The sequence below is a fragment of the Triturus cristatus genome, chromosome 4_2 (assembly GCF_964204655.1).
Source record: "Triturus cristatus chromosome 4_2, aTriCri1.1, whole genome shotgun sequence".
Taxonomy (NCBI): domain Eukaryota; kingdom Metazoa; phylum Chordata; class Amphibia; order Caudata; family Salamandridae; genus Triturus; species Triturus cristatus.
The window spans coordinates 464,384,118-464,456,206 of NC_140586.1; positions in this window are offsets into that span (position 1 = coordinate 464,384,118).

The following is a 72,089-nucleotide window of genomic DNA, read 5'->3' on the forward strand; positions in this document are numbered from 1 at the left end:
CCAAGCATTTTAGAAAATTACGCTCAAAAGTTGATCCTGGCGTTGTCAGGGGGTGAGTCTTTTGACCTGCTGGGCAAAGTTGCTGACTCGCTTCAGGAGCAAGAGGAGGACCCGAGTACATCACAAGTTAATGGTCTAGCTAAACATATCAGTAGAAGACAGAGGGTCCAGAAAACTAAAGGAGCTACTGCTGCGGTGGTCTCCACTAGGGCTGCAAAAATTACAAATAAAGAGCAACTAAAGAAGGGTTTAAATTTAAAAATTACTCCCTCATTGCGTTCTTTTTTCAAAATTCAAGCGAAGCCAGCGTTGAGAAGTGGTTCACCTATTGAAATGTCTTCATCTTCACCCACTCTGTCCATATTGGAGTCACCGAATAAATATCAAGTTCTCATGCTAAATGACCTGGGAGAAGACAATGAGCTGATCATAGATAACGTACCAGAAGGGACCCCACAACTTGAGGGTCACCCAATACACCCAACACAAAGTAATCTTTCTAAGGGTCAAGGTAGTGGTCGAGTCATGGATACCCCCTTGGGGGCGATATTGGTGACCTCGTGGCCTCATTATTAAAGGAGATGAAAATTGGATTTGCTAAATCTGAAAAAAAACAGGGAAAAAATTCAGGCCACCTGCGAGGCTCTAGAGACTAAAGTTAATGCACTTGTAGACGGATTGGTGATAGTCGAATCGGCCTTGGAACAAATCAAGGATGAAGTGAGGCTCTGCCAGAGTAATATTGATAAAGCATCATTAGCAGAGAAAGACCTCAAGGACAAAATTGAGACCTTAGAAAATAACTCTAGGAGGAATAACCTACGTTTATTAAATATTCCTGAAGGTCAAGAAGGTCATTCGTAGTAAATCTCCTAAAAGAATTTATATCTGAGTTGGACGAAAAAGATTTGGATGGAGACAAACAAAGGGTCCATAGAGACCCATTTAGGCTCAGTAAAGATAGGAAAAATCCTCGCAGAGTCCTAGTCAACTTTTAAATCCTACTCAATAAAAGAACGTATCCTGAATAAGGCGCTAAATTCCGACACCTTGTTAAAAGATGGGTACAACTACAAAATCCGCTCGGATATATCCAAGTCAACGGCCGATAGGCAATGGACTCTAGGAAAATATATGCAAGACCTCAGGGCGGAAGCAGCCAATGTTCAGATGAAATTTCCTGCCCTCCTACATACTGCTTTTAAATATTAAATACGTCGTCCAAAATTAATGGCCAGATGTACAACCCTATTTTGCATGCGCAAACGGGTTTGCTAACCGTTTACGCTTGCAAAATCTAATAGGGCCTTGTACAATCCCTTTTTAGCTAGTTGCTAAATAGGAATTGCGAGTCGCTATTAGGAAGGGGCATTCGAAAGGCGTCCCTTCGAAATAGCGAGCCAGAGGCCTATGTAAGAATATTTTGCAACCGCAATTGCGGTCACAAAATACACGCAATTTACCACCCTCTTCAAGAGGGTGGTAAAGCACTCACAAATGGGAAGGGACCCCTTCCCCTTTGCGAATGCAGGGGAAAATATATTTTAGGGGCAGACAGTGGTCCCAGGGACCACTACCTGCCCTTAAAAAATGAAACGAAAACGTTTCATTTTTCTTTTTTGAAATGCATCCTGTTTTCCTTTAAGGAAAACGGGCTGCATTAAAAAAAAAAGAGCTTTATTTAAAAGCAGTCCCAGACATGGAGGTTGCTGAGCCCAGCAGACCACCATACCTGGGAGGGCCAGCCATTTCTAAAGGGGTCACAAATTGCGAGTGCCTCATTAATATGCACGAGGCATGCAATATGCGACCCCATTAGGAATCGTTAACAGTGTCTCAGACACTGTTGTACATGGCATTTAGCGACTCACAAATTGCGACTCACAATTAAGTGCAATTTGCGAATCGCTAAATGACATGGTCATACATCCCTTAGTCTTGTAGTCCATAAGGTAGGTTGACTAGCATTTAAAAGTGACACATGCAAGAATTTAATGTTGGCATGTACCTACAGTGACTAGGCTCTAAAGCTATGATCATTGTGAAGGGCCTTCGCTGTCCTATGAGAAAAATAATGCTCAGAAAAAAATCATCACTCGGCAATCCCTAATTTGAGATGAGCTGTTGTTATAAGTTGAACACTATTTTAATGTATATTAAGAATTCAATTCAGCGATGAAGTTAGTTTTTCATAAATATTTATTAAAAATGATTTTAATAAATGAGACCTAATAAATGAGACCTTTTCTGCCTGCACCACCAGTTGGCTAATTAGTGCTAGCCTCCTGGCAGATGACATTGCCAGTGCTTCCCCTTGGTGAGCTGTGAAGACCTTTGCCATAGCAGAAACAATTGCTTAGGCTTTTTATCAGGAAGATCTGGGTGTGAGTTATCTGGCATGTATCAATTCTTTCAACAATGAAAAGCAGCTGTTGAAGGGTTTAGGAAGTGAACTTGAAAGCGACCAGGGTGAGATCTGTCCATTCATAGTTAAGTGTAAAGGGACACCCGGGGAAGGGTAGTCTTTTGTCCCCCAAGCTCTCTGTTGCCAGTTTGAGACCATCCCAGTGGGAGACACAGCAGGTCGCGTGCCACTTTGGTGTAGCTGAGGAGAAAGGGACTGCTTATTTCTCTGAACACACCACTGACAGACACACATGCTCACATTAGGGTCAGAAATATTCTGCCATGTTGAATTTGCCTCAGAATAGTGCGCTGTAGGATAGTTAGCAATAAGGCAAACAGCATCTGCTGCAAAAGTGGGAAGGGCTGCTCCTGGTACCTTTTGTACTGGCCACACACATATATAAAGCTGGCACCTCACCCACAGCTCATCAAGACAATCTATGGACCTGCAGAAGAACAGAAGTTGACTGGCCCTGATGGTTGAGACCTATGTGGAGACCTAAGGGATGCATCTGCTCTACTTTGTACACAGGGTTAAAAAGTGAACTCAGAGGGTCAATAAACACAGCTTCAGGCTTGCCCAGCCGCAGGATTTTGAACTCAATAAAAGAGACACAGGTGCCGATCACGATCCTGCAAAAACCGGGTACGAACCGTCGGACGGAGCACAATCTCCGTCCGACGCGTACCCGGTCGTCAATTTTCACAAACAAGGAATTACGATTCGCACGGGTACACCATTACCGTACGAATCGTAAAAAAGCCCGACCGAACAAAAAAACACCTACCAATGCGATCCGGGAAAGCGCCGACCTGACGTCGGGATGCTCGCAGCCAGCCATTCACGACCCAGGAATCACGATTCGTACCGACGTCACCCCGCACCGTGAATATTTTGCGGCAGCCAAAAACTGCCGGGAAATCAGGACGACGCGAACAAGGACCACCAGTACGCGACGGACAGACGACGACGCGAACAAGGAGGACCAGTACGTGACGGACACACAGGACGACGCCACCAAGGAGGACCCGTACGCGACAGGACGACGCGATCAAGGAGGACCCGTACGCGACAGGACGACGCGAGCAAGGAGTACCAGTACGCGACGGACAGACATGGACCCGAACCTACGAGTCATCCCTGCCCTCATAGCAGTCCACCTCCTCTACAGGTTACGATGCAGACGCCGCAGAAGGTCAGAATAACTAAGGGAGGGGGGAAAGTGGGGTGGGGTGGGGGTGGCAGGACCAGGGCAGGCCACAAAACAACCACATAAGTCACACACCACACATGGCCTGGACATACCTGACTCCCATGCCCTGGTCACCACGAGGGGGTGGGGGCGTGTCCTGATAAGCCAGCGACCGCCACAACGGAAGTCCGTCACCACGCAAACCGGCAACACAGCCAGACAGGTACGTCCCGTACCCACGCCTGAAGAGCATGGGTACGAGTCGGACCACGCCCACACACGTCACCCCAACAATGGCGGGACGGATCGCACCCACGTGGCAAAGGCCTGGGTACGGGCCGCACAAACATCACATAGCGTGGGGACGGATATGTACGGACCCTACCCCCACCCGTGTATGCATGGAGCGTACCCCCCATGCCAACAGTGTAAGTACGACTCGAACCCTCACCCGCGTATGCAAGGAGCGTACCCCCCAGCCCAACAGTGTAAGTACGACCCGTACCCCCACCCACGTATGCATGGAGCGTACCCCCCAGCCCAACAGTGTAAGTACGACTCGAACCCTCACCCGCATATGCAAGGAGTGTACCCCCCAGCCCAACAGTGTAAGTACGACCCGTACCCCCACCCGCGTATGCATGGAGTGTACCCCCCAGCCCAACAGTGTAAGTACGACCCGTACCCCCACCCGCGTATGCATGGAGCGTACCCCCCATGCCAACAGTGCAAGTACGACTCGAACCCTCACCCACGTATGCAAGGAGCGTACCCCCCAGCCCAACAGTGTAAGTACGACCCGTACCCCACCCGCGTATGCATGGAGCGTACCCCCCATGCCAACAGTGTAAGTACGACCCGCACCCCCACCCGCGTATGCATGGAGCGTACCCCCCAGCCCAACAGTGTAAGTACGACCCGTACCCCCACCCGCGTATGCATGGAGCGTACCCCCCAGCCCAACAGTGTAAGTACGACCCGTACCCAAACCCGCGTATGCATGGAGCGTACCCCCCATGCCAACAGTGCAAGTACGACTCGAACCCTCACCCGCGTATGCAAGGAGCGTACCCCCCAGCCCAACAGTGTAAGTACGACCCGTACCCCCACCCGCGTATGCATGGAGCGTACCCCCCAGCCCAACAGTGTAAGTACGACTCCTACCCCCACCCGCGGACGTACGGAGCGTACCCCCACCCCAACAGTGTAAGTTCGACCCGTACCCTCACCCGCGTATGCATGGAGCGTACCCCCACCACACCAGTGTAAGTAGACTCGTACCCTCACCTCGAATGCATTGAGCGTACCCCCACCGTGTATGTGCCAAGCGTACATATCCTGAAATCGGAGGTGTGTGTGCAGAGTCCACCCAGCAGTGCCCTGAGACAGGAGGGGTGGGTGTGGAGTCCTCCCAGCTGTGCCCTGAGACAGGAGGGGTGTGTGCAGAGTCCTCCCAGCAGTGCCCTGAGACAGGAGGGGTGGGTGTGGAGTCCTCCCAGCAGTGCCCTGAGACGGGAGGGGTGGGTGTGGAGTCCTCCCAGCAGTGCCCTGAGACAGGAGGGGTGGGTGTGGAGTCCTCCCAGCAGTGCCCTGAGACAGGAGGGGTGTGTGCAGAGTCCTCCCAGCAGTGCCCTGAGACAGGAGGGGTGGGTGTGGAGTCCTCCCAGCAGTGCCCTGAGACAGGAGGGGTGTGTGCAGAGTCCTCCCAGCAGTGCCCTGAGACAGGAGGGGTGGGTGCCTATCACTCCCAGCAGTGCCCTGAGACAGGAGGGGTGTGTGCAGAGTCCTCCCAGCAGTGCCCTGAGACAGGAGGGGTGTAACACATGTGTGTGAGGCCAGAATTATCCACATGCATACTGGCTACAAGGGAACATGTCCCCATGAACTCATGTCAACAGACTCCACACACAAGTACAGTGATCACCAAGGATGCCACGATTGTTGCAGGTGGAGACATGGCCCTGCATGCATGGCCAAAGTAGAAGGGCTCCGTCACACACACAGCTCATGTAGACACAGCTCTGCGCTAAACATTGGGAACACCCTGCAGGGAAGAAAGCTGGGTACACAGAGGAAGGAATACACCCTGGGACAAGTGCACCATGCAGTAACTGTTTACATGAACAAAGAAAGTTAGCCAACACCTTGTGATGGCACACAGATCACAGGGTCCCACCAATGAGCAGTACACTACTACATATCCCACACACCCAAACCCTTACAAACCACCAAAAACCATGTAGCAGCCCCACCAACACCAATACCAGCATAGCAGTAGTGTGATAATGAAAACAAAATTAAGCTTTAATCAGCATGAGCACAATGTCCGTGGATCGCAGGCAGTTCAATCTTCCCAAAGCCCATAGGGCAGTCAATGATTCTCAGCTGGATGGGGGACACAGTGGGATGCGTGTCCCCTACCTTGCCTGCACAGTCAAATGGCATCGTCTTCCACACTGGTGAGGGCATCAGGGGGGGGGGGAAGCAACAGGCACCGCAGGGACATCAGGGCAAAGACAATAGCTAAACACAGGAAACGGAGTCTGACATAGCACCCAGGCCCTGGGGACAATCCAGCACTGCATCTGCACCACACAGCGTTGGCGAAAATACCGATGACCAGGGACCATATCCATGAACTTGAGACACATGCTGCATAGGTAATGCTGAAAACATGCCCAACATGACTCGGTCACTGCACATTGCGTGTGTGTCCAGACACATCACACACTGCCCAGACCCAGTAAGTAGAAATCAGGATTTGACACATAGGCATTGCCCGCCCCAACAAGACCCTACACGAGGCAAATTGTTGAGACACAGGTGGCACCAACATCTCATAGTCTGGGTGATACACACAGGGGCAGGCAAAAAGCAAGAGTGTACGCCAAACAGCCAAGGTGCGCCTGTAAAAATAATGAGGTACCAGTGCCCATCCTCAGATGAGTATAACAAGACACACAGGCACTGGCAACTGTGAGTATGAAGAAGGACAATCAGGTCAGGCTGCACAGTGGACACCTGTACAAAATAGCACGTCTATATACATGGTGACAGGGGACAATGGCACAGAGCACAACCTACGCTGTAGACACTGAGATTGGCCACGTTAATGATGACACATACACCACTGAGGAAAAGGTGCCCCAGGGGACAGTAGTGGGCACGCAACTACATGCTACTGAATGGTAATGACTGCAACACACGTCACCATCCCTGCACTATGTGTATCGCACACTCATGCACATCATGTCACAGGCCACTACATAGGACATGCGCGCTGTAAGGCATGACACATGAGAGACCAACTCCCATGTCTGGAGTCAGCATCAGTGCCAACTGACATGGAACCCACATGCAGTGAACTTGACAGTGCACAGGCAAGGTCCCACAACCTGTTACACACCACCCCCACACATGATGCTACAGTCATTTCTCTCGTGGACAAAGCGCCAGCCTACATTACCTTGTGAAGGAGTGACTACACACAGACCAGGGAACACATTGCAAGGAGGGGAAGGGTGGCAGGGGCACAGCGCTATACTGGGGCAAACAGGATCTGCACAGCACCTTTAAACCCTGCCAGTGAATTCATGCTACTGTGCCCTTACAAATGCCGGTGACACACAACAAACACACATGTACCTACCCCCTTCCGGCTGCTGCATCGCCTGTAAGCGCCTCTCCAGGTCTGGAAAGACCACCGGCAGCACACGCCTGTGGAGGTGGCTCAGACGGCGGCGGCCGCGGTTCTTGTGGCTCTCAGGTGAGTCCCCCAGCAGGAGCCGTGCAATCCTCCGCGTCCAGCACCGGATATCCTGCCAGCGTTTCCTCACCTGGGGCAGGCTCCGCCTCCGACCATCCACACCCCTCACGGCACTGACGGCGGTCAGCCAGATCTGCTCCTTGGCAGTGGCGCCTACCTGTGAGGAGGAACAAGTGACACCACATCAATACACCAGCCACATGTCACAGAGAGACATATGGGTACAAATTAGCTGGTTACAACAAGGCATGTCATGCAGCCAACGCATTGCACCTTTGTCATAGGGACATCATCCCCTGGTGAGGGAAAAAGCATTACGTGCCACAGTGGGTACACAGGTGGAATGATGGCAATGTCACAATCAATGATCAAGGCTCACACTGTGCATCACACCCACCCCTCCTGTCTCAGGGCACTGCGGTGAGTGATAGGCCCCCACCCCTCCTGTCTCAGGGCACTGCTGTGAGTGATAGGCCCCCACCCCTCCTGTCTCAGGGCACTGCTGTGAGTGATAGGCCCCCACCCCTCCTGTCTCAGGGCACTGCTGTGAGTGATAGGCCCCCACCCCTCCTGTCTCAGGGCACTGCTGTGAGTGATAGGCCCCCACCCCTCCTGTCTCAGGGCACTGCTGGGAGACATCTGGCACCCCCCCCTGGGACCCCCCCGACAGTACATGGCATGTGTGTTACACCTGGACGCAATGGCAGAAGTCACAGTCACAACATAGGGACAGTCTGTGGCAGTGGCCTATGCACTCACCTGATACCCTGGTCGCCCATACAGCATGGAGTACTGTGGGAGGATCACATCCAGCAGAGCCATGTTCTCCTCCAGGGTGAATGGCTGTGTCCTCTCCACAGCCCTTGACATGGTTCCAGGGAATCAGTAGCAGCAGCTGGGTCGACGAATGCAAAGATGTGCAGGCAAGTGCTCCCTCATGGGACCTGGCTGCCTTATATGTGCCCTTCTCCCCAGTCTCATGCACAGGAGTACAGAGTGATTGGTCACTCACATTTGCATCCTATGTTTCCACCAATCCCTTCAAACCTAGCAGTCTGTGGGTTCTCTATCGGTTTCATTCTCCTGCATGATATCAGCCCCACAAACACATTGCAACAAAGTAGAATAATTCCAACTGACTTCTGCTGTGCACCTTCCAGAACAATTTCGAAATTTGAACTTGGTCTCCATGACAACCAGCATGCATGTAGGCCTTAATACTTGTCCCCTATGTAATTTTGAGCATCACACACAGGTATGGTGCGTTTCGGGGCCCTAGGGCACCCCAAATGCATGGCAACGGCCCGTACATGCATGCCTACGTTCACTATCACTATGGGTCTGCACGCGTATGCGTACCCGTAGTGTTACGGACCGTACACACGCATGTACGCTCTCTATCACTATGGGTCTGCACGCGTATGCGTACCCGTAGTGTTACGGACCGTACACACGCATGTACGTTCACTCACTATGGGTCTGCACGCGTATGCGTACCCGTAGTGTTACGGACCGTACACACGCATGTACGCTCTCTATCACTATGGGTCTGCACGCGTATGCGTACCCGTAGTGTTACGGACCGTACACACGCATGTACACTCTCTATCACTATGGGTCTGCACGCGTATGCGTACCCGTAGTGTTACGGACCGTACACACGCATGTACGCTCTCTATCACTATGGGTCTGCACACGTATGCGTACTCGTAGTGATAGTGAGCGTACATGCGAGTGTACGGTCCGTACCACTACGAGTACGCATACGCGTGCAGACCCATAGTGATAGTGAGCGTACATGCGAGTGTACGGTCCGTACCACTACGAGTACGCATACGCGTGCAGACCCATAGTGATAGTGAGCGTACATGCGAGTGTACGATCCGTACCACTACGGGTACGCATACGCGTGCAGACCCATAGTGATAGTGAGCGTACATGCGTGTGTACGGCCCTATCACTATGGGTCTGCACGCGTATGCGTACCCGTAGTGGTACGGACCGTACACTCGCATGTACGCTCACTATCACTATGGGTCTGCACGCGTATGCGTACTCGTAGTGCTACGGACCGTACAAATGCCTGTACGCTCGCCATGACGATGGGTACACATACGGCAGCACTCCCACAGTGATTTGGGAACATGCACAGGCCCTCTCAGCAGCAGTACGGCGGTTTTTACACATCACTGTGGTGATAGGCGACACACAGGTAGGAATAGGGCGGACATACTTGTCCATGGATGGACATACTTGTCCAGGAATGGACATCAAGGCATCGTCTGTGCATTACTACATGTGTGGGGCACAGGTGTCACAGGCTGTGATGTGGAACATGCCTCCTGAGTGGAGAAGGCACCAGATGTATGATGAGATGTGTACATGTGTACTGTGTGAGGGTGCAATGTGTGCCAGGCATGCCCTTGACTCCTTTGACATGTGTGCATGTGGGACTGCGCACTTGGGGTGAGCGTCACTGGCATGGCACGGACACCAACACACGGAAGTGTCCCATGATGCCCGGTACAGGGGTCATGACACATGACTTGTCACTACCCACAGTGCACAATGTGACTATGTCATATATGTGTCCGGGATTTACATCAGGTTGATGTTGTAGCACCCTCAAAAGCTGCAGCCGTTGCAGCAACCAACATGTGGCTGTGTGTAGATTGTCATTGCACACTGTTCCGCACACCATGCCACATGTGTTATCGGATGTGAGGTGCACATGTATGCATGGGACACGGAGTAGCGTGACAAGGCCATGTCAGCATCCTCACAAGGAATGTGTGGTGAGTCATGACATGTGCACCTTCATGGCAAGGTGTGTGGGCTGGACTAGTGTAATGTCATGTGACCTGTGGCTCCAGTGTTCCGCTACCAGTCTCTGCAATCGGCATCCTACTTCTGCTGATGTGTGGGCGTATGTCACTCCTGTCTTGCGTCGGGCTGTGCACTTGCACTGGGACACAGCTATTAACATGGCGTGGCATGGGGAGGTTCTCAATCACCGTGTGTAGCTGGGTCTTGGAAGGAGTGTCACCTTGCATCCATACGTGTCCTTGGCATGTAGCACATGCCTGACTCCCTATGTAGCATGTGTGTATTGCCAGATTTACATGTGCTCAGTAGACATGAGTTGTTCTCGTAGTGCACTCACTCTTCCTTGTCACTTCCAAATTACTGCAGAGCACCTCCTCTTGCCCGAAGAATTCCAGACTTGGCTACCATGCAGGAGAATGACAGGATCCGGCTCTACCGCTTCACCCAACCGTTGATTCTGGAGCTGACGGCGAGACTGGCACCACACCTGCAACCGCAGCACAGGTATCCTACGGCACTGACACCCCAGCTGAAGGTAATGGCTGCCCTACATTTTCTTGCCACGGGTACCTTCCAAAATACCATAGCTCATGTTGGTGGCATGTCCCAGAGCATGTTCAGCGGTGTGCTGCATGATTTCTTGGAGGCCATGTTGATTCACCTGGATGACTTCATCAAGTTCCCAACCCCTGAACAGATGACTGAGGTCAAGCGTGGATTCTATGCCCTGGGAGGGATGCTCCATGTCATTGGGTCCATAGATGGGACACATGTAGGTTTGGTACCACCACACGCACGGGAGGTGGCGTACCGCAATCGGAAGCACTACCACTCTATCAATGCCCTTGTGGTGTGTCTGTCCAATATGGTGATTTCACATGTCTGTGCTCGTTTCCCAGGATCAGCACACGATGCCTACATCATGAGGCGTATCGGGATGCCTGATATGATGATGCAGCTGCGCAACGAACGGGCATGTGTTGTTGGTGGGTACAGTCTGTCTGTCCTGTATTCTGTATAGCCGACCAGCACGACCGCTTCACCAGTTCTAACGATGTCCATGTGCTTCCCATGTAGGGGACGCTGGCTATCCCAACATGCCTTGGCTGCTGACACCTCTCCGCAACCCCATCAAGCTGGCCCAGCTCCGCTATAACACCGCCCATGGCCGGACAAGGCGAGTGATAGAGAGGACGTTTGGCATGCTGAAGAGCCGATTCCGGTGCCTCCACAAGACCGGCGGTGCACTCCCTTATGCCCCGGCGAAGGTCTGCAAGATCTTCATGGTCTGCTGCATGCTGCACAACATGGCAGTTGAAAGAGCTGTGCCACTCATCCTGAATCAACATGACGAGGACCATCCACCCGTGGAGGACGAAGGGCTTGGCAATGGGGCTAGTGATGTGGAGGATGTGGAGCCGCAAGAGGACATCCGGACTCGGCTCATACGCGACTTCTTTGCTTAGTGGTGAGTACCAGGGTCTGAGTGTGCACGCATTGGTCCCCGTGTGGCATGCGTTGTGATGTGTGTCTCCACCTGCATGTATGGCACGTGGGTCAGAGGTGTGTGTGGGTGTGTCACTGGAGTGATGGTGGCAGTGATGGTAGTATTTCCCCAGTCATAATTGTGACCTAGCATGTTGTCATCCATACATGTGTCGAGTAAATGCACATGCAAGTGGCTGTGCTTTTTGTGGCTGACTTCTTGTGTGTCTCTCTTCCCCAGGTACCTGCGCATGCCGTTTGCTGGTTGCATTGTTGTGGCACTGCTATTCCTCATGGACATGACATCGTGGGCTGACTCAGCGTTACAGGCACGGACACGTTTGGAAGTCTCCATGGGGTAAGGGATGCATCTGGGGTGTATTGGGTGTGGCAGTTGTTCACGATGTGTGCACACTGCCCCGGTCGGGGTTTGGTTCCTCTGCAGACATGTGGCATCCCCATGGGACACGACATGCAGCTGGGTACACCTGAATAGATGGGCTGCCTGGTTGTCAGTCATCAGTGATGGGATAGTGGATTGTGATGATGGCAACAATGTGTGTGACACTGCCCTTGGACACATACGGTTAACATTGTCTTTACATGGCGTGGGACTTCCACATCAGCGGATCTATGGTGTATGGCAGGCTCTCCGTGAGCAGCTGTGGGTGTTTAGCTGTTAGCCGACGCTTGTGTGCCAGTTCCATGGCTATCACGCATTTGTGCTGCAGAAGGGGGGTGCCAGTGTTGGACCCACATGTTACTCCACATGATGTGTTCATGTGTACTTCAAGTTGCCTCTGCAATCCCAAAAACATGACTAATAAAGGTGTCCCTATGCCTCCAAGGTGCCTCTTCTCAGTCAATGCTGGTGTGTTGGCACGGTGCATCCTGCATGTCTGGCATGGTATTCCCTGATTGTGGCTATGTGTCAATGTGTCGAGTGGCAAGATGCAAGCTGTGTGTGTGTGCTGAGACTGTGTATTGGGCATGATGTCCATGACTGTGTGGGTATTGTGACATGTGCCATCCCCATGCATCCAACGTTGTCCATGACCCCATTCTCTGCATCCACCGGACTCAAGCTTGCAGGACATGGTTCTGCCACCTGTCTACACATACCTGGGTGCCCCCCAGGACACTGGCCAGGATCCCTGACCTCTGCGCATGACTGTTGCTGTACTCAATGTGTCTGTCAGCACGGTTGTTCGGCCACCCCCTCAGCTGGTTCTGACCATCACGGGTGTGTATGGTGCTCCATGTCTGTCTTGCCTAATAAACTGTGACCCATGTGTCCTGTGCCAGACTCAGGCCCCAGGGTGTGGATGGTTGAAGTGAACAGATGACTCAGGCATGTTTAGACTGTACAAGACACATGTTAGGTAATAATGCTACCAGCAGGCATCTACTCTTAATAGTGTGATTTATTATTGGGGGGGGGGGACAAAGTGAGGGGCTTTCCGGGATTAGGGAATCCAAAGTTCAGTAGGGGAGTTGGTGTCCTTGCCATTGGAAATCCTCAGAGTCCATGCCACAGTCTTTTTCAACATTGGTCAGCCAGTGACCAGCAGGGCCATGTGGCAGAGAATGTCTCTTGATGCTGTGATGCTGTTGCTCCAGTGGGCCAGGTGCCAGGCCAGGTGTCCTGGGAGATGGTGATGTAGCAGCCACCCTCACGGTCCTTTCCGTGGACGACCCGGCTTCCTGCGGGGAACCTCAGCAGCAGGCCGTGACGACGTCTGGGATGCTCCGTCGGATGTTTCCTCCTCCTCCTCCTGATCCCTCCCTGTGGGTGGTGATGTTCTCCGCCTTCTGGCACAGGGAGGGTCGGCCATGGTGTCGGCCATCCGACGGAGTGTAGCGTGAATCCCCTGGGACGCCGTCACTTGCTCAGCCTGTCTGTCCTCCATCCTCCGTTGGTGTACCTGTAGACAGGCTATTAGCTCCGCATGTTGCTGGGCCTGCTGGACCTTGATCCCCTCGAGGACGGACACAACCTGGGCCATGCCCGTGGTGTCCTGCCGGTATGAGTCCAGGATGTTACGGATATGGGAAAATACCGGATCCCCAGCCAACTGGTCAGGCTCGCGCCTCCGCCGTCCTCCACTCCCACCACCCCTGCCCACTTGCGTCTGGCCTGCACTTGTGGGCACATCGGGTCTCCGGGACCCCTGAGGGGTGGCATTGGCGTTGTCGCCTGCCTCCTCCTGGGTGCCCGGGACACCGTGTCCCTCCTGGCGAGCCTGGCTGCATTGTGGTGTTGGGGCAGGGATCCTGGGTGTCTCCTGGGATGTGGCAGGAGTGGGGGTGGTGGTTGGCACGGTTGTACCTGACGCAGGTGCTGCAGGTGGTTGGACACCAGAGGGGCCAGGTCGGTCGGGGTCGTCCGCAGAGTGGTGAGAGTGGTCGCTGCCGGTGGGATCGGTCTCCTGCAGATCTGGGTCCTGTGAGTGTTCCCCCCCAGTGTTGGGGGGTGCAGCACGACGTTGACCTGTGTGTGAGAGAGAAAATGTTAATTTTGGTCCATGCAACATCCATGTTTCATCCGTTTCAAAGTTGGCACATTTCCTCTTGGAATTAGGATCTGTCTTGCATTCCACTCACAGTGCACTTGTGCATGGGTGTGTCCCTTGGGCACCAATTTGGCCCCTTTAACTATGTGTGGCACAGTCTTACTTGCTGCGTCAAGTGTGACTGCAGTCAGCAGTGGAGTGTGCAGGTGTGGCGAGCCATGCATTTGCGCCTTCCTTGTAGCACTGTACATGTGCACATGGAGTGGATCCACACACTTATATGATGCAGGTGGCTGTCCTTGTGCTCGTGTACAGGTTGGGACATGGCCCTGCGTTTTGCCATGATGAAGAGGGGGGGTTCTGGCACTGGCCACCCTTGTCTACATGCACGCAGTCCACCTGCTGACGAGCAGACATTCCCACACACCAAAGGACTGATTTGCTCTCCCTGTGTCTCCCTCCTTCTCTGTCCCCCTCTCCCTCCCTCTCTGTCCCCTTCTCCCTCCCTCTCTGCCCCCCTCTCCCTCCCTCTCTGTCTCCCTCTCCCTCCCTCCGTGTGTCAGCCTCCTCCCTCTGTCCGTCTCCCTCCCTCTCTGTCCCCCTCTCCCTCCCTCTCTGTCCCCCTCTCCCTCCCTCTCTGTCCCCCTCTCCCTCCATCTCTGTCCCCCTCTCCCTCCCTCTGTCCCCCTCTCCCTCCCTCTCTGTCCCCCTCTCCCTCCCTCCGTGTGTCACCCTCTGTCACCTTGGCCCAGCTTCCTGGGCACACACTGTTGGCAGATCTTTGAGTGGCCCTTGGCCTGTTGATGTGAGTTTGTTTCTGACCTCCAGGCACCCATTTTGTCTGCTGTGTGTCTGTGCGCTGCTGCTGTGGTGGTGTGTGCTGCCACTCTTTCACAATGTTGGCTGTTCATTAGCTGCTGTCATGTGCAAAACAGTGCCTTCACCCCCATGTGTTGATGCAAGACGTCCGCCATTTGCTGGCAAGTCATTCCTGTGTTGGGACACAGTGTTTGTCTGGCTGTGACCTAGGCCATATGGGCAGAGGGCATTGCTGTCTGCTTTGGAGTCGCACTATGTGATTTTTTGTGCCCAGCCTCCCGCCATCCGGGTTCCCGTGTCATGTGTTGTTGTCTTCTGTGGCCTGTGACTTGACATTGTCCAGCTGGGTGCATGGGGCATGGTGGCAGCAGTGGCATGTGCCTGCTCATGGAGTGTGGTTGAGTCATGCGATGGCTTGTGGTGGTTGCGTGCCTGTTAGTAATTTTGGTTGTGGTTGCAGTTCCCCCCATGTGAGGTGCGTTGTTTGTGTACTCACCCGGGTCTCGGAGTCCTTCTACTCCTTCAACTGCCTCCACCGGCAGTATGGCCATCACCCTCTCCTCCCAGGGATGGTACTGTACGGGTCTGCGGGAGGGCCCTCCTCCGGTGGCGTTGGCCTGGTCGTGTTCCTCCTGCCTCTTGGCTCTGACCCTCCTCCGCAGATCGTACCACCTGTTCTGGCAATCCTGCTTGGTCCTCCTGGTGTCCGCAACGGCATTCACAGCATCGACGATGGTCTGCCACATGGCTGTTTTGGCTGCCTGGCTGGTGCTTCTGACCAATGTTCCAAAGATCTGTGGCTCAACTCTGAGGATTTGATCAACAAGGACCTCCAACTCTCGGTGACTGAACTTTGGATTCTTGGTAGTGGGCATGGTGATGGGTGTGGGTGGGGATGGTGTGGGTGTGGGGGGTGTGTGGATGTTGGGGGGGGTGTGGATGGTTGTGTGTGTGTGTGAATGTGATGAGGGGGTGTTTGTGAGGGTGGTCGTGTGAAGGTGTGCAAGTGTAAGGTGTGGTGTAGCTTGTAGTCTGGTTCTGTGGTGTCTGGCAGCAGTGAGTCTGTTGCAAAGGCTCATGGTTTGTGTGTGTGGGCCCTTTTTATTGGTCCATGGGTGGGTGTGGCAGTGTTTGAATTTTGGGTGGGTGTGTTATAAGGAGTGGTGGTGTATTGGGCCTCTGTTTGTTTTTGACAGTTGCAGGTCAGTGATTGTGTTATTTTAGTGGTTGTTGGCCATGTTTAGTGGCTGTGTGCCTTTCGAATGGTGTATTCTTATGTTGTTTTGTTTTGTCCTTGTTGTGTATGTGCGTTTTGAGCGTGTGTACGGTGTGTACATGGGCCATTTGGTTGTACGATTATGTCCTTGTGTGTGGCTTTGTACGACTCGTACATGCGGTTGTGATGTTGGGGCATGGGGTGCGCTCCGTACTTAGGAGGTTGTGTTGGGGGTGCGCCAGGAACTACTGGGGTGTACATGGACGGTGGTACGACACGTACAGGGGTGGGGGGTGTACATTGACGTTGGTACGACACGTACTGGGGTGTAGGTACACGGGGGTATGACACGTACTGGGGTGGGGGTGGGGCTCGAACGTACTGGGGTGTAGGTTCACGGTGGTACGACACGTACTGGGGTGGGGGTTTGACTGGAACGTACTGGGGTGTACATAGACGGTGGTACGACACGTACAGGGGTGGGGGGGTGTACATTGACGGTGGTACGACACGTACTGGGGTGGGGGTATGACTGGAACGTACTGGGGTGTACATAGACGGTGGTACGACATGTACAGGGGTGGGGGGGTGTACATTGACGGTGGTACGACACGTACAGGGGTGGGGGGGTGTACATTGACGGTGGTACGACACGTACTGGGGTGGGGGTACGACTGGAACGTACTGGGGTGTAGGTACACGGGGGTATGACACGTACTGGGGTGGGGGTGGGGCTCGAACGTACTGGGGTGTAGGTTCACGGTGGTACGACACGTACTGGGGTGGGGGTACGACTGGAACGTACTGGGGTGTACATAGACGGTGGTACGACACGTACAGGGGTGGGGGGGTGTACATTGACGGTGGTACGACACGTACAGGGGTGGGGGTACGACTGGAACGTACTGGGGTGTACATAGACGGTGGTACGACACGTACTGTGGTGGGGGGGTGTACATTGACGGTGGTACGACACGTACAGGGGTGGGGGGGTGTACATTGACGGTGGTACGACACGTACTGGGGTGGGGGTACGACTGGAATGTACTGGGGTGTAGGTACACAGTGGTACGACACGTACTGTGGTGGGGGTACGACTGGAACGTACTGGGGTGTGGGTAGACGGGGCTATGACACGTACTGGGGTGGGGGTGTGGCTCGAACGTACTGGGGTGTAGGTACACGGGGGGTACGACACGTACTGGGGTGGGGGTACGACTGGAACGTACTGGGGTGTGGGTAGACGGGGCTATGACACGTACTGGGGTGGGGGTGTGGCTCGAACGTACTGGGGTGTAGGTACACGGGGGGTACGACACATACTGGGGTGGGGGTACGACTGGAACGTACTGGGGTGTAGGTAGACGGGGCTATGACACGTACTGGGGTGGGGGTGGGGCTCGAACGTACTGGGGTGTAGGTACACGGGGGGTACGACACGTACTGGGGTGAGGGTGCGACTGGAACGTACTGGGGTGTACATAGACGGTGGTACGACACGTACAGGGGTGGGGGGGTGTACATTGACGGTGGTATGACACGTACTGGGGTGGGGGTACGACTGGAACGTACTGGGGTGTACCTAGACGGGTGGGGGTATACATATACGGGGGGTACGTGTCGGACGTACGGGGGCTGGGGGGAGTGTTGGGCGCGTATGCGGGCACATGTCTCCATGGTTGCTATAGGTGTTCGGTGCGGACGGTGTTTTTTCCATACGGTTGTACGCTCGGACGCACGGGATGGATCGTGATTCCTCGGTCGCACCCAAAAAGTGCCGCAAAAGCGAAGTACGGCGCGAATCGACCAGAGTAGGTGGCCCGGTACGCGCCGACCCCCCCCCAGCCCCCGTAGGTACGCGCCGACCCCCCCCCAGCCCCCGTAGGTACGCGCCGACCCCCCCCAGCCCCCATAGGTACGCGCCAACCCCCCCGGGTTCGACTCGAGCGTACACAGGGGGGTACGCACTGTACATACACGGGTGGGGGTACGACTCGAGTGTACACGGGGGGGTCCGACTCGAGCGTACACGGGGGGGTCCGACTCGAGCGTACACGGGGGGGTCCGACTCGAGCGTACACGGGGGGGTCCGACTCGAGCGTACACGGGGGGGTCCGACTCGAGCGTACACGGGGGGGTCCGACTCGAGCGTACACGGGGGGGTCCGACTTGAGCGTACACGGGGGGGTCCGACACGAGCGTACACGGGGGGGTTCGACTCGAGCGTACACGGGGGGTACGCACCGTACATACACGGGTGGGGGTACGACTCGAGCGTACACGGGGGGTCCGACTCGAGCGTACACGGGGGGGTACGCACCGTACATACACGGGTGGGGGCCCGACTCGAGCGTACACGGGGGTACGCACCGTACACGGGTGTACACACGGGGGGGTCGGCGCGTACCTACGGGGGCTGGGGGGGGGGTCGGCGCGTACCTACGGGGGCTGGGGGGGGGGTCGGCGCGTACCTACGGGGGCTGGGGGGGGGGTCGGCGCGTACCTACGGGGGCTGGGGGGGGTACGGCACGTACCGGGCACCTGTTTGGACGTCTCCATGGTTGTTATGGGAGTTCGGTGCGGACGGTCTTTTCACCATACGGTTGTACATTCGGACGCCCGGGATGGATCGTGATTCCCCGGTCGGAGTTCACCTTTCACGTTTGTACGGTGAATCGTACGAGGACGTGTCGGACACATTTTCCGACCCGAGGACGTGTGGGGAAATATTCCCAGTGCGGTTCGTATGGACTTTTTACCATGCGAATCGTGATTGCCAGTTCGTACGGCACTTGTACGATTCGTACGGTAAAAAGACCCGATACGAGTCGTACGGGGACATTTTTTACCGGATCGTGATCGGCACCAAAATGTTTTCAGCTGTTTCCTAGGTGTGTGAGCCAACAAGATTCAATAGTAGTCTCTGATGATGATGTTTCCATGTATTGATGTATAATAAACTTATTGAAATTAATAATAGTGAGCTTTTTTTTAGAACATATTGAACTAGAAGGGGATAAATTATGTACATCGATCAATTGACGATAATGTTTTGCTCTCCTTTGCCCAAGTATAATGTCATATAGGATGTCTATATTTTATCATATCCAATAGAGTAAAAATGTAAATTAATTAAGTTATCTATCCAGACTCTCCTCACATATACCAGACACTTATACAGTATACACTTCTACAGGTTTCATTGCTATGTATGATCATGCTTTAATTCAACTCAAAGCTTTGAAGATGTACGCTAGTGTAGTTTAATTTAATGCAAAAAGGATATGTTCAAATTCGAACTAGAATCAGAGAAATATCATCATACTGTATGATTGTGCAATACGTGGAAGAATATTCTAATACAGCCAGATCTGTGAGCAAAACTCTAACAATTAACAAATAATTAAGTAGATTTGTTTAGCTCAAAACTCACCACTACAAAATTAAGCCCACTGGAATGCTATGGTCCTACTCTTCTCAATATTGGCTATTGCCAACCTTGATACCCAAATGTTCAAACATGCAGCCCCAGTCTGATTGCTCCCCTGAAGAATCTATATGTATTAATAGCCACACATTTGGTCTTTTGCGCGTTGCGAGTGTCTTTATTAACTGTATAATTAATTAAAATCATTACAGTAAAAACAATCAGTATATACAAGTTAAAACAGTGATTTAAAACTTCTGTGCTATGTAAAATTTGACACCCCTCCCCAAGACCCACGTAATCGGCCTTTCCCCAGCATTTATGGACATGTTCTCGAAACCCCCGTTTGTGCCCTGAAGATGATCTACATTACGGAGTTCTTGAGCTGCCCACTGTTGCGCACTGAATGTTTCTCAAGGGGAAATGCTCTCTTGGGGGGCATGCAAAAGGGGCACTGTCAATGGTGCATCGTTAAGTGATCCCATCAGCTTTATCTGCAGAGTTTACCATGCTCTTCCCCAGGGTTTTGTTACTTTTGTTGGAGACTTTTAAGGCTATCCTGATTTGATGGATAGATTTCGCCAGCCTCGCTAGATCCATTGTGTTAGTGGTTGACAAACACAAGGCTGATGCTTCGCTGCATGACTTTATACCCTTATTGATAAAGATCGGGTGCAGAAGTCGCCGGCGTTCATTGTTGAGGTTGGGACAGCAGCATAAAAGATTCAACCAGGATGCCCTCTTTTAGGGGCACAGTCTACAGATTATGGATTCCCCTCTTAGAGCCCATGCAGGATTGAAATCCGCAATCCCAAGCGTGGTCAGCCTCATGAATAAGATTTTACTTCGGGCCTGTATAGTGAGGGCCTCACTTAGGTAGGGTTGTGCTTTTCCTGACGTATAGGAATTTTTCAACGGATCTAGATGAGAGCTTCGGCGGAGAGATTTAAGGTCTAGATCAAAGGAAATTTTGCGCACTTGTTTGTTAACAGCTCTCTTCCAGGCATTCAAGGGGATGTCCAGCCGTGGAATGCTTTCTTCCTCGATCTTCAGTGCTTTGATTGCATTTCGTAGCCTAGTGTGCCAGGCTGAGCCTGGTCCCTCAAAGATGAATCTCAGATGATTTTTTTAGGGAGTTGGCAGGTGCCCTTAATATCCTTAAATATAGCTTTATGATCTCCCCCTGGCAGATCAGGTCTGGCCTCGCCAGGCCGAGCTCCAGTCTTAGCCTTGTTTTTCATGCTGTCCTCGGTATATATAGCACTGACTTGTATGCCTTGACTTGGGCTGAATTGAGGAGAACGCCCAATTTCCCGGGGAAGGCAAGATGTCCGTAGCTAATTGCTGGAAGGAGCTTCGCTCTTAAAACTGTCACAATTGGGGTGGCGGACGGACTGATCGAATGCTGGCTTAGTTGTTTTAATAGCTGTGTAACCTTGCTGGCCTTGGAGCTCTGCTGTTTTAGGTGTATGTTCGCCTTTACCTGTTCCGTCAACCAGACCCCTAGGTAGTTGTAAGAAGCCACTGAATTGATTTGCACGTTCCCAATTGCCACAGTGCATTCTTTTTCAGATGGTACGACCCAAAAATGATTACCTTGGTTTCTCCTTGGTTAACTATCAGGTTGTTAATGATGTTAAAACTGTTTAATGCATTTAGGGCTCTTTGTAGGCCCACCTTTGTGTGATCCATTATGACTGTGTCGTCGGCATACTGTAACACTGGATTGTATGACATAATTTCGAAAGACAAAAATTCGACCTACAAAAATATCGCAACAAAAATATCGTGGTCAAGAATATCGACATCCTATCTACAACATGGTAAGTACAAAAATATCGATAATTTAATATCGATGTCAAAAATATCGTAATTCAAAAATATCGTTTTTTTTTTAGTTTAAAAATATATGTAAAATAAACCAAATAATACTTATAAATCAAAGAAACATAATTAAATATATTGTATAATATGTAAAATGTATAATAAATATATATAATTAAATGAAACTTTAATGAAACATATATATATAATATATAATATATACACTTACTTAATAATTACTTTTAATAATAATTTCTGTAACATATAAATTATTAAATATTTATTTAAATTACCAATACATCTATACACATAAAACAATAACAGTAATAAATATTAAATAATTACATATAGCAAATAATAATCAATAATTTTAATTTGAATAATTTTTATTATTAATTATATATTACAATAGCTAAAATATTACAAAACATATTTAATATCAGACACAATAAAACTACTAGTCCAACTTCAACAAAAACAACAGTAAGGAAAATGTTGGATAGCGTAGGGGTAAAAATAACTATTCCAACTCCCGAGAGTGCAACAGTAGGGAAAACATTGGATAGCGTAGGGGTAAAAATTACTATTCCAACTCCAGAGAGTGCAATAGTAGGGAACGTGTTGGATAGCGTAATGGTAAAAATTACTATTCCCACTCCAGAGAGTGCAATAGTAGGGAAAGTGTAGGATAGCGTAAGGGTAAAAATTACTATTCCCACTCCAGACAGAGCAACAGTAGGGAAAACGTTGGATAGCGTATGGGTACAAATAACTATTCCAACTCCAAAGAGTGCAACAGTAGGGAAAACGTTGGATTGCGTAGGGGTAAAAATTACTATTCCAACTCCAGAGAGTGCAATAGTAGGGAAAGTGTTGGATAGCGTAAGGGTAAAATCTACTATTCCCACTCCAGAGAGTGCAATAGTAGGGAAAGTGTTGGATAGCGTAAGGGTAAAATTTACTATTCCCACTCCAGAGAGTGCAACAGTATAGAAAACGTTGGATAGCGTAGTGGTAAAAATAACTATTCCAACTCCAAAGAGTGCAACAGTAGGGAAAACGTTGGATAGCGTAGGGGTAAAAATTACTATTCCAACTCCAGAGAGTGCAATAGTAGGGAAAGTGTTGGATAGCGTAAGGGTAAAATTTACTATTCCCACTCCAGAGAATGCAATAGTAGGGAAAGTGTTGGATAGCGTAAGGGTAAAAATTACTATTCCAACTCCAGAGAGTGCAATAGTAGGGAAAGTGTTGGATAGCGTAAGGGTAAAATTCACTATTCCCACTCCAGACAGTGCAACAGTAGAGAAAAGGTTGGATAGCGTAGGGGTAAAAATTACTATTCCAACTCCAAAGAGTGCAACAGTAGGGAAAGCGCTGGATAGCGTAGGGGTAAAAATTACTATTCCAACTCCAGAGAGTGCAACAGTAGGGAAAGCGCTGGATAGCGTAGGGGTAAAAATTACTATTCCCACTCCAGATAGTAAAACAGTTGGGAAAGCACTAGATAGCATAGTGATTCTATGAACATTATAACCAATTCAATAATTTGTTATAAAAAAATTGCATGTTAACAATGTTTTAAAAAAATAATTATTATTAAATACCAATTATGTAAAATAAATATTTAAATAAATAAATTTAAATTACATCCCACAGTATTCCCCCTTTAACACACAACACACTACACATACAAAATACACAATAGATTTAAATATCAATTTATCTCTTATTTACAATTAATAATACATTCTTTATAATTAATATAGTTCTTAATTCACTAATTAATACATATTAAGTACGAAATTACAAATATTCACCTATTAATTATTAATTAACAATACATTAATTAGCAATAACAACAAATAAAATACAATAATCAATTATTTATATTTACTATATTTAACTAACTAATAACAATTAATTAATAATAATTACAAATAAATAAAATATATCATTATTTATTTTATTTTAATTACATCCAACCCTATTCCCCTATAAACCCACAACCCACTACACATAAAAATTCACATAATTAATTTTCATTATCAATTAATCACTTAATAAAATTAAATCACCAATTAATTACTAATTAACAATTAATTAATTAACTATAACAATAAATAAATATTATTAATAAACTAATTATAATTTATATAAGTAACCAAATAATACATTATTTTTACAATTAATAATTAATTAAAAATTATTTAATCTATTAATCAAATTAATTACCAATTATTAATTGATTACCAATTAATTAATCATAAATACCAATTAAATACATATTAATTCATTAATTATAATTACATTACTTCCCACCCTATTGCCCTATAAACCCACAACCCACTACACATAAAAATTCACTTAATTAATTTAATTATGAATTAATCACTTAATAAACTTAAATCACCAATTAATTACTAATTAACAATTAATTAATTAACAATAACAATAAATAAATATTAATAATAAAGTAATTATAATGTATATAATTAACCAATTAATAAAATAATTTTACAGTTAATAATTAATTAACAATTAATTAATCAATTAATTACCAATTATTAATTAATTACCAATTAATTAATCATAAATACCAATTAAACAATACATATTAATTCATTAATTATAATTAACTTACTTCCCACCCTATTCCCCTATAAACCCACAACCCGCTCTGATACTAAAACGCTAAATTAAATGTAAAATAATTATAAATCTCTAAACATTTATTTTTAAATGTATTAAAATACATTACAATAATCTTTAACATACAAATAAAATACATATTAAATGACATTACACTAAATAAATATCGATATTATTGACATCGAAATTTTTACTTACGATATTACTTACATCGATATTAAGTACTTCGATATTATTAACTTCGATATTACTTACCTTGGGATCGATATTCTGTCCATCGATATTCTTGACTTCGATATTCTGTACCTACGATATTAAAAACACGATATTATTGTAGGTCGAAATTTAAAACTGGATATTTTGGCTAAACACCGTAACACTGGCAGCCTCACACTTCCTAATCTTGGGGCTACTAAACTGGCTCTTTTTAGGGCCTCCCCCAAGTCCGCCATGTATAAGTTGAAGAGGATGGGGGCCAGCACGCATCCTTGCTTCAACCCATTCTCTGTAGTTATTTGGGGGGAAACTGTGCGGGCACTTGTTTTAACCCGCACCCAGGTGTCCTCAAATAATGATCTTATTGCCTGCAGGAGATTTGGTGGAATGCCCCAGTTTTCTAACTTCGACCATAATCTTTTTCTGACTACTTTGTCAAAGGCAGTGCTATAGTCCACGAAACCATTACAAAAATGGGGTAACCCAATAGTCGAGGACCTGAGTGTAATGCGATACAAAAAACAATGGTCCTCGACCAACATTACAAGAAAGGGGTATTAACCCCTACTCAGTAATATCACTTCCTTAATTATGAGCTATTTGAAAGAAAGGGTATGGTAGCTCATAGTATTCAATACATTGATCATCATAAAACAGGAAGAGTGCAACAAACCAAAATCTTATTCACCATGCATTTATTTTCATGATCATTGGTGAAACAAATAATCTTTCTTTTGGCAATTTTTTAGTCGAGGTTGCTCCAGAGGGAACGTGCATATAGTAAGTGTGCTCAAGAGTGAGTGAGTGAAAAAAGGAGAGAAATCAGAATGGAGACATAGGAAGGTTAAACATAATTAAAAACAATGGACTGGTTTTAAATCAACATCCTACATGGCCTGGCCACATTTCACAGTATACAATCCAAATCATATAATTTCAAGAATTAAACTAGATATCCTTTCTAGTATGGCACGTGGGGAGATTGCGTGTCCCAGGCTTAAAACAAGGGGGCGTCGACGTTTTGACCCGTCTTTGAGGCCTTGAGGGTGGTTTAATCCTCGGCCGTTCAAATCTTAATCAGGACAGAGTGGGGCAACCTGTACGGGTACCGGTCGTTTTCATGTGCCCGCTGTGAAGCGCGGGACTGTGTTCTTCAGTTTATAACATTGGAAACGGGTAATTGATTCCTGTGTCCATGCGTGTGAATCCGCTTGGGAATACGTTTGGATCAGTCTCTGAATTCTTAGAGCAGACGAAGGCAGCATCCTCTTAAGAGGAAAGAAGTCTAACGGACGTGTGAGTGTCTCAGTCAGCTGGAATGGGATTCCACACTCGGGTGCCAATTCCGATCCGGTAAAAAAATTCCCCGTCCGACTCGTATCCGGATTTTTTTCCGTCCGAATCGTCAAAGTAGCGTACAAACTGCCAAGTACGATTCGAACGGAAAAAAGTCCATACGAATCGCATTGGGAAGATTTCCCCACACGTCCTCGGGTCGGGAAAAGTCACCGACACGTCCCCGGGCGAGAAACCCACCGTGCGGAAAAATAAAGTCCGACTGCGCAAGTACGATCCCTCCCGTCCTCCCCATTTCACAACCGTACGCAAAAAACACCGTCCGAACCGAACTCCCATAGCAACCATGGAGACATGTGCCCGCATACGCGCCGAACACCCCACCACCCCCCGCCCGCGTATGTACGCCCCGAACCCCCACCCGTGTATGTACGCACCGAACCACCAGCCGTGTATGTACGCACCAAACCCCCCCCCCAGCCCTGTATGTACGCACCGAACCACCAGCCGTGTATGTACGCACCAAACCCCCCCCCCAGCCCTGTATGTACGCACCGAACCACCAGCCGTGTATGTACGCCCCCGAACCCCCCCCAGCCGTGTATGTACGCACCGAACCACCAGCCGTGTATGTACGCCCCCGAACCCCCCCCAGCCGTGTATGTACGCACCGAACCACCAGCCGTGTATGTACGCACCAAACCCCCACCCCAGCCGTGTATGTACATACTCTGCTGGGGTGGGGGTTCGGGGGCGTACATACACGGGTGGTGGTTCGGTGCGTACATACACGGGTGGGGGTTTGGTGCGTACATACACGGCTGGGGTGGGGGTTCGGTCCGTACATACACGGGTGGGGGTTCGGGGCGTACATACTCTGCTGGGGTGGGGGTTCGGTCCGTACATACACGGGTGGTGGTTCGGTGCGTACATACACGGCTGGGGTGGGTGTTAGGTGCGTACATACACGGGTGGGGGTTTGGTGCGTACATACACGGCTGGTGGTTCGGTGCGTACATACACGGCTGGGGGGGGGTTCGGTGCGTACATACACGGGTGGTGGTTCGGTGCGTACATACACGGCTGGGGTGGGGGTTTGGTGCGTACATACACGGCTGGTGTGGTGGTTTGGTGCGTACATACACGGGTGGGGGTTTGGTGCGTACATACACGGCTGGGGGTTCGGGGCGTACATACCAGGGTGGGGTGGGGGTTCGGGGCGTACATACACGGGTGGCGCTTGGGTGCGTACATACACGGGTGGGGGTTCGGGGCGTACATACCAGGGTGGGGTGGGGGTTCGGGGCGTACATACACGGGTGGCGCTTGGGTGCGTACATACACGGGTGGCGGTTCGGGGCGTACATACACGGGTGGCGGTTCGGGGCGTACATACACGGGTGGGGGTTCGGGGCGTACATACACGAGTGGGGGTTCGGGGCGTACATGCACGGGTGGGGGTACGGGCCGTACTTCCACGGGTGGGGGTACGGTCCGTACATACCCCTGCCCACGCTCTGCGTGCCTGGGTACGGGCCGTACCCATGCCTTTGGTGTGTGGGTACGGTGCGTCCCACCATTGTTGCGGGCCGTGGGGTCCGCACCGTACACAGGCCTTGGGGGCGTGGCTACGGGTCGTACCACGCGTACCCCTACATGACCCCAGCAATGCTGGTACGAGCTGTACCAAGGCCTTTCTGACGTGGGTACGGGCCGTACCGCTATTGTTGGAGTGACGTAGGGGGACGCGTGGTACGTTCCGTACCCACGCTCTTGCGGCCTGGGTAGGGTACGTACCGGTTCGCGTGACCATCCACTTCCGTTGTGGCGGACGCTTGCGTTGCTGGCCTTGCCCCCACCCCCTGGAAGTGACCAGGCCCTGATGGTCAGGTATGTCCAGGCCATGTGTGATTTGGTACCATGTGTTGGTGTTGTGTGTCCTGCCCCTGCCCCCCCCTTTGCCCCTGGTTGTTGTGCTGACCTTCTGCGGCGTCTGCGTCGGTTCCTGTACGCCAGGTGGACTGCTAGGAGGGCAGGGATGGCACGTAGGTTCGGGTCCATGTCTGTTCGTCGCGTCCAGCTGCTCCTTGCGTGTGTCGTCCTGATTTCCCGGCAGTTTTTGGCAGCCGGTAAATATTTTCCGTGCGGGATGACGTCGGTTCGAATCGTACTTCCTGGTTCGTGAAACGTAGGCTGGATGCGTACCGACGTCACGTCGGCTCCTTTCAGGATCGGAATTGTGTTTAGTTTCTGTTCGGTCGGTGTTTTGTTCGAATCGTACGGAAATGGTGTTTCCGTATGAATCGTACTTGCATTTTCGGATGGATTTCGCACCGGGTACGAGTCGGACGGAGAAAAGGCTCCGTCCGACGGTTCGTACCCGGTTTTTACCGGATCGGAATTGGCACCTCGGTGTGCTCAAGGGTCGCATCCGTGTAGTGCCTCAAGTTGCCAGCATTAGGATTGTGGGACCTCGACCTCTTTATTCTTGGATTGCACATTCTTTCCAAGCAGTGACTGTTTCGTTTTTTGAATTCGTTGGCTATTAGCTACTGGTGAGATGTGAATCTGCTTTTCTGTTCTTTTCTGTTTTTTTCTTTACTGTTTGTCTATATTGCTAAGCAATGTATACTATTCTTGATTTGTGCTTTATTATGTTTTCAGAATAACATGGTGCTCTAAGTTGAATATTATAAGGACTGCAGACTTGTTTATTGAATTTCCCTGTGGCTTATTGGCAGTTTTGAGACATTGTGGACTCTTGTTCATTTATTGAATTGGTGAGATCATTAGCTCTCTATGTGTATTTACTCTGTTTTTATTTTTCCTGCCTTTCGCTTCTTCTTTTTCTCCTGCTCTTCTTTCCCTGTCCCTTTTCATTTGATATAAGTCAGTGATATCTGGGTGTATTAGAGATTTATTCACCTTTTGGCTCTAACTTTTTTGGCCTGGGTGTCTTATGCACATTGGGGTACCCCTTTGAGTTCACTCAATCCAATATAGTTCTTTTTTAACTTTTAAAATTTTTGAATGTCGTATGGCACCTTAAGCGTTAATATACTTTTGCAATATTGTGCTCATTGGGATGGTGTGTTTGTGCTTTATTCATGGGCTATTATATATATCTTGTGTTTCGTTTATTTGTGAGTTTTGTATTTCTTTTCAATGTACAGGTATATTTGTCACTTTTGGTATTTTCTCAGGTCTCGGATTTTTTGTCTCACGTCATTGTTTCATTTTTTGATGTTAGTTATATGTAGTATATGTTCCTAATGATGGTGTCTTTTTATCTGTTGTATTTATTGATGTACTGTCTTGTGTTAATTGTTTTCAGCCCTGACGAAGTTCCATTGTATGGAACGAAACGCTTTGGCTGTTGTCCAGAATGTGACTATTTGAAGAATAAAAGAAACTACATGGAAATATTCAGACGCATTTGACTTTATCTCTGGTGCACCCTCCTTTTTGAGAAACTGTTTGATTCTGAATGCCAGTGGAACCATAGTGCGGCGGGTTCTGGAGGTGTTTTTGCACAGAACTTTTGAATGAACTTTGAATAGGGTTTATTGTGTGAGACCTATGGTCAGCTGCTCTTGTGCTTTTGTATATTTACAAAGAATTGATGTAGGGCAGCGCTGCAAGTCTTTTTGCTGTGATGCCCTTTGTCAATTCGAAAGGGCAGGGCTGCACTGTATTTAAAATATACAGTGCATTCCTGTCCTTTCATCTAGCGCTGCTGCGCAATATGCAGCCTAGCACCAATGCAGGCACCCTTGCACCATGGTGCCCAAGGGTGTCTGTGTTGTTGGCAATATTGTTTTTACGCAGGAAGGGGCACCTTCCTACACAAGAACAATCACAAGAAGAGTTTTCCTCATTCTATGTGTGCACACATGGAAAGAGAAAAAACAAGTAGAAATGTAAACATTTCTCCTCATTACACTTGCTCTTGGGAAGCGTACGTTTGTGGTGCTGCCTCAGGTTTACGTGATGTTTGTCAATCATGGGCAGTGTCAAATTGCATGGGTGTTGAGTGGGAACACCCATAACAACACCCATGGAATGCCAACTTGACGTAGACTAAGGAAAGGCAGCCCTTTACGTTGCCTTACCTTACTCCATATCTATGAGACCATGCACAGCCACGCAGGGTGGCATTCATTCGCCTCATAGACATGATTGAGAGGCCTGCGCCATAAAAACTGCCACAATGGCAGCACAGGCATATTTTAAATGAGCCTCTAATTTCAAACTCCTTTACGTCTACAGAGCGTTTTCAATTTTAAAATTTTTCTTTATACATACACATTTATACATACACATTGTTAATATGATAATCTTATAAACAGTCTCAGACCTTGAGGTGTTGTGGACCTCACTTTAAGAACTGCTGCATTAGAGAGTGTTTGGCTGAGTCTGACTAGAACCTACAAGATCTACAAATAGCTATTACTGTACTGCGTGCCAGGGCAAAAAAGCGAATGCACTGATGAATACATATATATTTCTTTGTAATCAAACGCATTTCTATTCACACAGGCATTTGCAGATTGTGTATCACAATTCATAGAACAGCATGTTGTGATGTTTACCAGGAGCGTTCCCCCATTGTACTTATTTCCCATTGGTGGACTTTCACCTTTTAGCCTTTTTCTCTGTGCTGGGTATGCCTGGAGTGTTCCTTCCTGTGTTCAGGAAATTTGATCCCATGGACATTTTGTTCCGGTGGGAGAATGTGTGCATTGTTCTGAATAACTGTACTCTCAGCCTTCATTGCTGACCAACAAGGGGTATCTGTTTGGTTGCATTACATTACATGTGTGCCTGCCCATGCTATGTGCATATGTGTTCTTTGTGCAAATGTGGATATCCTTGCTGGAATTACTTTTATTCAGTAGCTGGAACGGTCAGTCTTTTAGTGCATGCACATGCGGACTGCTTGGTAATTGCAGTCTGGCACAACACCGTTTTTAGTTGTTTGGAAGTGCATTTTATTCGGTATTGTAAAAGGATGTGTCTGGTTGTAGGATTTGTCTGGTAATCACTAGGGGGTAACTGTTCCTAATGGAGAGAAACAAAAGGCAGCCTATTTGGGGTGCAGAGAGAACCCTCACCACAACTGAAACAACACATTGGTATTTTTCTCAGTTACCCCCTAGTGGTTACCACTGATTCTTTGAGAGCATAGGTACTGGCCCTCTCCTTTCCAAATAGCTTCCGCCGCCCCCCCCCCTTCTATATTGTGTTGTGATGTAGGACTTGTCTGCCTTAATTTGTGGGTCTTTGTTGTCCTTGCAATATCATAATTTTTCATTTGCTTTCACTTTGTCTCCTAGGTCTACACTAAGTAGAGGGAGGCAGCTTTTTTGACTGAAGTTAACAATTCGCATTTTGCCTTTGGGGTCTTCCAGTCTGCTGGAATGTTATGGCTTGCTGAATCGTATTGTAGGTCCTCGCAACTTCAGTGTCCTTGATGTAGGTAACATGTTATCTTGCCTGAAGGAAGAAGTCAAAACTCAGTGAATAAAACTTTATTTACAATGTCATGGTTTACGGATCTACAACTTTGCACTGTATGTGTCAGTATATTTTGCTAAAAACTAGTTAACCTGGAATATTTTTTAATGGTGTTTCTGTTAAATCTATGATAGTATCAGGATCTCTGCAGAGAATGGACCGGAAAAACAAACATGGGAAGCTTGCGCTCTGCAGGTACTAGGGAATTTGGAAGAAAGGGGTATAGCATATTTCAGTGAATCCCTCTATTCGCCAGTATGAGTAAGGATTTAAAAGGAGCTGATGACTGGCATAGTGTGCAGGACTTTGTGGGTGAGGCAGGCCATTTTGAAGCAGCATCAGGCTTCGATTGGGAGCCATTTAAGATTTTTTAGGGAGGGGGAGATGTGGATGTTTCTTTTTGTTCTGGTGACTACCCTTACTGCTGCATTTAGTGTAACTCTTAAAGGGGTAAGGTGTCATTTCGCGGTAACGGTGAGGGTGGCATTATCGTAGTCCACTCTAGATAGTGCCAACACTCGGGTGGGAGGTTTCAGATCGTTTGGGGGGGATGAAGGGTTTGATTTTGTGCAGGAGTTTCAGATTGTAGAATGTGCTCTTAACTGAGTTCTTTATGTGTTGGCTCATGCTCAGGCTTGGGTCAAGAAAGATCCCCACCGATTTGATGGATTTTGATTGCGTCAGTTTGAGGTTCATAGAGTCCATGGTATTTAGCTATTCTTGGACCTGGGTGGTTTGTCCATTATTGGAATAGGAGACGGATTTCCATCATATCCTGGTTGATTTTCAGGTGATTGAGTAAGAGCCAGTTTTGGATTTTTTGGAGGGTGAGGATAGAGTCTCAGTTGGTCTTCTTGTAAGGTTACTTATAGGTAGATCTTGTGTCATCTGCATAGAGGTAGTAGAGGATGTTTGAGAATGCATGTGAGGGGCTCCATGTAAATAGTGAAGCATGTAGGAGAGACTACTGAGGCTTGGGCGGCACCTCTGGTAATTGTGAACATGTCGGAGGATGAGTTGTTTATTTTTATTTTTTGGGAGCGATTGTGAAGGTCCATTTCAGGACCAGGTAATCTGCTTCGATCCTTTTTTTAGAGGGATTCTAAAAGCAGGCTATGAACAGCCATATCAAAGCCTGTTGATAGGTCCAGGAGGATGAGCATGCAGCATTGGTCATTGTCTATTGCCTTGTGCATGTCATAGTGATCAGTAGAGAAGCTTCCATCCTGCATCCTTTCCTGAAACCTGACTGTAGTGAGTCAAGGAGAATGTTGGAGTGAATGTGTTAATTGAGTTGGTGGAATGGAAGGCTGGAAATGAGACTGAAGTTTTGAGGTGGCATGGATCAGAACCAGTTTTTTTAAGCAAGAGATTGATTTATTCTAGTTTGAGGCAGTCAGGCATCAATCTAGTGCTCAGGGACCTGTTGATTTTTTATTTCCATGGTCGGATTATGGCGTGATTGAGGTTTTCAGCTAGGGAGGTCGGGAGAGGATCTGCTAGGTGAGAGGAGAGTTTGGAATTCGTGATCATCTTTGAAATATCTTCGAGGGAGAGAGTTAAATGTCTTCCAGCTACTGGGGGTTAATGGAGGTCCTGGGTTGCTGTTCCAGCTATCCGGTTCCGGGTGGGGGATCCTCCCTGTGAGTTTGACCCGGGCACCGGTGTGTGGGTTTCTTTCATACTGGGTGGGGTTACCAGTGGATGATAGGGGTTTATGGTCCAGGTATAGTTTGAACTCCATGATTTAGTAATTGGAGAATTGTGAAAAATTGTCATGGTGCTCTTCGGAGACATCGGGGTTTAGTTTTGACGGATTAGAGGCTTGTTGTTAATTGATGTTAAACAGTTATTTAGGGGAAATATTTGCTTTGTCTAGGGTTTTTTGGTAGAATGCAGCTTTTTTCTTTTCAATTGATGAAGGTGGATTGGGGACAGTTTAGTTCTCCTCATTCTTTCAGCCGATCTCAGTTGTCTTCTTTCTGCGTTGAGGTCTTTATTGAACAAGGCTCTGGAGGGAGTGTCTCAAATTGTTTTCAGTTTCCAGGGAGCTAGTTGGTCAAGAAGGGATAACATTGTAGAGTTATAGTGGGCCGTAAGATTGTCTGTTGAAAGGTTGCTAGTTGGTGGAGGAAGCAGAGACATCATTCTGTCTTGTAGATCATCTAAGGGAATCTGGCTTATGTTGTGGGACCATTGTATGGTTTTATGAGTGCGAGTGGAGGGTGTTTCTGTTTGTTTGATGTGGAACAAAAAGATGTGGTGGTCCGACCAGTCAATTGGGAGAATGCTGCCAATACTTACTGCTTCTTTTTGGGATATAGTGGTGTCCAGGGTCGCGCCTCTGTTATAAGTTTGACCTTTGCACTATTGGATGAGGTCTCTGCTGTGAAGGAGCCTCTCTTGTCATTCCAGTGCAGATCGAAATCACCTAGTAATACATTATTGTCATTTGATAGGGTGAAGTGCGTTATACTTTCCGATAGGTGCTGCCTACTGGTTGGTAGAGGAGTTGGCAATTTCTTTTTTTTAAATTGTTTTTTGTCCTTATGTTTGTGCAGATAAGTTCACAAGTGGGGTAGGCGTAGGTGTCAGTTTCTACCATGAGGATGTTGTTCTTGTGGATAATGGCTTTGCTACCCCAATCTGATTCTCCCTATTCTTCTTGATGCTGGATAAACCTGGAGGAACTAGTATGTCGAGGATGGGATAGGATGTTATTTAGCCATGTTTCTGTGATAAATGCAATGTCGATGTTGTGGGTTGAGATGGATTCTGCTGGGGTGGTTGCATGTTTGATTGCCTATCTGCAGTTTAACAGCATGCAGTTGATGCTACTGCTGGTGTTGGGATTCAGAATGTGTGAAGCCAGAGAGACTTTGATGAGATGAGTAGGAGATCTGTTAGTTATAGGAGAGATGATGTCCCTGCCAAAACTGTTAATCACAGTATATTGGAGGTGGGATTGTCTTAGGTGAGAGTAGAGTCATAGGATTTGGCAAAGGCTGTTGCTTCCTTTAGGCACATTCTGGGGGTCGATGTTTTTGCCTGTGTACTAGATTGTCTAGGGTGGATAGAAAGCCAGCAGTGAGGACGGTGTCTGACCAGTCATGTGGGTTGTCTTAAGAGGGGGAGGGGAGCTTTGGGTTGGTTCAGGATAGGATTTGAGGGTTATTAGGATTTTGTTGATTACCCTGTTACTACGTTGAGTTGATTGTCTATGTGGGTTAGTCAATTATTTAGGACCGCTATGGGCATATGGTTAGGTGATGGTGGAGTGGAGTGGAGAAGTTAAGGTAACATTTTTCTTGTGAGTGACATTAAGGATAAGGAGGCTATCAAGTTCAATTAGTGGTCACTGGTGTGAAGTTGTTGTTGAGACTCAGTAGCAGTTGTCTTTTGATCAGTGTTCCTCAGGGTATGGACAGGGGAGGGAAGGGGGTATGTGGGTGTGGTGAGGATTGTGCTGGGGTAGTTGGAGGGTTGAGAATTGTAGTTGTAGGTTTTATTACACAATGGTCTGCTCTTTGAAGTCATCTTGGCTGCGTGCCCTGCTACCGGAGGGTGGGGGATGTGAAGTAGTCAAGAGAGGTGGTATGGGTAGGTTCCATAAGAGAGGAGAAGGAGGCAGAGGGAGTTATGCTGGCGGGCCTTTAATGGCTGAGATCCTGTGTTATTTCCTGAAGTGGAGGTTGATTTGGGAGGGGGAGTTTAGTCGTTGGATGAACAGCGTTTTTTAGTGTCTGGGAAAAAGGTGCAGTAGTGACATAGGTTGGTGTCATTGTCTTAGATTAGGATGCTTCCATTTCTGTGAATGGAGAAAGCGGCTTTGGCTTTAAAAGAGTTGGCGATCATCATTTTGAATCCATGAGGTATGTTGTTGGATTTAGTAATGTTGAGGAGGTTGGTTAGGGTATTGAACCATTTTGCCGGACGGGGAGTTTTTATTAGGCCCTTGGAGGTGTTGTAGTAGATGTCAGCAATTAGAGTTTCAGGGTGTTATTGATTAGTTTTTGTTTGATGGTGTTGGTGAGATTGGTTGCAAGGTTAGGGAGGTGTATTATAGAGTAAGAGTTGGATCCATGTGGTTTCAGGTAGATGCACAGAGTCTATGTGGGCATGCATATTTGAGCCTTTTTAGTCTTGATAGTCTGGTAATCTTGGTGGATGGGGTGGCGAAATGCGATTGCAGCTGGAAAGAAATCTAGATTCTTCGGGGGAGTACTCAAGATGGGGGGCACGAAGTAGAATTTCTTGTTAGAGTCCTGCTGCAGGAGCTGAGGGTGTGATAGCAGTGAGGTTAATATTAGTGTTGTTAAGGGCAGTTTAGTTGGTGGGTGTTCAGCTTCTTTATCAATGTTACGTTAGACTCAGTATAGCTGTCGAAACTGGGGATTTCTAGTCTGAGGTAATTCTTCAGGTGATAGGTAGGAAAATTGAATGCTCTCTCTAAAATGGCCCCCTAGTTTGTAGTTTCAGTCCTCTTTCAGTTGTTACTGCTACATGACCTGCATGTTTGCAGTATCAGTCCTCTTTCAATTGTTGTTAAAATCTCATTTTTTCAATTGGAATTGTTACTTTTATATCTTAGTTGTTGTTTTATTATTTATTTGGTCGAGTTGCTGCTCCCACATGTGTAGGAGACATTAATGTTGGCCCAGGAGTGGATTCATGGTGATCCCGTCTCCATGAGAAATGATTACCATATTGGGCGGGGGGAGCAGTGGTTGTCAGGAGGATCTATTGGGTGATATAATAGGTTGTATCAGGCTATGAGGGGCCTTGCGGAGGGCTGTGAGTAGAGTGAGACCACAAACAGGCTCCAGTCTGGTCACAGCGAGGAGCACAAGGGTAGTTTGGTCATGGAGAAGTGGGTGTCTCGAGAGTTTATTTTTGATGTGCCAGCCAAATCTGAGGTTAGTGCAGACTTGACTGTTGCCATGGGATGCGCAGGAATAAAGGTGCAGATGTTTTTTTCATTGATTTGGTTGCACTCTTAGGCAAAACAAGGTAGTGCTTTTTGGTGCAAAGTGCTGAACACAATTGCACTAATAAACATTTTTGCATAAAGAACATTCAGGCTGAAAGTTGACACCAGTGCAGTAAATACATTGCTTTGCATTATGTATCAGCTATAACGTTTCAGTCTTTGCAAAGGGGACATTGGGTATAGGTAACACTGCAGATATCAATATGTGTTTTTTTCTACAAAGCCAAATGTAGTAAAATAGCTGATGAAATCCTAATAGTTAGAAATAGGTGCAAGTAGACTATCAAGTAAGATTCCTAAGATTCCTATGCAAAAGATACAATTTATGTGAAAGGACACATTTTAAATGGTTTATATTTGGAGGGATTTCCTGACATTTAAAGTTTTACAGAAGTCTGTATGACAAATATAAATATCATGCAAGGTATTCTGGCTTGTTTTTGCAGTGCAGCGCAACATGCATGTCTAGTTTTATAAGGGGCTTGCAATGCCCTTGCCTCAATGCAAGCCCTTGGCTCAGACTTACTATGCCATTTAGAGCCATCTTGTGTTGTATAGTAAATTTGGCGTAACGCAAGGCAGTGAAGTTGCTGCATTGCGTTACCCTGCACTGAGAAGGCATTCCATGGGTGGAATGCCAGGTTTCCCAAATATACTCCGATGGTTTTTGGGGTATTCCTGGATTTACTAATACTAGTACCTGCAAAACCTGGTCAAAATTCTACGCCCTCTGAGGTGAGGTGTAACGAGGATAAATATGTTTATGTTCTCCTTGTTTTTTTCCTCTTTCTATGTGTGTTTCGTTCGGCAGCACACTTAGAAAGAGAAAAATTCGTTTGAAGATTGTTTTTATTTACTGGACGGTGGCCCTTCCTGCACAAGAGCCATCCTGCTTGTAACAAAGGCACCATTGCACCATGGCACCTGCACACAGAGTGTGGTGCATTCCAGCCCTCTCCTTTTGATGCATTGCAGTGAAGCAAGTTTTCCTGCTGCATTCCTCCAAATGTTACTAAATCTGCCTCGTAGGGGCATATCAACAAGGGCTTTATCTCTGCTTTTTTGGCTTTACAAGCCAAAAAAGGAGAGATAAAACTAGCGCCCTATCAACAACAGGGTACTAACATGCAAATTTGCATGTTAGAACCCTTTTACTCTACGCTTCCCCTTGCATCTCTAATGAGATGCAAAGGGGGCATTCCAGAGTAAAATAATAGGAGAAATGTCGCTAAGCGACATTTCTCCTATTATCAAGAATGTCGCTAACCCTGTTAGAGACAAAAAAAGCAGCGCTAACCGCGGTTAACGCTGCTTTTTTACGTCTGGTATTTTTCTGACTTAGCCATGATATCCTATGGAAGGAGGATATCATGGCTAAGTTTGTGAGTCCCTATCAACAAGGTAACGTGAGATTATCGCTGGGTTTCCAGCAATAATCTCACGTTAGCGTGAGGATTTTTATCGCTATTGGGATAAGCGTTGCTAATAGCACGCTATCTCAGCGATGAAAATTCACGCTAGCCGGCGATAATTATCCTAGCGCTAAGTGCGCTTAGAGATAATTATCGCCGGTTGTTGTTGATATGCCCCTTAGTATTTTAATAACCCTTTTTGCACAGGCTCACCCAAAAACATCATTGGTGTGCATATTTGTATACTATGGTGCTTAAAGTTTTTAATTGCTTGAGCAATGCAGCGCTGTAAATAGTACTGTGTGAAGTTTAATAAAACTAAGCCATAGTTCTTTTTGCCTACTCTCAACAGTTATGTGTTAATTTCACAGATTTTTGTTAATTTTAGTGCACTTGTGATCATTGCTATTAATGCCAGACTCTTAACTTTTGTATTGACTGGGCAATAATCTCTGATTTGTTTTCCAAAGTCCAAAATGCAACCTCGAAATTGCCCTTTTTAATATATATGTGTATGGGGAGAGGAGTTGGCCTAACGGCTAGGGCGGTCCACCTCGAACTATGGGAACTGGGTTCGAGTTTTGGCAATGATGCTGAACATCCTGTGATTCTGGAAAAATCACTTAATCTCCCCGTGCCTAACAAAAAAAAATGAATGTGTCGTCATGTAACGCAACTGGTGCTAAAGCGCTCTGATACCCGATTCGGGTCAAGTTCGTGCTGTATAAAACTCTGTAAGTATAAGTAAGTACATGCCGTAGACGCTTTTAACATTACCCTTCCAATATCTTAAATGTCTCCCTTTACCGCCTACCCTTAATATTTAAAGGGTACCTGTTTTAGAAGTTGACAATTTTTCTATTCTCTTTTTGTTGGGGAATTGGGGGAGCTGCTGCTGGATTTCTCCATAATCTAACTTGTTGAATTTTCCTTTTTGGTCTAACCTTTTAACTTATACCAGATCTTACCCTAACTTTAACCAAATTTAACAATGATAGTTCTCTTTTTTATTACAAAATGTTGGGTAGTTCCAAGAAAATGAATTTATATCAAACATGAATTTTTAGATGGAACACACCTGCTCATATAGATACTACTTCATTAATAATCTACCAGAAGATACACATCATGTCGAATTCCTTTGCAGCTCTCCTTTGTTGTCTTCAGAATTGTACTCTGTTCCCTCTTTAGGATGTGAAGAAATTTTCCTTGAAAAAATTCCTATTTTTGCTTAGTAGAGCAGCTTCTTGCAATAAGTCGCTCACAGTGCATAACCTAGCTCCACCATCAGCACATATGAAAAAGAATTTTACAACAATATCCATTAATCAGGGGTTGGTAAAGCACAGCTACTCACCCGTTAGGGTCTCAAGGCACTATGGAGGAAGGGGGGGGCTCCATTGAGTGCTGGGGTCATCCGAAGAGCCAGGTCTTGAGGTCCTTTCTGAACTGGTGTGGTGAAGGGACGTGCCGGAGGTATAGGGGAAGGTTGTTCCAGGCCTTGGCTGTGAGGTAGCACTTTCCTCCCATTCTGGTCTTGTAGATGCATGGGATGATGGCCAGAGAGAGGTCAGCTGATCGCAGATTACTCTTGGGTGCGTGGAAGGAGAGGCAGTTGTTCAGGTATGCTGGTCCTATGTTGTGGAGGGCCTTGTATGTGTGATTGAGGAGCTTTAAGGTTATTCTTATTTTCATGGGGAGCCAGTGGAGACCACGGAGGTGTTGGGTGATGTGGTTGCGACTGGGGATGTCTAGGATCAGTCTGGCTGCGGAGTTCTGGATGGTCTGGGGTTTGCAAAGTAGTTTATTGTTGATTCTGGCATAGAAAGAATTGGCGTATTCCAGGCTGCTACTGATGAGGCTGTGTGTGACCATTTTTCAGGATTTAGATGGGATCCATCAAAAAAAATTTCAGCGTATGTGGAGGGTGTTGAAGCAGGCTGAGGATACAGCGCTGATCTGGTGGTTCATCTTGTGCGATGAGTCTAGTATGATGCCAAGGTTTTGTGTGTGGTACGTTGGATTGGGGGGTTCCTGAGGGCAGGGGGCTACCAGGTGTCGTCCCACATGGAGGGTGTGGAGCCAAGGATGAGGACTTCTGTTTTCTCGGAGTTGAGTTTCAGGCAGCTCTTCTTCATCCAGGTGGCGATGGCTTCCATCCTTTCTTGGAAGTTGTGCCTGGTGAAGTTGGGTTCTTTGGGGAGGGAGAGGATGAGCTGGGTGTCATCGGTGTAGGAGACAATGTTGAGCCCGTGGTTCCTGACGATACTTGCGAGGAGGGCAATGTAGATGCTGAAGAGGGTCTTGCTGAGGGAGGATCCTTGGGGCACTCCACATCTGGTCTCTGTGGTTCTGAGAGCAGGGTGGGTGTCTGAATCGCTGAGTTCTGTCTATGAGAAATGAGCATATCCAGTCAAGACCTTTTCTGCAGATGCCGGTGTCATGTTGTCTGGTGGCTAGTGTGCGGTGGGAGCTGGGTTCGAAGGCAGCTGAGAGGTACAGGAGGATGAGGGCTGCCATTTGGCCCTGGTCGAGGAGGGAGTGGATGTCATCGGTGGCGGCGAGTAGGGCAGTCTTGGTGCTGTGGTTGCTGCAAAATCCAGATTGGGAGATGTCCAGGTCGCTGCTGACTTCGGTGAAGTTTGCTGGATGGGTGTTGATGGCCTTTACGATGACCTTGCAGACATATTGCTTGGAATTGGCCTGGAAGTATATTTAATCAGAATAATTTCAGTCATTTCATGTTACTCCTTGAGACAAAATCAATGACAATAATGCTATTATGCCAGCATTAAGACTAATTTTGGGGGAAAAAATCGAACCGCAAGAGCACATTCAGCAAGCGACCACTTGTGTTGCAGGTAATGTTCTGTTGCATTTAGGGCTATTCTCTAAGCACAAAATGCAGGGTTCAGGAACATTCTGCATTGAGAAACTACTACTAAATGCTTGGAGTAAGTTGGAAGAAATCTTACTCCAAGTTCACATTTAGCAGGCGTGAGCGGATGCTCGAGCTCGCTGTTCATGTTTTGTTGCCTTTAGCACTATTTCTTAGCAAGAAATGCATCCTTACATCTTATTGTGAATGTGAGGAGGCATTTTAGTACACAATAAAATAGTTCTGAATGCTGAATTTCATGTAATTCTGCCTGATAACGCTAACCCCTACTTGGAACACAATACATCTATTTACATATCAGTAATCACATAGCTACTAACAGTCAACATACCACCAACCTAGACCATAACAAACAACTTGAACTGAATCCTGTAACCACTGAATGGATGAATCATCACCGTACCCAGAACCTCTGCCACTTTTCGCTTGTTTTTTTGCCTTTACTTGAATCCAAAGCTTTTTCAAGTTTGTGTATTGCCAAAACTCGGGCCAACCATTGAAGAAAAGCTGGGGGCTTAATCCAGCCGGGTGGAAGCAATAGACAGTCGAAATACTGTCATGGCTACAAACAAAAATAGCTGTGTGTGCTTAGAGGCCCCATCGTCCTGAACACAGAGTGCAATAAGCTGGGGAGTTACAGACATCTTTACTTTAGGTTTGGTGTTGCAGAAATCATGTATTTCATCTTTTATCGCTGCCAGAGAAGGGCATGTAGCAAGCGTGAATCATATCTGCGCCATTAAGATGGCACTGTGGGCATGCCCCTTTATCCCAACCCCAGCTGGCAATTTTACCCAGCATATAATATTAGGAGAAGCAGGTTTTATAATGTTGAGGTTCAAGGTTTGAAGAGAGAAGGACAGGTTGAGCGTGGCAGAGAGATTTAGAAAAAATCAGGTTTAAAGTCTGTAATTTCTCCAACCAACAACCAGAGTGTTTATCAATATCATCCCTCGTGAGGGAATTCAAATGGCCATATACGCCCCCATTGGGCTTATCCTCCCTCTTAATAGAAGATCAACCAGCTCCACCCTATCAAACCCACCATGGCCTCCTCCCTCTGACCAATGAAATCCCATATTTGAAGATATTTTAAAAACTCCTTTTGCCTGATCTTAAATTCATTTTTAATTTCCTTGAAGGAGACTATGCAGGTATAAGAATAAAAAATCCCCCAGCCTTCTGAAGATCTTTCCCCTCCAGTGAGAAACATAATGGTCCCAAAATATATCCGGCAGCAAGAGATTAATAATACATTGGGGTATAGAAATTCAACCAACCAATCCCAATTTTTTTCTGATCGACTTACCAGACTTTAAAAGCCCATTGGAGGAACTCAAATCAGACTTTTTAAAAATAACGGTACTCTATCTGCCTCCCTAGACAACCCCATGCTGCTTTCCCCAATAGCAGCTCATAAGGAGAGGAAGAATATTCCTTTGTGACCTATGCTTTATCCGTATCTTGAAGGAGAATACTCACCTGTTATAGTGTCACTGCCCTATAACATAATTTAAAGTTTGGAAATGACCACCCCATCTCTCCCTCGGAAGTGTGAGAAACTTCAGAGCCCTTCTGGATTTGGAATATGCCCATATACATCTTTACATCAAGTCCTTCAGTTTTTTGACCCAATGGTTCCCAACTTCCAGAGGAATAGCACAAACAAAGTAAAGTAGTTTAGGTAGAAACATCATCTTCACTGTATTGCTCAATCCCCACCAGTGAAAGATGTAAATTATTCATCCTGCTGAAATCTTTTATAGCTTTCCCCAACAGAAGTTCATACTTGTTCTCCACAATTTTATCAACATCCACTGAAATACTGGCCCCTAGATACACAGCGCTCTCCACCACCCGGTTAGCCTTCAGATGCTTATTACTATTAATCATCACTTGTGTTTTATTTTCATTCAGTGATATCCTGAGAACCACCTGAACCTCTCAGTCTTTCTTTCGAGCTCTCATAAGACTCCCTCGGACTCAGGTGTAACTAATGCTACATCCTTGGCATAAGAAAGCATCTTTGTATCCCGCTAGGAAAATGAATTGGTGGTATTGCAGGACTTATGTCTAGCCTCTGTATAAAGGGATAAATATATTGGGCAAACAGTAATGTGGAGCAGGAGCAGCCCTGCATTGTCCCCTTCCCGATCTGGACAGGCCCCAATTGACCACCCATCACAATAATCCTTGCCTCCAGATCTTGGTATGGAGCTCAAATTGTCTTCATGAATCCAGGCCCTATAGTTTCTCTATTCATAGAGGCCCAGACATAACATCATGCAAAACTGCCAAACAATTTTTCAGTTTCTAAAAACATTAACGCCATAGGGTCCACGGTTATTGTAGATGCCTCAAAAGAGATATCACACGTCGAATATGGTCCAACGTCCCCCTCCTGGGTATAAACCCATGCTGCCTAGAAGATATGATTTTGTTAATCACTCTAAACAAGCGAGTGGGCAACACCTTAGTCTAAATTTTTGTATCCCCATTGATCAAATGTATTGGCCTATAAGTTCCATGTTCCTGCACTTCCTTATTCTTCTTTTGAAAGATGATATTCACCGAAGATCATGATTTAGGATATATTACCCCATTTTGTATACGTATAAAAAGGTCCATTAAATAAGTCTCTAGAGGGAATATCATCGGTACCAACTGCTTTACCAGATGGCACACTAGTCAAGGCAAGATATATTTCCTGCCAGGAGAAGGACTCCTTCAACAAAGCTTGATCTTCCTCTCCCGAGGGGCTCATTATGATGTCATGATGTTCGCCGACCGTCACGACATCGTAACGACTGAAACCCCCCACCAAATTACTATGGCGGTGGGTTTTGCGGTGGACGCAGAGTGCATCCGCCGCTTTTCAGCCAGTTGGCAATCGTTCCGATTGCCGGCTGGGCGGAACTGGCCCCTAATATGGTGGCGTTGCCTAGCTGGCACCGCCATCCATATTAGGATGTATTGCTGTTAAGGCCTTTCCATGGCCGCCATGGAAAGGCTGGCGGTGAATCGCTCTGGGGCCCATTTCATTTCCCTGAGGGATGGCTGCACTTGGGGGGTACCTATGCTACCTGCCTACATTCCCATGCATAAGGTGACAGGCTCCACGGGGTACCTGCCACGTTGTGCATGGGAATGCATGTCCTGTCATTTGGACATTGCAGCGGGTGCTGCTGTGAGCAGCAACCGCCGCAATGTTAATCCTAATGAGGGCTGCGGGACAGCCACATGTCTGGTGGCCGGTCCTGTTTCCACTGGGATGGTGGGCGGACTAAAGTCCGCCCGCCATCCTAATCAGCCCCTGAGTGTCTTATTTGGAAGCTGGTCACAAAATTGCATTACCTGCTCTTCTTCGCACACTGCACTTTCAATGTAAAGGTTCTGAGCGTATCCTTTAAAAGCTACCCGTATGTTGTCAGGGTCAGAGACCATCCCTCGTGTAGGATCCCTCACTTCCCTTATCCCCCATGCGTCTGCTTCTGTCTAGTTCAAAAAGCTAGCGTATGCACCTATTCGGTCGCTATACTCATAGAAATTTTCTTTTCATTATTGGCCACTTTTTTTGCCATTATTTCGGTAATTGTGGCTTTGGCAATTGCAGCCAACTGTTGTGTTTCTTGAACCTTGTCCCCCTTCATGACCGCCATAGTTAATTTAGCTTCTGCAGTCACCAAAGCTGCGTACACATCAGAGCAATTTTTGCTTTTCCTTTTTTTTGCCGATTCAGGCTAAACCTTAGGGTCTCCCCAAGGACACCCACCTTAAAAGTGTTCCCAACAACCCCTACAGGAGTGCTTCCATCATTTTCTTACCAGAAAATCAATATCCAATTATTTATATGTTTAATATAATTGGCATCCAGGAGGAGAGCATGTTCAAAGCTCCATTTTGAAACTCTCCTAACGGAGCCGTTAATCCCAATTTCCAACACATTACCCTGGGAAACTTCTCAATTTAATAAGCTTGCAGGAGACCCTGTGAGACAAAAACATTATCTAACCATTCCCTTGTGCGGAGAAATATGCAAACCCAGGCTCCGCAGGCATTTTATCTCTCCAGACATGCACTAATACATGGTCTTCACTCAGATTGCTTATAGATCGATAAACGTTATCCTTCTGGCCATGATAACATTCATTGCAATCCTGTGACTCATTCCCTTTTAAGGTTATATTAAAGTCTCCTCAAACTATAACGGGTAACAGCCGGAGTGCCAACTCATTGTTTAACCAATCAAACAACCCCGGGTCAACCAAGACTGACCCATACACAGAACAGTAAACATTCAATTGGGGGCATTACATTCTGTAATTACCCATCGTCCCTGATTATCCATCCTCGCGAGTTTGAAGCAAAAGCCCTGACTATGCATGAGAATCATGACTCCTCGCATCCTTGTACCTTGTGTAGTCCCACCAATTCGATGAAACCCTAAGGAATCAAGGATATCCCACTTTGCCCCTTCAATGTGTGTTTCTTGTAATAATGCTATGTATGTTTGAAGCATCTGTAGATCTATGGTTACCCTTTGTCCATGTATAATCATTCAGCCCACAAATATTCACCGTAGCTACCCGGATAAACCTTCACTTTCATCTTTCCTTGAAAATCGAAACTGCAATAGTGCTGCATACAGATTGGCCACGCTGTGCAATCCTGTTGTGTTGTCCCTCCACCCTCTACTCTCCGACCCCTTCACCAACCCCTCCACCCTTCACCCCCCACTTCCCTGTAGCAGCCAGGTCTGGAAACCTTAGTGATGTCACCCTATATCACACCCATCTAAACAGTACCCAATAAATGGGAGAAAATATCACCATAAAAAACAAAGAAGAATTAGGAAAACAAAAACCCCAAATAAGTAAAAAGGCGAGGGACAAACCGGAGGGGAACACTCCATTTAATAACCTAGCATTTTGCAATTACTATTGCCACTTTCTCTCAGTAATCTCCAAATTGCTATTTTGTGAGACTCCCAGCTTAATCTCTTCAGGGCCCAATATTATCCCCGGCAGACAGCTCCTTTAAATATTCTTGAGCTTTGGTATTATAGATAAAGGTTAGTGTCATTCCTCTTATAGTCACCTTCAGTCAGGCAGGATTTTAAGGAAGACTTTTTCTTTCAGAGTTATATATAGCGTGAACTTGACACAAAGGTATCAGAGCACTCTACATGAGCACCAATTGCATTACAGATGGACACATTCATTGTGTTCGGCATGGGGAGATTAAGTGATTTGCCCAGAATCACAGGATGTTGGGCATCTGCCAAGACTCATGCTCAGTTCCCCAGCTTCCATGATGACCACTGTAGATGTTCAGGCTACATCCTTCGACCCCAATCTTTTAAAAAGGGATTGAAGTGTTGCCTGACAAACCACCGCCTCTCCACGGCGGCGTGGTAGAAATCAGGACTGGCATGAAAGGAATGCCCATCATGCTCTTGTTTTGTGTCAGGAAGAGGTTTCTCATTAATAGCCTGCCATAGAAGGAAGTTTCCAAAGTATCAATCAATCAATCAATCAATCAATCAAAGGATTTATAGAGCACGCTACTCACCCGGAGGGTCTCAAGGCGCTGGGTGGGGGCTACTGCTCGAAGTGCCAGGTCTTGAGCTGTTTCCTGAAGGAGAGATGATTCTGAGTCAGACGTAGGTGGGTGGGGAGGGAATTCCAATTCCAAGTCTTAGCCACCAGGTAGGAGAAGGATCTTCCTCCGGCGGTGGTCTTGTGGATGCGTGGGACAGTGGCGAGGGTGAGGCTGGCGGAGCGGAGCTGGCGGGTGGGCGTGTAGAATGTGAGTCGGTTGTTGAGGTATGCGGGGCCCATGTCGTGGAGAGCTTTGTGTGCGTGGGTGAGGAGCCTGAGCATGATCCTCTTGCTGATGGGGAGCCAGTGCAGGTCTCTCAGCTGGGGGGAGATGTGGATGAAGCGGGGGGTGTCCAGGATAAGTCGTGCAGAGGCGTTCTGAATCCGCTGGAGTCGCTTCTGTAGTTTGGCTGTGGTTCCAGCGTAGAGGGTGTTGCCGTAGTTCAGACGGCTGGTGACGAGGGACTGGGTGACCGTCTTCCTGGTGTCTGTGGGGATCCACCGGAAGATCTTTCGGAGGGTGCGCAGGGTGTTGAAGCAGGATGATGAGATGGCGTTGACTTGCTTGGTCATTGAGAGCGAAGAGTCCAGGATGAAGCCCAGGTTGCGTGCATGGTTCGTAGGCTTTGGGGCGGTGCCCAGGGCGGGGGGCCACCAGGAGTCATCCCAGGCGGAGGGGGAGGTTCCCAGGATGAGGACTTCCATCTTATCGGAGTTCAGTTTCAGCCGGCTGAGCTTCATCCATTCCGCGACGTCTTTCATTCCTTCCTGAAGGTTGGCTCTGGCGGTGGCGGGGTCGTTGGTGAGGGAGAGGATCAGCTGGGTGTCGTCTGCGTAGGAGATGATGTTAAGGCTGTGTTGGCATGCGATGGCTGCGAGGGGGCTCATGTAGGCGTAGAAGAGGGTGGGGCTGAGCGAGTATCCTTGCGGGACGCCGCAGATGACATCGGTGGCCGAGGACCGGAACGGGGGGAGACGGACTCTCTGTGTTCTGCCGGCGAGGAACGAGGTGATCCACCCCAAGGCCTTTCCTTGGATTCCTATGTTGCTGAGGCGCTGTATCAGGGTGTGGTGACATACGGTGTCGAAGGCTGCGGAGAGGTCCAGGAGAATGAGGGCGGTTGTTTCCCCGTTGTCTAGCAGGTACCTGATGTCATCGGTGGCTGTGATGAGGGCGGTCTCGGTGCTATGGTTAGCTCGGAAGCTGGACTGAGAGGGGTCGAGGGATCCGTTAGTCTCGAGGAAGGTTGAGAGCTGCTTGTTCACGATCTTCTCGATGACTTTGGCCGGAAATGGGAGGAGCGAGATGGGTCGGAAGTTCTTGAGGTCCGTGGGGTCTGCAGTGGGTTTCTTCAGGAGGGCGCTGAGCTCAGCGTGTTTCCAGCTCTCTGGGAAGGTGGCGGATGCGAAGGAGTTGTAGATGATGTCCCGGAGTTGGGGTGCGATGACGGAGTCGGCTCTGTTGAAGATGTGGTGTGGGCAGGGGTCGGTAGGGGAGCCGGAATGGATGGTGTTCATCGTGCGGGTGGTGTCCTTGGTGCTGACCGATGTCCAGGTGTGGAGGGTGGTGGTAGGGGGCGCTGGGTCAGTGGTAGGGTGCGCAGTATGTGCGCCGAAGCTGTTGTGTATGTTGGTAATCTTGCGGTAGAAGAACGAGGCGAGTGAGTCGCAGAGGTCCTGCGAGGGTGTGATGTCGTTGTTGCAGGCGCTGGGACTGGAGAGCTCTTTGATGATGCTGAAGAGTTCCTTGCTGTTGTGGGAGTTGTTGTCCAGTCTTTCTTTGAATGTGGTCCTTTTGGTGATGCGGATCAGTTGGTGGTGTTTGCGGGTGGCGTTCTTGAGGGCCGTCATGTTTTCTGTTGTTTGGTCGTGGCGCCAGGCTTTCTCGAGGGTGCGGCAGGTTTTCTTGGAGAGTTTGAGGTCGTTGGTGAACCAGGGGGCTTTCTTGCTGCCGTGTCTGCTGGGGTTCTTCAGTGGTGCGAGGTTGTCGGCGCAGTTGGTGAGCCATTGTGTGAAGTTAAGGGCTGCTTCACACGGGTCCTTCGTGATGGTGGGGGGGTTCTGGCTGAGGGAGGTGATGAGCTGGTTGGCGGTGATCTTGCTCCAGCTTCTGCAGGGAACCTGTTGAAGGTGGTGGTGGGTGGGGGTTCTCATGAAGTTGAAATGGACGCAGCTGTGGTCCGTCCAGTGTAGTCCGGTGGAGTGGCTGAAGGAGATGTGCTTGCTGGAGGAGAAGATGGGGTCGAGCGTGTGGCCGGCGTAGTGGGTCGGGGTGTTCACCAGTTGCTTGAGTCTGAGGCTGGCGAGGTTGTCCAGCAGGGTGGCGGTGTTGCTGTCATTGTTGTTTTCCAGGTGGAAGTTGAGGTCTCCTAGGAGGATGTAGTCTGATGAGGTGAGGGCGTGCGGGCTGATGAAGTCTGCGAAAGCTTCGCTGAATTGGGCACGCGGTCCCGGGGGTCTGTAGACGAGGGTGCCTCTGAGGGTGGTCTTGGGGTCGGTGTGTATCTGGAATTGAAGGTGTTCGGTGCCGGTGAGGGTGTCTTCGGTGTTGGTCGTGACCCGGATGGTGTTCCTGTGGATGATGGTGATGCCTCCTCCGGTTTGGTTGATGCGGTCCTTCCGGGCGTTCGTGTAGCCATCCGGGATTGGCTATGGTGATGTCAGGGGCTGAGGAGGTGTTTCTGTGAGGAAGGCGATGTCTGGTGAGGTTGTGTCGAGAAGGTTCCAGAGTTCGATGGCGTGCCTGTGGACGGAGCGGGTGTTGAGCAGGATGCACTTGAGGTAATTGGTGCTGGAGTCTGGCTTGGCGGGTGGGGTGCAGGTGAACTTGCAGGTGTGGCAGGTGAATGCTCCATGGGTGCGTATCGGAGAGGCTTGGAAGCATGATGGCTGTCGGTCGTTGTTGAGTGCGTGGAGGGTGGCGGCGTCGTATCTCTGTCGGCTTGGCTGGGTGTGGTGAGGAACAGGGGTCCTGGCGCTGGGCGCAGTCCAGGCGCAGACGGGCTTGCCTTTGGCGCGCCTTTGGCGTGCCAGCGGCATGCCCGCTGCGCGCGGCCGAGTAACGGTCGCCATAAGAGGGAGGGAGGGGAGGAGGGGTCAGCTGGGAGGCGGGAGGGAGAAACCAATATGAGCAGGGGGGCGGGGCCGCACGGGAGGCAGCGGCGGGAAACGGAGCGAAGGAACCAGGGGATGTGACCACTGGCTGAACGGGCACACGGGGTACAGAAGCACGAAAGAGGGCGGGCAGGCACTCAGACACACGGGGTACAAAATAAAGAAAAGGGGGCAGGCACTCAGGCACGCAGGGTACAGAAGCAAAAATGAGGCACAAGGAGTCGGCGATCGAGCAGAGCGCTGACCAAGGGGAGGAGCAGTCGTCAAGGCGGGCAGGCAGGCGGAGCTGCAGTGGTGGGAAAGTTACCTACCCGAGGGTCAAGGGTCACTGACTCCGCCGCGCAGCGGTCGCCATAAGAGGGAGGGAGGGGAGGAGGGGTCAGCTGAGAGGCGGGAGGGAGAAACCAATAGGAGCAGGGGGGCGGGGCTGCACGGGGAAGCAGCAGCGGGAAACGGAGCGAAGGAACCAGGGGATGTGACCACTGGCTGAACGGGCACACGGGGTACAGAAGCATGAAAGAGGGCGGGCAGGCACTCAGACACACGGGGTACAAAATAAAAAAAAGGGGGCAGGCACTCAGGCACGCAGGGTACAGAAGCAAAAATGAGGCACAAGGAGTCGGCGATCGAGCAGAGCGCTGACCAGGGGGAGGAGCAGTCGTCAAGGCGGGCAGGCAGGCGGAGCTGCAGCGGTGGGGAAGTGACCTACCCGAGGGTCAAGTACACCAATATGGCTCTAGACTTCTCTTTTGTTGCATCCCAGTGTTTCTTAAGCATGAGAGGAAACTGGTGTACCCACTGATCCTCTGTATTTCAATCCCACTGAGATATTTCGGGAAATGAGTCCCTCAGGAGATGCAACATGAAAGGCCTAGTGTCCCTTCCTTCAGCCCCGTCTGCGATTCCAAGGAAACTGAGGTTATTTCTTTGCTGGCTATTTTCAAAATCCCCTAGTTTCCACTTTACATCCACCATTTGGTATTCTTGACTTTCTTTCTGAGCCTTCATGGACTCAACCTCAGTCTCTAAGTTCTTGGTGTGTTCCTCAACCGAGGATATCCTGTCCCCTATCTCGAAACACGATTTTTTAACCTTTCTAATTACCCCTTGAAATATTTAGAGGCTAAGCGGGTGTGGTATCTATCACAGTGGGATTCCTCTTGCAATTGTTTTATAGAGTGAAGAATAAGTCCTATCAAGGGATCCGTTACAGCTGGGGGGGCAGTTTGTGGTGGTGTGCTGAGATTTATCCACTACTAGGCCCTCCCCATTTCTTTCTTCAGGATAAACCTGCTGAGTTGGAAAGTAATCCTACTTTAACTTACAGGCAATATTCGCATCAGAATCACAGTCTGAACCACCTATTGAACCATTCTTTTTATATTTTTAATGGTACATTTTATATTTCACATTGTAGCTGCTTCACCTGATAGCGCTACTAAAGCTGGTATCTGAGGCACTATTCTCTGCAGAAGTATTACTACTTAGGTTAGAGAGTTCCCAATTATCAGTTTGGGAAAATTAATTGTCAGGGGACCAAGCAGCAGCTTGCATATCCCCCAATCTGTGAAACAATGGGCCATATCTAAACCAGCCAGAGATACCTGAAGCCCAAAAGTGGGTCCTTGGATTGTTTTTCATGACCTTTAACTCTTGTGTCTCAGACAGGCTAATTGAGCCCCCTCTTTAAGGCATACGACTGGGCCCCCGTTTGCAACATTGCTATAGCAGCCTGCATAGTACTGCTATCCCTCGTACCTGACAACAAAGAGTCCTCTGAATGTTTGTTTGATCCTTCTTCAGGGGTTTCATGGTGATTTTCAACATCCTGCAGGGAGTCAGCCACCTGCCTCTCCATTTCGATTTGCGGTGGCTCTAAACAGTTATTTGAGACTGCCCCAGTCTCTTTAGATACTGCTTGTAGTCCACCAGATGACAATGCAGAAAAGATCCTGATAATTAATGGCTGTGGAGATTCAGTTGCCTCCATGGGGGTACGGACCACTCATTGAGCCATCTTCTTAGACTGGACCATGGGTCACAGATTTACCACTCACCAGTTCATCCAGTCTCTTCTTGCGATTTTGTCAGGGGACACGTTAAATAGGAGCTGACCCAGCCTCCAGACACTCTTTGCCGGTCTTCTGCCCTCTTCCAGGCATTTCTCGCAGTCACAGTGGCAGGCATTGGAGCAGTGTATGGCGAATCGCACGTGTAAAACAATCCTGAAAGTTCTGCCTACCAAAGCGAGGTTCTCCAGACCCCCCGCACTGGAATCTTGTCTCAAATCTCGAGTTGGGTAGAAAAATTATCCCCATATGCTGCGGTGCTTTACACTGATTTTCTACATGATGATTAATTCCATAAATTATGTTAATCATTATATTTAAATAATTTTTTCATTTTTTTATGAATTGTTAATTAGTTATTCTGGTTTTTGAACTATTCAGTTATTCAATTGTGTTAACTAAGATTTTATTTATTAATTATGTATTAATTGTCTTATTTTTATTTTCTTTAATACTTCTTAAAAATATTGACATTTTTATAACATAATGTATTCATTTGAATAATTTTAATTGTTTGTCAATGTTTAGTTTTCAGGTCCTATGGAAGAAAGGTTTTTAATGTAATTGTTTTTTTTTCCTGATTTCTGCTTTTGAATTTCAGTTTTATTTGTTTTATATTTGATGGCTATACTTAATATTTTAAATATTTTTGTCTATATTTAAATGTTATATGATTGAAAATAGCTAAACTGACCCATCCATAGTCCAACATGTACCCTCATTTTGCTTAGATTGAATTGGAAGCTTTACATCTGACCCCCCAATCCAATTTTATATCTACTTTTGACATACTGAACAGAGAGAAGATATAGGAGAAGCTGAACAGCATGCCAACAGAAGAGGTTTAACTAATGATCTTAAAAATGTTGTTAAATGATATTACATCCTGAGCTGAAACGAAAAGCTAAGCAGAGCTTTCAGGACTTTATATGGAGTCAAGTAGAGACACTTGTTAGCTTTGCTTTTATTTTGTCTGTGTATATATATAATGTTAATGAACAGTTGTTGACCCCATTCCAAGACAGGGCGTCAGTTCAGGGTTTACAAATCCTGGTAATGCTGAATGCCAGCCTTGTGTTATGATATCCCACATACCCAAGGATTTACCTCCATAGCTACATGATCAAGCAAACGTATTGCACCCTAAGTTGTTTGAAAATAGATATGGCAAAGTCAAACAACTCAGTCTTAGGTATGCGCTGCTCATTTTTTGAAGGTGTCAATATATATGTGTTTCTACCTGTATCTGGGGACTACCCACCACAAATTAAGTTGGAATGGTCATGTTAATAGAGGAATGCAGAAATCTGTTGTATTAAACAGATTTGTAAAGTGCACTGTCATCCGAGAGGGTATTCTGGGGCTCAGCAGGTGTGAGTCTAGGAACACCTAGGGCCAAGTGGGATTAATCAAGAAGGCTTCTAGCAGAATTCAAGAAGTGGGGAGGAGGCTCTTATGTGTAGCAGCAGCTCATTCCACAATTTAGCAGTGATGTAGGAGAAAGCTCAACCGTTGGATTTAGTTTTCTGTATGGTTTTCTGTATGTGTAGGATTTGTCAAGTGGGATCCAGACAAGCGAAGTTGTCTATAAGATTTGTGAAAGCAGATGATTTTTGAGGTATGCTGGGCCAGTGTTATGTAGTGCCTTGAAAGTGTGGGTGAGGAGTTTGAATAGCGCTCATTTATAAATGGGCAGCCAGTGGAGATCCTTCAGGTGTGGTGTGATGGGAGTGCAGCTTGGGAGGTTGAGAGCGATTCTGCTGCCGGGTTCTGAATGGTTTGCAACCTTCTGGTGAATTCTTTGGTGATACCAGAATAGAGGGTGTTTCCTTAGTCCAGCTTGATGTAACCAGGGGCATACATGACAGTTTTTAGGGTGCTTATTAGGATCTATTTGAAAATCTTCCTCAGCATCTACAATGAATAGAAGTACGAGGAGGTGAAAGCATTGACATGGATGTTCATCTTGAGTTTGCTGTCAATGATGATCCCGAGGTTCTTGGAATGGTTGGTGGGGATCGGTGTTCGGCCTAGCTTTGTTGACCACATGGTGGAGCTCCACAGTGATGTGCTGTTCCTAAAGATCACTATTTCGGATTTGTTGATGTTCAGCTTTAGACAGTTAGGGGAGGGTGATTATGTGTTTGGCAGTCACTTGGACCGTCAAACCCGTGGTGGCTGCACAATCCACCAGACTAATGACCGACGACTTTGATATCAAAATGTACAGTGCCGGGCTGACCTACTGTGTCCTACAGGAGGAGCAGATCCATCAGATTACATGTCCTTGGATTCTGATGCCATTTATGCGCCAGATGATGATGGGGTCGGAGACTGTGTCAAATGCTGTGGTGAGGTCCAGGAGGATAAGGGCTGCCATGTTTCCTCTGTCCAGAGTCATGGGGATGTAATCTATTACAGCAAAGTCAGTTCCGTGCTATGGCTCTATCTGAAACCAGACTGAGTGGTGGTCATTGAGGTTTTTGCTAAGGTGTCTGTGGAGGATATTCTCCAAAACCTTGGCTGGGAAAGGTAGCTGGAAGATTGGTCTGTAGTTGGTGAGTTATGAAGGGTCCTCATAGGGTTTCATCAGCAATGGGGAGACAGTTTCGTGTTTCCAAGCATCATGGAAGTTTGCTAAAGAGACTGAAGTATTCAGAATGGATGTTAGCACGGTGCCAATGGTTTCAGTTCTCCAGAGTAGTCATGGTGGGGGCAGGGGACCGGTGGGGCTCCTGAGTGAATGGACTTCATGGTTGCAATGGTTTCTTCTGGAATAATGATAGGATATCTGGTTAGCTTTGGTGTTTTGGATCAGAGAGGGAGGCAGTTGGCAAGGTCCATTAGGTCCGGTTTTCGACTGAAGTTGCTGTAAATGGTGATGATTTTGTCGCTGGAAAATTGAGAGAGATTGTTGCAGAGGTCCTGAAAGGGAGTAATTGAGCTGATGGCATCGGATGGTGAGGTGAAATCCTTGACTATGGTGAACATTTCTTTGCTTCTGTTAAGGCAGGCATCAATGCAATCCACCAGAGAAGCATGTTTGGTGGTCCAGATCATTTGGTGGTAGCATCTTAGGGTGGATTTGAACATGCTCTTTTCTGCATTGTCCTGGCTCATTTTTGATCCAACTATTTGCAGTGGCGTTTCATCAATCTGGGTTCCTCCGTGTATCAACTGGCCTGGGATCTCTGTATTGCATTGTTGTGTTTGAGGGGAGCATGGAATCGGCGCAGGAGGTGGACTGTAATCTGACAAGTAATTCACTAGTTTTTCATGAAACAATGGAAACAATTTTCAATGCAAATCTAAAAAGATTCCCAGACATAAGGTGGAAAGCCAGGAGGTTTCTGCTATTCTATCTGGACACTGGATGGATGTATAAAGATTAAATATCTCCTGGAAAAATATATTTTGGAATAGGCTACTGCAACAACCAAGATGCTTTCCTAAAAAGGGTCTTGGAATAGGATGTCAACTTCATATCCATATATGGATGATGTAAAATGTGTCCGTCGAAATATGCAACAGAATCCTCTTCAAAGCATTTCATTGGCATGGTTTGAGAGAACATATTTGAATTTGCACTATTACGGCAAAAATAAAGCCAAATGAGGACTTGTGCAAATGTTGAATAAAGGAAGACCTTCCACCGGTCATCTTATTCTGATAACTGTCATTAGCTAAGGAAAAAGTTATCTTACTTCACAAAAAAGTCTTAGTGGAATTCAGGCATTGTTTTGTTTAGTAAGTGAGATCTTAGGAAAAGCATTTAATGCAACAGCAAAATAATGAACAAAAATGGGGGTGGTAAGAGCCCTACACCAATACCCTATGCTATTTTATTAAAGAAATAAAATAAATATTTAGGTATACCGTACGGACGGAAAATCAATGGAAGTCACATTTTCCGTTCAGTATACACTGTAGGAAACTTTTACTTATTATTGAATGAATTTAGTGGGAGATCTGTAAAAATGTTGGCCTGAAAGACTAAGGATAAAAAGCTATAGTTCCACCAAAATACTGGAAAAGATGGAACAACCTATAGTCCTTCAGCTGAGTTTCAAAGCGTTTTTTTGAGAACAATTCTACAATAAGGAAATTGAGTATGGCAAAACATAGCCAAAATATTTTCTTTCTCAAAAAACAGGCAAGATAAGAATAAGCTATAAAAACATTTACTATTATCAAATATCATAATCAGCAGCTCTTAATATTACATCACACATGCCATACTCTTCAATAACTTCAGAAAATATACCTAAAGAAGCAAGAAACACTTTCACTTCATAGTCATCCTAATAAAGATAACAGGCATATATTTAATGAATTGCACATACTATATACGATGTGGAAAAAGGCATGATCATGCTGTAAGAATTTTAGAATGGTAAACATATGTATATCTGTTTTATGTTACATAAAAGTAACACAAGTCCATCTGTTTCTCTGTGGGAATAGTAGGATTTGTTATAGAAAGGCCCTGAAAGAAAATACATCTCACAAATGTTATAAAATGGAGATCAGAAGCAATATGGACAACAGTAATTGAATTACATTATCTGTTGCAAGTTGAAATGTAGAGTTACTGAAAAGTGAGATCTGGTCTACTATTGATGAAGCACTATACGGATGAAAATATGTATGGAAATATTTAAATACGTCCTACTGTGTGAAAATTTTACATTGGCAAATTTGGTATTGTCTCACACTGCATTTAGTTGTGGTTTATTTGTGCTTAATGTACCTTCTTACTCATCTACTTAATTATCCACTTTTTAATTATTCTTGTTTACTAGATTGATTACAGTTCTTGGTTTAAATGAGTTATATATTTAATGTTTTGTTTCTCCTGCTTTCTAAATTCACACATTAAAAACACAAAAGAACTGTTGCCAGGGTTGACCATTGGTTCTCCCATTTTTGATGCTATGTTTAAGGTGTCCGGAAACACATTCAACCAGTAGGAGCAAAATTGGATCCGCAGGAAATACAACAAAAGTGCGGAAACCAAATATAGGATGCAAACCTAGTGTTATATGCTCTGCAGCATTACAAAAGAAACACATCTCTGCCAAATTGCTTCTTAGCACAGCCATACGAAATTAGTATTTACTACACAATTAGCTTTAGTGCCTTTGTTGGATTCCTAACTCAGAGATAACAATATTTGCAGGGTTCTCCTATTGGTGGGTTGTAGATGTGTCAAGTACAATGAATCAAGCATATACAAAATGTATAGGATACATAACTGGTAACCAAGCCATATGTTGTGTATTGCCATTGACAGTTTGGTTAAAATGATACCAACAGCAAACTGGTTTGTAAATGTCACCAGAACCCCAAGGTAACAATATATGGGAGGATACTACACACATCACCCTTTTGTATATTACATATCAATTTTGGTGCAGTTGGCATGAAAGCAATATTTCTTTCCAAACAGGGATTTGTTTATTGAGAACAGTTGATCTTTGGAGGTGCAGTTGATAATTGATCATTGGAGGTGCAGTGACTGATGAGAGATGAAGCTTCAAGTAAGTATGATGGACCCTTTTCCCTCAAGAATGGTAAAGAATAGCATATTACTTGTCCAGTCCTGTTATACGTTTATTGTGCTACAATATATCATTTGTAATAATGGCTGTATGGACAGGCAGGTGCCAGTCAATAAGCATTTATTACATGATAAGGAATGTGTCTTGTATAGAAAAAGTTAATTCAGGTTTGATAGAAGGAAGATCAGGCTTACTGAGTGGACGCTTGGAAAGGGGGCTCAGGGAGGGGGTGTTGTGATACGCAGACAGCGCTCCTCGGTATCAATGACAGTAAAAATGCCCATGTAGGTATGTTGGGCAAAGTGCACAAGGATATATTATTGAATAAAGTAAAAAAAATAAGTAGAAATTGCAGCCAGAGAGGTGGAGAGGTGGTATTTACCAACATGAGGGTTTATACGGAGTAACCCTATGAACATAGTACTCAGAAACATTGACTGCTTGGAAATCCCCCACAAATAGTTTAATTTCTTTTAAAAACTGTAATTCAACACCCTGGGTTAGCAAACTTAGCTCTGAGTTCAAAATCTGAAGGTGAGTGAGTGAACAGACTTGAATACTGCAAACTCGTCCTGAGGTGTGCAGACTCTAAAACACGATTGTGGACTATGAAACTCCTGGACACTGATAGGATTCCACATTTTGCATACTGAGTGCACAGTTGGAAAACTATGAAATTGATGGACCCTTGCAGGGTTCCCCTTCTTAGATTGCAGATTCTGTACAGAGACTGCAAACTCTGAAACTCTTGGACCCTGATGTGTTCTCGCTGAACGTTTGACACCTATGAAATAAGTTCCTCAACTACATACACCATTCATGTCTGTTGCAAGTCTGCATGGTCAATGTAAAGTCTTCAAACTTTAGAGACATTTGGTTGCTGCTGAAAACATAAGGAAAATCATCATTTACACATTACATCTTGGTTTAGGAGCAAGTCTGATTATGTTTAGAGGGTCGGTACTTAGAAAATGAATCTTTATTTTTTTTAATGCAGGTCTGCCGGACTCGAAATGAAGACTGCTGACCCATCATGCATTGAAATGATGGCACAACTTCCTATATAGTTTTCAGTCTTGCAGCGGAGTCTGTAGATGTGTTTAAAGCCATTCTGAGGTTTTCAGCTGTCAACATTTTTGATTTTTCAAATGAGCAATCAAATGGCTATTTCTTAGCAGCAGAAGCTAGTCCACCACTCTGTGACGAACAGAAGACCTGCAGAGTTCCTATAAAGCATTGTAGCTGCATTTCACAACTGAAAAGTAGCTGTCACAGATGATGAGGAGCTTCCTGGACCATCATACACCTGGAACATACCTGTATTTCAACTACATTTTTTAAGCTGATCTTTTGGTATTTAAGAATATTAGATTTGCCTTCTAAACGCATATCTAGCAGTCACTATTGTCACAGCTCAAGCCTCTTGTACCATCAAATGGCCCCACTGTTAGTCAGGGGTAGCAATGCCTTCTCTGCAGAGATAGAGAACGTTTTGCGAGGTTCCCTTGCCATGCTGAAGAAGGACAGGAGTTTATACACGCTCCCTTAAGGGACTGAAGAAGGACAGGAATTTATACACGCTCCCTTAAGGGACTGAAGAAGGACAGGAATTTATACACGCTTCCTTAAGGGTATAAATGCAGGCCAGCAGATGGACCCAGTGCTTGGCTTCCACAAACTTGCTGTGGCTGAAACCTGTTTTTCTGTGGAGGTATTAAATCCTATTTCTTTTTGGCTGCCAATCATTTTTGTTCCTTTTCTTTTGCCAGCTGGCACGCCACTGCTCCCTGATTCTTTTTGTGGATGGAGCGTTTGCCTGTTATTGCGCAGTAGCGCTAAAGGCATTTCATGAGCAGCACCTATTTTTTTTATTTGAGCAGTGTGTGACTCCGCGGCCGCGTTTGAAGGTAATTCGCGGCCGCGGCCTTTTTCTCGCTGCAACCGCGGTCGCGTATATATCTAATGCACAACCATGTTTATTACAGTAGCACCTCTCTGATTATTGTTTGGCTTAAGCGCCAATCATGAACATTCCTGGCCCCCAATATCAAATGGCAACATTGGGCTGAATTAACGCCCCCGAAATAAAAGGCCTTTTGGGAAATTGAACCATACTCCAGCTTTTTATTTTGTGCCAACGTCCCTATGTTTGGAAATCTCCATATGTTCTCAGTAATAGACTGTGAATGCTCTTAAGAGGCCTACGAATTTGTAAAGTCAGACTTTTTGTTGAACTTACGCCTTTAACCATGTTTGGACATTGAAAGCAAACCTTTTTGGATTTATCTGCCTCTACTTCTTCGGATCTTCTGCGGACTGTGATGGAAATAACTGATGTGCCTGATTTACCTTGTTCTTCGAATCACTCACACAGTTCATACGTTCCTGATCAAATCTGGCTGGTAAGTGGAACGACTGTCTCTGCGGGACAGGCATAATATCCTTACGATGTTTTTGAGATTTACATAAGGGGATAAAATTTCATTTGGGGCATTTCTTGTTTTCTCTCCTGGGACACTCATTTTCAATTCGCTTTCCTTTAACCTTTTGGGGATTCAGAAGAGGCTACCTGGGTTGGATATCATTCCCCGCATCTCCCTGGGCTAGCCTTCCTGTGTGAGAGAATCTCTTTTCCATATCAGGGGGGCTGTCTTTGGGGAGTGTGGAGAGCTCTCTTTGTTCCCGTGGACTGGGCATCACTTCAGGTCAGTGGATCAGGCGACAACTATGTACCTGATTACGAGTATAGATGTTAACTATCACACCTGATAAATAATGATACCATGGGATACATTAATTATCAGAGGTGATAACAGCTATTATGGGTTGGAGGGGAATAACATGAGGATTTAAGTGTTTAGCGCACAAAAAACTGCATGATATGGTAAATATCTTATGATTTTCACCCATTAAGTTTCAACAGGTTTGACCTACCGAAATTTAAGACCATTGAAGTATTTAATGCATCCGATAATTATCAGATCAATACATACCTACCAAATCATAACTCCAACCTGTCCCTAAACAGGGGAAGGAATATAATGAACAACTCATAATCAGGGCCGATATATTTATCTCAAGGAATGTTCTACTGTGAGAGTTAGAGAGGAAGTCTGAAATTTATAAAATATATGGCAAGATCCTAATTCTTTTGTTCAAGCTTTGTCTTTTCTGTTTTTCTAAAGCAGTAATACTCCAAGTATGGTTCGGGTCCAGCATGCATCCCTCCTCACCTTTACCTGCGTCTCCCTGTTCAACAGAAGCTCTGGGGGGCTGTTGTCCCGACTCAGCACGAACATAAAAAAAATGCTAAATAAACGGGCAAGAATTTTTTTAAAGGTAAATTAGAGTTAAAGAAAGGAAGTAACTAGTTTGTTCTGAATCACTAACCCTTAGAAACACCATTATTTTTACAGACATCTTGCATCAAAAGTGTAAAAGTATGATAAAGTCTTTATAAACATTAAAACGAGTGTTTCATTAACATGCATAACTGTTTCAATTTAGTACCTCAGATTATATCAGTGCATGTAGATGTATTTTTGTAAAAGTGATCATTTTCAAACATTAATTTAGAAACAGACACTCTTCCTCCCACCTGACAACAATGCTATTAGTGAACTAAGAGGCAAGTCAGTTGTTATGTGAACTCTTTGGGTGGCCCGGCCTTCTATTGTACATGAACATTATAGTTTATTAAATCAAATACAGAGAGTTTTGTAACACATCATGAAGTCCTACATCTGATAATGAAGAAAAAGGAGGTAAAGTGAAATAAAACAATTGCCTAGGATCACACAATTGGGTTAAGTGGAGAAGCTGGAATTAATCCCAACATTTTGGTTTCACATTGTGCAATTCAGAATCTTTATGTAAATGCTTTGCTTTTCCTATGCCTATCTTGCCACAATTTCTCCTATTCCCTCCACTCTCTGAACGCCAACTTGCTGGCATCAATGCGGCCCTCGGTCACATCATGAAACAAATTGTGTGGGCCCTGGCAAAATGTTTGCGAGTACCCATGGTCTAAAGTGTCCTTTTATTTTCTTAATGTATACACTTCGGCCCTGATTCAAAAAGGTAAACTTACACTTTTGTGGAAATGTACGATTTTCCACAATTTACAAAGTAATTTTAAGAGTTGTATATTTACGACTGCCTATTTTTTATGCGCAGAGTCTCCATCACAGTGCAGAGACTCGCAGTTGTAAATATACTACTCATAAAATTGCTTTGTGCATTGCAAATAATCGTAAATGTACACAAAAGTGCATGTTTAGCTTTATGAATCAGGCCTTTAGTTATGAACAATATTATTGTTAATGCATATTAAAAACATTGTTGTGTGCATGTACAACTTTATTATGCTACACATTTAACCGAGCAGCAGCAAGAATTTATTTCGTAACATAATGTCTCTAATTTATAATGGCCCAAGAGATTACCGGTTCATTTCATTTGTAGCAGTGAACACTTTAAAAACGCAATAATGAAGTCTTAAATATAGACGCGGTCACGTCAAATGATCCGTCTATGCGACAGGGATTTGCTAAATTTCATAATTCTAATAAAATGTGGAGGGAGCAGGTTTTCCTATAAGAATAATTTCCTCCTAATTGATCTGCCAGCGTTTTCTGCAGCAGTATCATATAATTCACGGGAAACAGAATCAATTTCCCAATGAAGGAGCGAATGTAACAGATACAGAAAATCACAGATGAAGTTCAAGTAGTTGAAAAGGCAGTAGAAATTCAATTACAGTTCATTAGTGCCCAATGTATTCCTTCTTTCATAATACTTGTCAAAGATCCATTATTAAGCTTGACAGCTCCACATTTCGCAGGAAGCGCCCCCCCCCCCCCCCCTCTGTATACTGCCTACATCAGCGGGCTGACTTTTTTTTTCTGGCCTCGCTTGCTGATGCTTGGAATATTCTTCACTTGAAATACAGCACTGATATACAGTAAACGTAAAGCCTTATTCTGAATTCACTACTCGTTTGTCACTATATGAATATTTCGCGTTTTTTTCTTAATAAATCATTATTGATCTACTCTTAATAAAACGTTTTTAAGTAAACATTTGAAGACATAAGCATTTAAATAGCAACAAGTAGCTTATATCTTTAAGTATAAAGTATTAGGATACTACCATCGTAAGTGGCATTTTTGGCGTTTTGTAGTCTGTGAAATGGGTGCAGACTGGAGCAACTTCTCTCGTGCTTTCTTTCTATTTTTGTGCACTTAGGGCTGTATCATGAAGAGCTGCGTTGGCTCAGTACAGTTAAACGCCTGGGGGCCTCATTTATGAAAAGTGACGCATCGCTGCGTGAAAACAGCGATGCCTCACTTTCATTGCGCCCTCCTTGCGACATGCTGAATGCGTCATATTTCAAAACCCCAGCAATTGGTCATTTCACATGAGCAAATCACATTTCAAATGTGCCTGCGTCAGTCTTACAACTGTTGTGAGGCAGGCGTAAGATATTGACGCATTTGCGTCCTAGAAGTGGCGCAGTGAAATCTCATAGATTTCACTGCGTCACTTCTACGAGGCTTACTTGTGTCGGAACGTCAACCCTGCATACATTATACCTGGGGCAGGTATAATGTGGCGCAGGGGTTTACAAATTGACGCATCTACCTAGATATGTCACTTTGTAAATATGACGCAACATGGCGCTTTTTTACGCCACTGGTGCATCACAAAAAGTGATGCACAAGTGGCGCAAAAGTGACGCAAGGGCTCATAAATAAACCTCTGAATCTTTTGCATTTGAGGGGCCATATCGTATATTTGACTGCATGCAGAGTCAAGCACCATTTTTTTGCGTTTGAAGTTGCATGTTTATGAGAGCTTTGAATCACGTTTGCACCACACAAAGTGGTACATGTGTAACGCAAGGCTCTGAGTCAGATTTATGAAACCATCCAAAGTGACATGGCGTGGCTTGAAGTGGCCTCATAAATCATGAGTTAGGCAATGCAGCGCAAATCGTTGCATCACCTTACTCTGCACAAGGGAGGCGTTTCATGGTAATCGCGGTGGGTGTTCCCACACAACTTCCATTAGTTTTGACGCATTCCCAGATTTACAAGGACTTCTTAACCTGGGAATGCTCAAAATCCTATGCCTTACCAGGGCAGGCATAATGAGGAGAAATGTATATTTTTCTCCTTGTTTTAACCTTTTTCTATGTGTGCTGCATTCTCAGTGGCATAGAAAGGGGGGGTGGGAACGCCCCGGGTGGTTAGAGTTTTGGGGGCAGTGGCGTCTCCCTCTCTTACCTGCATCCAGCACAGAAATCGCAACCCCCCGCTATTACATGTGGCCAATGGGAGGCAAAAGCAGGGACCGCCACGGGCGGCATGACATCTAGTATCTAGTTACGCCACTGTGTATTTTGCAACACACATAGAAAGAGGAAAATGCCCCATGATTGTTTCTGTGCAGGAAGGCGCCCTTTCCCGCACTTAAATAATCTTGCCGACAGCACAGGCACCCTTGCACCAAGGAATAAGGGTGCCTACATTGGTGCTGGTTCTGACCCACTTCCTGTTGCGAGGGAGGTTAGCGTTCTTGTGGCCCAACCCCCTTTACTTAACTGGATGCTCCAGTTGCCACACAGCTGAGGCCCTCTGGCAAAGCGGCTGCATTGCTGACTCTGTAAGTGCTCTGGCTGTTTTATATAGCGGTTTTGCACAGAACTTTTTAACCTTTTAAAATTTTAACTTTGAATACATTTGTTTTAATTGCTGCTCATCTTCTGGACATTCCCCAAGGCCATTTCTTCCCGGTCCACCCCAAAACTAGCTCGTTTGTGTGGAGGGAGTTCTGACCCACTTCCGTTGCGAGGGAGGTTGGCGTTCTAGTGGCCCAATCCCCTCTACTTAACCGGATGCTCCAGTTGCTGCTCAGCGGACGTGCTCTGGCAAAGAGGCTGCATTGCTGACTCTCTAAGCTGCTCTGGGTGTTTTATTTAGCAGTTTTGCAGAGACATTTTTAAACTTTAAATTTTAACTTTGAATACATTGTTTTATTTCCTGCTCACCTTCTGGACATTGCTCAAGGCCATTTGTCCCCGGTCCACCGCAAGACTAGCTTGTTTGTGTGGAGGGAGTTCTGACCCACTTGCGGTTGCAAAGAAGGTTGCCGTTCTAGTGGCCTAACCCCCTCTACTTAACCGGATGCTCCAGTCGCTGCGCAGCGGACGCTCGCACACCGGGCTTGCCGGCGGCACACAAAATGCACACCAAAGGCAAGCCCGTCTGCGCCCGTCCGCGCCCGTCCGCGCACTGACTTCGCCAGGAGCCAGGGACCCTGGTCAATTCATCTTTAAGCAGGGCCCTACCCCCCTTCTGTCATATTCTAGAAGGGTGCTGCTGGAGGTGACGACTGACTCCATACTTTCATGCCGGACGGAGAACTGGCCAACTCCAGAGGGCCCCTTCTCCTGTTGAGTCTGCCGGTTCCAGTGTAATTTTGGAGAGACGGCCCGATTCATGAGGAACCTTGTTGCATCCCCCCAATATGTGTTCCCCTACTCTCAAACCCACCACTTTTTCCAGCTATGATACAGGCAAATCCCCCCATAATCTTCAGAGGGGGTGGAAAAGTCTGCTATGTAATATTAGATCCCTGCCTAAGCACTCTACTGAGGTTTGGGATCTCCTGTGCTCAGTGCAGCCTGAGCTTGGGTTTCTGACTGAAACATGGCTTAAGCCTCATTCTGATCCTTCTATTACGTTAGCTCTACCTGAAGGTTACAGGCTTATTAGGATGGTCAGACAACTAATGGTGGGGGGTGGAATTGCTATTGTGCATAAAGATTGCATTAAAGTTACCGCATTGGAACAACACTATAATGCCATCATGGAAGTCCTAGTCTTTCGAAAAGATTTTTCTTCCCAATTTAGTTGGATGGGGGCCTTAGTTTATCGACCCCCAGGCCCTTTAGCCAAATTCTCATTAAGACTGACAGAATTAATAGCCCCCCACATGATTTCGTGCAGCAATTTCCTATTACTGGATGATTTTAACATCCATAGCGAATGCACCTTCAATGTTGACTCACAGACACTTCTGGCAGACCTAGCCCTCTTGGGCTTATCTAAGCTCAATGAAGGCCCCACTCATACAGCAGGCCACACACTGGACATTATCTTCTACAATTCTCTTAGTGTTCTTTGTGAGCCTCCTCAACAACTAACATGGTCTGATCATGCGTCAATTGAATTTTCCATTCAGGGCCCTAGGGGGTTGAAAGGATCTAACCCTGTCATTTACCACTACCGCAGACAATGACAGAAAGTCACCCTGGAGTGCTTTCAAGCCTCTTTCTTAGTGCCTCAGAACACTGCACCGGACAACATAGAGGAAGCTTTTGCCAAATATAATTCTGCTGTCTCCAGTGCTATTGATCAACTTGCACCACTGAAATCACTCCCTAACCTCTATAAGCACCCTCAGATTGCCTGGTTTTCTCCTCAGCTTCAAGCTCAGAAACAACTTTGTAGAAAATATGAAAGAAGCTGGTGCAATACCCAAGATGAAAGGGATAAAGATTGGTTCTTGGTGACCTTGTTTGGCTACCATAAAAATATAAAGGCTGCACGTAAAGCCCATATTGCATCTCAATTAACCCAGGCTGGCAATGCTCCTAAAAGTTTATATCATATCCTCCAGTCTTTTACCAACCCCAAGGCCTGCAAGAATCTAGAGGTTCCCATGCAAACGCTCTGTAACGACATCGCACAATATTTCTTGCAGAAAATAGAGCTCATCTATGAAAAAAATGTCCCGTCAGGGAGCCAGCCTTTGATTATTATGACATCTGATCAGCCAGAACAGGCAACCTCCCAGCTGCTAGAGAGCTTCCCTCCAGTGACCTTGGCAGATGTAGAAACACTGCTTCGCACTGTAAAATCAGATTCCCCCCTCGATACCTTCCCGGCCAAAGTTGTTACTTCTCTGGCCTGTCAACTGTCTCCTTCTATCGAATATCTCCTAAATCTCTCATTGAGAGAGGGTCACGTTCCGTTAGAATGGAAAGCAGCACAGATTATGCCTATCCGTAAGAACGCTAAGGTTCCTCTGAGTGATTTCTTCAATCTCTGTCCCATCTCGCTCCTTCCCTTCCTGAGCAAATTATTGGAGAAGCATATCAATAAACATCTCTACAACCATGTCAAACTTACTGGTAGCTTAGACTCCTCCCAGTCAGACTTTAGGCCCAAATACAGCCCAGAATCAGCTCTCCTAGTGGTCACAGATAACATTAGGATGACACTAGACAGGGGCCATTCTATGATTCTGGTGCTGTTGGACCTATCTGCCGCGTTCGATATGGTTTCACATCAGATATTGCTCAGGAGATTGAAGGAGATTGGACTAAGAGACTCTGCCATCCAGTGGAAGACAAACTTTCTATCTGCTCATTATCAGACCATCAATCTTGGCCCGTATTGTTCGGTACCTATGGAACTGTCCAAGGGAGTCCCTCAGGGCTTATACCTGAGCCCCACATTGTTTAATATCTATATTTCTTCCTTGGCCAACCTACTGAGGGCGCATGGATTCACCCCCATCTCTTATGCCGACGATACACAGCTGCTTTTTTCCTTTTGATAAATTCACTCCATCGGTACAGTCCGCCTTCTCCTCTGGCATGAGAGCTTTTTTAAATTGGATGAAGACCAACTTCCTCCAATGTAATGTTGGGAAGACGGAGATTCTGCTCTTCGGAGATGCCCCCCCTATTATGGACTCCCGAATGGTGGCCTACCAATCTTGGTGCTCACCTTGCCCCTAAATCCCTGGTTAAGAACTTAGGCATTCATCTGGATCAAGGCCTTACTCTGAAGGAGCATGCTGCTCAGACAGCTGGCTCCTGTTTCCATACAATGGGCTTACTCCGCTGAGTCTTTCCCTTGCTCCCCTATTCAACTCAGAAAACTCTGACTCAGGCACTTATATTAAGCCGTCTGGACTACTGCAATGGTCTGCTGGTCTACGCTGATGAGGCCTCGCTTAGCAGACTGCAAGTAGTCCAGAACACTGCGGCGTGATTGATCTTCAATGCCCCTTCCAGGACTGCCCACCGCCCTCTTCTTTGTCAGCTTCACTGGCTTCCAATACGAGACAGGGTAAAGTTCAAAGTCTGCTGCACTATCTTCGCTCAGGATCTAAGGGCCAGATGTAGGTGGCTAAATACCGGTCGGTAACCCCGAAATTCGGTACATTTCAGGGTTACCGACCAGTATTTAGCCATTCCTAATGTAGGTGATGATTCGATAAATACCGAATCTGTCTTTACCGAATGTGTATTAACCAAATCGGTATTTACTGATTCGGTAAATGCAATGTAGAAAGCACATAAAAGAGTGCTTATGTGCTTTAAGATTTCGTTAATTACCACCAACTTCAAGTTGGTGTTAATTAACAAATTCCTTTAAAAATTCACTTTTGAATTTTTTTTAAGTGCCATGTGGCACACATCCATGCCCTTAGGGCATGTATGTGCGCCACATGTGCACACAGGCACATTTCAGGGGTGCAACAGGGTGTCCTTTGGACACCCTGGCACCCTTGAAATACCTCCCGGCTTTAGATTCATTCCTATGGGCCTCCAAGCCCATAGGAATGAATGGGTAGGTATTCCTTATTACCGAATTGGTATTACTGATTCGGTAATAAGGAATATTAAGGAATCAGTATTTTTTACCGATTCATTACCTACATAAGAAATACTGATTTCTTAATAACGAATCGGTAAAATTCGGTATTAAGAATTCGGTATTTGTGGATTACCTACATCTGGCCCTTAGTCTCTACTTGTGGCTCCCTGAGTCAGGAAAGCTAGATTGGGTGGGAAGGCCCTTTCCCATCTCGGCCGCCGCTATTGGAATAAGCTCCCGCTGCACTTGAGGCAATGCCCCGATCATCTACAAAATTCAGAAAGCAGCTTAAGACTACTCTCTTCTGTCTCTGATTTTGCTGTAGTAGCTCTACTTCCCTGTTGCCCATCTGAAGCGCAGAGATACCCCTTCAGGAGTCGATTCAGGCGCTATATAAATAAATAAATAAATAAATAGGCTGCAGAAATGCCACCAGTGCAGGGTGAAAGGACAAGAATGCACCGTATTGGATGATTACCACTTTGACTTAGGGCTGTGCATCAAGTTGAGTTGCTGCACTGCCCTATGCCAAATCCCCATAAATAAGGGCCAAAGTGTCTAAAGAAAATGAAAATAACTGAGAATATCTCTCAAATAAAGTATATACATAAAAAACAGAGAGGTTAGAAACAGTGACTAAGGTTTGCCTTTCTCTGTTTCTGACTTGTATTGTCTAAAGTTCACGTACAACAGAAATAATCTTATCAGACACCTCAAATGTAAAAAAAAAATAAGAGGCCTATTTATGAAGAGAGTTGCATCACTCTTGCACCACGCAATGTCATTCCTAGACGATGCAGCCCAAAATGCCCAAAAGGCTATTTATGAAGCCACACAAGACCATCTTGCGTGGTCCTGAGTGGCTTCATAAATCTGGGGTAAACCAAGTTAGTTCAAATTGCTGTGTTTTGTTACTCTGCTCTGGGAAGGCATTCCATGGGCATTTTGTGGGTGTTCAAACAAAACTCTCATGGTTTTTGACTCATTCCCACATTTACCAAAAGTGGTTGACCTGGAAATGCACCAAAATGATACAGCTTCTCAGGGGAGGCATAACGAGGAGAAATATCTTTATTTGTCCTTGTTACTTCCTCTTTCTATGTGTGCTGTGGCACACATAGAAAGATAAATATGCTTCTCACGGTTGTTTTTGTGAAGGAATGTGCCCCTTCCTGCACAAAATCAATCCTGCAATCAACACAGGCACCCTTGAACTATGCTGCAAAGGAGCCTGCATTGCAGCTAGACAGCCAAAATAGCACAAGCGCAGAAACAAAGTCAGGAATAATTTGTATTCTTTTAAATACGGTGCATTCTTGCCCTTCCCTGTCATGCAGTGCAGCACAGCAACGTGACTTGCTGCGGTGCATGACTTTCACATAAATATGCTCCAAGGTGTGCAACTCTGTGCAGCTTCAGTGTAGCTCTTCATGATACGGCCCAGGTGTCCAAAGTTCATACATATAACTCAAAGACATAGATTTATTATAAATCACACTATGCAGTGCTGCATGATAGAAATGTGTGTTCTGAAACTTAATTTTTGTATGGGCAGTGCCTTATTTATGATTCAGTGTCACAGATTGAAAATTGCATCCTGGTGCAACATTTCATGCACAAAGAACCATTACCCTATGCAAAACATTAAAAGGTGTTGCAAACCTGTTGCAAAATTCTGGATTTTTAAAGATGAACGATGCCAAGCCAAGAAGAGGGTACAAGCTAAGAAGTATGACAGCAGCAACATAGGGTACTAATTAGAGTTCTAGAAAGAGGAAGTTTAAGCTTACCCTGGAGGAGGCTGAGATTTTAAATAATGAATTGATAAGGCAAGAAAAATACCTGTCTGTTACTTCAACTCTCCCACTTGCTAAGAAGGCTGCATTGAGAAGAGGACTCATTGACAAAGCCAGTGGTATAACATCAAATTGGAGTACTATAGAAGAGTGTAAGAACACGTGCCATTATACAAGTTTTGGACTAACGGAAAGCCAGAGCAGAACTGGATGCCTGTAATGGCAACTGGTTGAGCACCAGATATCTTCCAGGAGTTGACATCACTGGAAAAGCAGGTGTCAGAAGTCAATGACCTTCAGATGATTCGCAGAACTGAGGGCACAGCCAGGATAATTCCCTCTCACAGCTGCCATTCAGTCTTCTAATTTCGTAACAAATATTAAACAGCTATTTTACCAACAGGTCAACATTTGCTGAAAATCTTTATTGAACTTGTTCTGGTTGCAGAGCAGTTTTTGGGCTACTATATTGAGTACTAAGTCCATTTTTTGTTTAGGACCTGAACTGAAATCATAGTTACCACTTTTGCACAGAACTGGTAGACATTAATTGTCAATGTACTGTATACTTAAAAAAAACTGCTTTGAGTGAATATTACCTCACAACAGTTTTGAGGCTGCTCTAAACAACACACCATTATAGTACAGTGATGCTTTTCATAGTAGGGATGTCTCCGTCCTTGACCATTTGAAGAGAGGCACAAAGATCCTTGTGGTTTATTAAACTGCCAGTCATAAGCATAATTGAAGGACTTAAAAACAAGAAACCGCAGCCCTTACCTAAAATGTCCTCGGCTTGCACTGCAGAGTCATCTTTCTTACCCCTGACCCCTTGAATCCATTAAATGGCATTGCTCAGAAACACTAATCACCATCTCCACACAAAGTAAAAGGGCTCATAGACTATCTAAAGAGTCCCTGTCTCCCCACCCTCAATTCAGTGTCAATATGTATTCCCTCCGGCTGCAGGAATGTGAGCAATACACTTTTACTGTTTCTAATCAAGTCCTCACAATCTATCATGTGGAAAGCCAGGCCAGGGTTATGCACACAGAGTCTCACTAGCTTACATTACTCTGGATCACAAACATAGACCATATTTGTAAGGCACAGGCCATGTAAAACAGCAACAGTAATGCAAACTCAGGATGTTATTATAAAGGACTGAGCAACCCCATAGAAGTCGTACTAGCGTGCTAGTAGGTCTCCATTACTCTGACAGTGCTCAAAGGGTTAGATAAAATTAATTATTCACCCATGTTTCTGTGTTCTAAACCTACAATTTTGAAATTAGTACTGTTGTAGCGCTCAGCATGCTGGGCTTGATACTTTTCTGTCCTGTATCTATTTTATTCATATTTCATTTATTCCCTTGCTACCTGACAAACCTCTTCGGTCCTCCGATGGATCTTGTTCTGTGCTGAAAGGGACTGGAAAACTCAGAGGATAGTCAATTATTTATTGAGGACCAGGAATAAGATAATTGCTACACTCAAACAGTTATGATTCAAAGTTTGGGGTAGGTCAATAGCCAGACACACTTAAGTTCACTTCCCAATTCTGGGTACAAGTGAGAGCAGGTACAGCACTTCATATCTACACACAGGTGAAAGGCAACAGATCCAGTCTTCTTCTATTCCCCTCAGGTTCAGATATGGTCTGATGAGCTAGTGATGAGGTTCACTTTTGAGGATTCACCCGCACATGGTTGAATGTGACTCCTGGACCCTCTCTAACCCATGAGGAAAATGTTCCCTGGGGCAAACCTTCTCACTATTGCAGCACATCCTGATTGCCTTACAGCAAACCCTTCCACAAGCGCACTATTTTGAGTAAAATAATTATGGCAGTATCCTCCAGCAATTAGGGTTTTTAGGTTTCCAAGCCGAGGATATATTTAGTGATATGAGCAGTTCTCTCCTCCTAAACCCCAACACAACCGGTGCTGGGACTAGCTCCCTCCTCAACTGGGTTGGAGTCAATCTCACTGAAGTTTCTCCAGGGAACAAAGGCTTCTCTTTCTCAGGTCTCCCATTACACTAAACTATGAAGGAGGAGGCCACAACCTGGTCTCTTTCAAGTTAATGAAGCTCCCTTTCCCTTCCTGAACTGAGATGAGTCACACATCTCACACCTAGGTCTAGTTGTCAAAATGCTAAGATATTGTTTTTGCTCTGAGAGCAGTTTTCACATCTCATTATGGGAAAGGACTGACAGGGACCATCTGATGGCAGGCTAGTGCTAATTAGCACCCTGTAGGTTTACGCATAGTTAACTTTTTAAAAGTTACTTTTGCTAAATATTTATAAAAAATCCAGCTGCACCATTGAATGGGATTTGTTATAAATATGCAGGATTCTCACCCTGGGCACTGATAGGGATTGAGCATCTGGTAGACATTTGGAGGGAGGTCGCGTTTATTACTCTTGATACGCTGAAGCTAGAAAATGACCTAGCAGCCACCCAAGTGTTTCAATATTACCAACTGGGCCATGCTCTATGCATGCATATCCAGGAAGGGATGGAGTTGCCAGATTCTTCCCCCTTGGAGGATCACTTACTTGCAGACCCTATTCCACAGAAGGGAGTGTCAGTGATATATCAAAACTAGCATAACAACTCCCCAGACTCCATGGGCCCCATTTTAAGGGCCAAGAGCGGCAATTTGGGGGAAATGTAGGAAGAGGATTGGGTAGAGGCACTCAAGGGCCCTCGAGTAATAACAATCCATGCCAGATTCTGGCTAGTGCAGGTTAAGGTCTTACACAGAGCGTACTATCCACGAACCCTGTTATATACAATGGAGGCAATAGATA